This window comes from Terrapene carolina, unplaced genomic scaffold (assembly GCF_002925995.2).
Source record: "Terrapene carolina triunguis isolate 2854851 unplaced genomic scaffold, T_m_triunguis-2.0 Scaffold69, whole genome shotgun sequence".
Lineage (NCBI taxonomy): Eukaryota > Metazoa > Chordata > Testudines > Emydidae > Terrapene > Terrapene triunguis.
In genome coordinates, this window is record NW_020664420.1 from 61,943,942 (window position 1) to 62,009,830 (window position 65,889).

At 42.0% G+C, this 65,889-nt stretch overlaps 1 protein-coding gene across 1 annotated transcript; it reads right to left on the bottom strand.

Annotated features, from left to right (window-relative positions):
* Positions 1 to 25,200: 25,200 nt before the first annotated feature.
* On the bottom strand, positions 25,201 to 60,599 carry NREP (neuronal regeneration related protein). Its single transcript, XM_029910888.1, has 4 exons — positions 60,539 to 60,599; positions 37,044 to 37,324; positions 34,204 to 34,281; positions 25,201 to 26,892 (listed from the first exon to the last, which is right to left on the bottom strand). The coding sequence occupies exons 2-4, from the start codon at positions 37,134 to 37,136 to the stop codon at positions 26,767 to 26,769; spliced, it is 297 nt and encodes a 98-aa protein (XP_029766748.1). The 5' UTR covers positions 37,137 to 37,324; positions 60,539 to 60,599; the 3' UTR covers positions 25,201 to 26,766.
* Positions 60,600 to 65,889: the final 5,290 nt, after the last annotated feature.

Sequence of the window (65,889 nt, forward strand, 5' to 3'; positions counted from 1 at the left end):
ATGTGACCAGACCGCATGTCTCTGGACTCCATCTTGGGATGTCAGTATTTTTCCACAAACCGGTCTGGGAACCAAGGTTTGAAACTAAGTGACATCATCTGGTGTTCTTCACTCTCCACACAAGAAGACTCCTGGAAACACCTGAGGAACAAATACTGAAATGGGGGGAATCCCAGGCTCAAGGGATTTCTAGCCTGTGCCAGATCTACAAAAGGGAAGCTGCAACAGTGGAACATATTAAGAAAAATGGTCAAAAGTAGACCGTATTGGGGTATGTCTAACACAGCAGCTGGGAGGTGTAATTCCCAGCTCAGGTAGATGTACATGTGCTAGCTCTCTTTGAGCTAGTGCTTAAAAATAGCAGTATAGCAACCGTGGTTCAAGCTTACCACCTGAGAGGAGTCCCATCACCCAAAATACCCTGGCAACACTGCTAGGTTTGGCACCAGCTTGAGCAGAGCTACATGCATATGTTAACCTGAGCTGGGAATTACACCTCCTAGCTGCTGTGTAGACATACCTTTAGTTTTCAGGATTATCCTTTGCTCCAGAAGTGCTTGAGCTAGTGCCTCTTCACTCGTCTGCTTCTCTCCAGAGTAGGTCTGAGCTAAGTCCCTTCTGTAGGGAGTCTCTCATAGTTTTTACTTTGGCTGTTGTTGAAGGATAATCACTATTTTAAATTAGGCAAAGTTTATCTAACAGTCAGTAGGAAACTAAAAAAAAAAAAAAAAAAGCATGTAAACATTGCCTGACTAAAATGGGATAAAGCTAGTTGTCTAGAGGCATTGCAAAAACCAACATTTAAAAAAAAAATCTTTGTTGCATGTGCTGTAGGTTCCATTCCATGCTTGTGTTAAAAATCTTCTCTCTAACCCAGTGGATGTGGCAAAGCTGTTAAGTTGGTGGCCCATCCTAGCAAGGTATTTCTGTCCCCCTCTTTCTCCTCGGAGTATGTCTATGCTGCAATTAGATGCCTGTGCTAGCTGATTCAAGCTTGCAGGGCTCAGGTTAAGTGGATATTTAACTGCAGTGTAGAGGCTTGGGCTGCAGTTCAGGCTCTGGGACTCTCCTGCCTTGCAAGGTCCCAGAGCCCTGGCTGCAGTCCAAATCCCTGCACCACAACTAAACAGCCCCTTAACCCAAGCCCTGCAAGCCTGAGTCAGCTGGCCTGGGCCAGCAGTCCCAGGTGTCTAACTGCAGTGTAGACATACCCATAGATATCGTGTCTTTCTGGTTCTCCACAGGTTCTGAATTTAGTTTACATCAGTTTCCACACACAGTATGAAGCAACTTGGTAAGGCAACTCCCATCTTTTCATGTGTTGTATATTTATACCTGCTTACTATATTTTCCACTCCATGCATCTGATGAAGTGGGTTATAGCCCACAAAAGCTTATGTCCAAATAAATTTGTTAGTCTCTAAGGTGCCACAAGGACTCCTCGTTGTTTTTACTGATACAAACTAACACGGCTACACCTCTGAAACCATTCCTATATAATGTAACAGCAGATTACAGCCTCCTTTATGTAAATGGCTAGTCTCTTCGAATCCAACTATGCTCTTTGCTTCAGTGATACCTTGTTGTGCTGAACTCCACAGGTTAATTATGCTTTGGGTTAAATGTATTTCCATCTCCACTTTAAATTGACTGCTTTCTTCACTTTATTGAATGCCCTCTTGCCTCTGCATTCAAAGAGAGGGTAAATAGGAGCACCTGACTGATCTTCTCCATACCATTCATTGTTTTGTATACCTCTCACTTCCTCCCCTTGTTGTTCTATTTTCTTGTCCACATGGGGCAATTGACATGAAATAGAATGCTATTCTAAACACTTTCATTGCCTTTCCCTGGACCATTTCTATTTCTGCCATCATCCCTTTGAGATGGGGTGACAAACTGAACATAGTATTCAAGATGAGAGCAAATATCCATTTTTATAATGGAATTATTATTCTGTTCCTTTCTCCATACATTTTAACACCTTGTTTTCTCTTTGATCCCTGTTGTGCCCTGAACTAAAATTAACTTTGGGGAGCATAGTGTAACCTATGACATTTCCTGTCTGGTTATAGTTAATTTTAGAAGCCATCCATGTGTATGAGTAATTCAAATTTTTTTCCCATGAGCATTATCTTGCACTGGTCTACATGGTATTTAATTTGTTTTATTTGCTTGCTGTTCAGCATGATTAACTTCCTTTGTTTAAATTAAATAACCCAATACATATCTGTAATGACTCTGATCTGAGGATATGTGGGCACACCCAGTGTGAGCTGTTTGTAAATTATAGAATAATAAAAACAATATTGCAGTTCAGACTTAATTATGGGATGCTGAGAGCAGCAATGTCTATCTATGACAAATTATGCAGGAGTAAATGTTGAAAAATCAAGCTGCAACCCAAATTTCAGACCTGTTTCTGAAAGCAATGTACAGCATAACTCTGAGATTTCCCATAAATGCCATAAAAGTGAACTATCAGAGTACTAAATTTCTTGTAATGCTTAGTATTAGAAGGTAAAGGTCTTGCCCTTGCACAGAAATTGAGTTAGAAGCTAAATTTAGACTGGACAAGAGCTAATGAGGTCATTCTCACAGGAAAGAAAATTTGTACCCTATGTTCGTACCAGTTTGAATTCCTGTAACTAAAACTTCAATCAAACAAATGTCACTCATTGCAAAACTCAAGTTTGTGTAGTGTTGTATGCATTGAGCAGTGGTGTGAATCAACAACCCTAAGAGCTAGAAAATTAAGGGGACTTTTAAGAGAGGGACAGTGGGGTGGGGGAGGTGTGGCAGAGCTAAATGCTTAAGACTGAGCACTCAGACTGAGGAGATGCGGGTGCAATTCCCAGCTCTACCACAGACTGTCTTTGTGACGTTGGACAAGTCACGTACTCTCTGCCTCAGTTCCCCACTGTTGGGCTAAGCCTCTTTGAAGTGGGTGGGTGTAGCTGCTGCCTCTCATTTTACAGTTGTAAGAAGCCATTAAGTTCTATTAACTTACAAGGCAGTTGAAACAATAGCAGCCTGCACCCCAATACAGGCACATCCCCACCCAAAACAAAGGCATATGCAAGGCACATGTAGGGAGAGGCCTTTTGGTGGTTATTTTGTGAAGGTTTGTGTACATCTCAGGGCATAGCTACACTAGAGAGTTTTACAGTGGCACAGCTGCACCCATGCAGGTACGCCACTGTAAGCTCTCTAATGTAGCTGCTCTAAACTGACAGGAGAGAGCTCTCAGGACAGCTTACCTACTCCAGCCACCACAAGCAGCAATAGCTATGTTGGCAAGAGAAGCTGTCGACATAGCACTGTTCACACCGGCACTTATGTCAATGTGACTGTTGCTCAGGGGTGATTTATTCTCTCTCGCACACCTACAGCACACAGCAACATAAGCTGTAGCGGTTTAGTGAAGATGCTACCATGCCAATGGGAGAGCTTCTCTGGTCAGTGTACTTAATCCACCTACCCGAGAAGCAGTAGCTATGTTGACAGGAGAAGCTCTCCCATTGACATAGTGCTGTCTACGCAGGGGATTAGTTATACAAACCTATGTCACTGGGGGTGTAGACTTTTCACACCCTGAGTGATGCAGTTATACCAATATAGGTCTGTAGTGTTGACCTGGCCTGACAGAGAAGGGAATAAAGACACACCAGACTTGGGCTGAATAAGTACTGGGATCACTACCTAAAAAGTTATCTAGGCTTTTCTCAGGACTGAGTGCCAGCTAAAAGGGTCTTGGAGCTGTGAGCAAAGAAACTATCTCCTTTGATTCCTGCTGTGTCAGAGAAACATTTTTTTGTAAACAAAGGGGATGTAATGGAGGAACTACTTGATTTGTCTTCTCCTAATGGAAACAACCCACAAGGCCCCAACCTGTGGCTAACTGTTTGGTTCAAAGGGGGTAATGATACTACTTTCCTCACAAGGATGTTGAGGATAAATCCATGTATACTTGAGAGCCATTTCTTCACTACATGGGGGGCAAGAGAGGAGCATATATGAAACTAGACTACTTAAAACAATGGTGGGTTAATAATTTGAGGTGACCTACGAAGTGAAGTAACACTTTTTTTTGCTTAGACTTAGATAATACTCCTCGCCTAAAACTCCGGATATTCAATGTTAGTAGGGGGTACACAATACATTAAACTATACTTGACCCAAGCTTATCAGCAGTAACTGCTGGCTAATTGACTTAAACAGCACTTTGTTAGTAATGTATTAAGAGTCTAGTGTAACCATTTCCCCTCTGTAGCAGATTTTCAGCACACTGAAGAAATTAACCCTGTTAAAGACCTCCGGCAAAAATCGCCATAGCTCCAGTGAACTTCAATGAAACTATGCTGATTTACACCAGCTGAGGAGCTGGCCCCAAAAGGGACAGATTATCTGACGACTCCTTCATGTTGAATAGTATCTTTCACACCCTGAGTAGTCCTATTGTCTCAGTGGGACTACTCGTTATGCATTGTGATTATCACCTATCAGAAAGTGGCCCTAAATTACAAAGCTATCATTGATATTTGTGGTGTTAGGAACTGTACCTGTAAGGGGTATGACTTCTGAGACAAGGGTACGTCTAAACCCAGCCGCTAGTTCGGCGGCAAGCAATCGAACTTCTGGGTTCGACTTATCGCGTCCAGACAAGACGCAATAAGTCGAACCCGGAAGTGCTCGCCGTCGACTGCGGTACTCCTGCTCGGCGAGAGGAGTACCGCGGAGTCGACGGGGGAGCCTGGACCGAGGTAAGTTCGAACTAAGGTACTTCGAACTTCAGCTACGTTATTCACGTAGCTGAAGTTGCGTACCTTAGTTCGAATTGGGGGGTTAGTGTAGACCAAGCCTTAGGAAGGGATGCTGCAGAAGCCCATGGTCATGGAATAAAGCACCTTGGGCCTAGAATGATTACTGGACACCACATGATACCAGGAGGAAACAGAAATTAACCTGAGTGAAGAATGGAGCAGCTAAAAGCTCCACCAGAACTATAGTGCAATGCTGATTTTGGTGAGCACTGGGGGCCAGTCAGAAGGCAGCTTTATTTCTGACAAACAGGTTCTGATACACTAGATGTGTTTTTTCAGTTAACTCACCTACAGGTGCCTAACAAAGTATATTACAGAAATCTGAGCAGTACTGCACTCCAGGTAAAATGAAATAGAGAGATGTTTTTAATCTGCGGGAACATAATCTCATTATAGAGTCTGTGACTGATCAAAAGATGAAGAGCCATTATTGCAATTCTGAGGGCCAACCAAGTCCCTGATAAGAGCCAATTGTTGGAATTTGGAACAAAAAGCTTAGGCAACTGGGAGACCCAGAATTAATCATCGACATGGCAATTAGAATTTCCAGAAGTCACTCAATCCACACTGAAGCTCATTCTGGAAAGTCCCTAAGCTTAGGGAGGGTAGGAAGTCACTGTAGACAAATGAAGAATGCAAAATAATACAAGAAGAGACCTGAGCCAGAAAGTCATGGCACAGCACATGCCAGAACAATCCCTGACACATGGCAGGGGGAAAAGATGCAAGAAATGCAATGGACTACATCACTTTGCTGTTGCTTGCACGCCTTTACAGTGTGTGCACAGCACAAAGGATGACAACAAGCATCACTGGCTGATATTTTCATAGGTGTAATGGAGACTATTGTGCAGCAGATGAAGGACTGTCAACCTGAAAGATCCCATTGTGTTTAATCTTGTCTCAGTTTGGGGGTACCAACTTGAGATATTTGGGCATGATGAAAATTAAAAAAGAGTCAGACCTCAGGTGTCATATTGGCCATCCCAAGTGAGGGTGCACAAGACGAGGGGGTAGTGTTGACCCTAATCCCAACTGGCGTTCAAGTTGTTGGGGGGTAAACTTGGAGCACTTTGGAGGAGGCTACTCTAAACACTTGACTGTAGAAGATTGGGTAATACAGCCCAGAGGAGCTTTTCTCTTTTGCCAGTACTCTATAAAGTGGACATTGTCAGTTATAGTACAGCATTACAGCTTTCTAAAAAGCTCCTGAGTCAAATGTAAAAATAGGTCAATATGCTCAAACCTCAATGAGTCACAAAGACTATACTTTCCCCTCCTCCACCCCCCCCCCAAGGTATTTTTCTGAATACAGTGATATATAGACATCTAACCTATTAGGCAGGAGAGAGAGTGTGGTGAACTCCCCCGCCTCCCCCTTCTATCAGGTTCTTTGTGGTAGTGTATACTTATTACAAGGCAAATAGTACTGTATGTTGGCACAACATGCTACTGGCTAACATTTTAATGGCGGTATTTCCATTTACAGAAATGGTATTTGAATTTTTTATAGGTGTAAGCATATTTGCTTATTACTATAGCTAATAAATGTAAGAAGATCTCATACTGACCACAGAAACACAGTTTAAAGCAAAAAATTACTGAAGGGTGTTTGTCGCTGCAAGTTGTTTTCCTTGGCTCCCTTTTAAGGACATTCTATTAACAAAGAAAAATCTGTAATCAAATTAGTATGGAAGGGATTTATATCAGTAAGTGCATCATTGGGAATGATAATCACTACATCTAAATTGCATGGCAAGAGGAATCAGAAGAGAAGATATCTGTCCCAAAATATGCTATTTAAGTATACTATACAAAACACACCCTATGGACTCTAATGTACATTACAGCTTTCAAGTGCAAACCATATGGGAAACGTGCCGCAAAGTAAGAACTGACTTGAACCTTTCCCATCTCTCCAACTATGCTTTTACCATTTTCATGCTGTTCTACGTAGTATAGTTTCAGCAGGACCGGAATCAGAAGTGTCAAAATACCACAAGCATCAGGTGTACTGAGCTAGCCTCAAAAGGCCAGATTGCTTTATCAAACCACAGACCAGCACTGTTTCTGGCAAACAATTGTCTTGTGCACCAGTGGATGGAGTTGTGTTGGTCATGCATTAGATCCTTAAGCTAACATGAAAACTCACTTGGGAATGTCAAAAGCTTGTGAAGCAATCATGCCAGCACAGTTAGCTGAAACCTGTGGCTTCCTCGGTCTGCCACAAGGAAATCGGGGGGAGGGATAGCTCAGTGGTTTGAGCATTGGCCTATTACCCCCAGGGTTGTGAGTTCAATCCTTGAGGGGGCCATTTAGGGATCTGGGGCAAAAATCTGTCTGGGGATTGGTCCTGCTTTGAGCAGGGGGTTGGACTAGATGACCTCCTGAGGTCCCTTCCAACCCTGATATTCTATGTTCACCTCTAGTTTCTGGTCACTTGAACTCTTACTGCCTTTGAATCATAGAAGTGTAGGACTGGAAGGGACTTCAAGCAGTCATCTAGTCCAGTCCCCTGTACTCAAGGCAGGACTAAGTAATAAAACTGAACTGCAGCAGTTGAGAAAACATCCACCATAAATGAGATGTTCACTTATGGCTTAAAAGGCAACTAAATACTGCTTTGCCAGGGAGCTTACAGTGTACTTAGCTGGAAAGCATTTAGCTTGATTGCTGCATTGTTTTCTCATAAGAGAAAATGACTAATACTAATCTCTGGCTTACAGAATGGCATCTTGCACATGGCCATTTATGCTTTAGATTCTTGACACTGGCAAATCGGACTGGACTTCTGGCATGTCTGTCTTGTTAACATGCCAAGCTGGACAACTTGCTACATTAGTGTTGCCTTTTGGAAAATACTTAAACACTTTCCAAGAAATAGTTTGAAAGTCAGCCAGTTTATTCTGGGTTTTACAGTATTTGTTTGTTGCACAAGAATAAGTTCAGGTCATGTCCTATTAACCATCAAGGTCCTGCCAAAGATTACTGATGTAATAGACGCATTCTTCTGAGGCACAGAGAAGAAATCTTAACGTAGATAATGAGTGATAATACATCCAGGTCTCTACACACACTGCAGTGCACTAGTTTACATATGTGAAAATTTCCTCTTAATTGTGTTTAACTGCCCAAAAATCTATGCAAAGATTTGAATGCTAAAAATGTTTGAGCTTTAGATAGCAAGGGTTCTAGTTTCATCACTATTTTCATGTCTGCTAGCAATGAGTTATAGCCAAGTGGACAGAGCAGATGGGTGAGAATCAAGAAGGAACTGGGTTCTGTTGCTACTCTTGACATAGGCCCTAGTCTTTCCAAGGCATAAACAGTAACTTCATGCATGTGAGTAGCCCTATTGACACTAACGGAACTAGGAGGCAGCGTGGGCTAGTGGATAGAGTACTCTAGTCAGGAGTCTTGAATCCTTCTCTTGACTATCACTATGTCGCAAATAATGTCGCTTCTCTGTTTCTCCCCCCCCCCCCCCCCCTTCTTGACCTCCTTTGTCTTGTCTTGTTAGATTTGCTCTTTGGTGCAGGAACTGTATCCGTATAGCACCTAGCACAGTGGGATTCCAACCTCAGTTTGGGGGGGGTCTCTACATGCTGCACTAGTACACTTTTAGTATTTACATTAAAGACACAGGGGGCTAATGTAGAGAAGATCCCATGTGGCCTAGAGGGGAAAATCCTGCTGGGATGTAGAAGAGAATCCAGTGGAGCAAGTGAGAAGTCACGGCAGGGAGGAGAGACCATCACAGTGACACTTCCTTAGCAGTTGTTATTCAGTCACTGCCTTGCCCTTGTCCCTTCTAGGCATAGGATTTGGGTGGTCCCCCAAAACCCCCCACAGATCCCCAATATAAACATGGATCATGGATATCTGCTGGAAGCCCTGTGCATCTTTACTACCTGCAGGCTTTTCTTATTTCCTTGTCAGCACAGCTTCATTATACAGATGGCACTCTCTCCTTCTGTGAAAGGTTATCTATCTGAGTTATCTGACCCCACGAGTCTATCATCTATCACTACAGAATAATATTACCAATTTAAAGAAGGGGGGGAAATTCCTCAACTTCTAGAGTAACAAGCATGAGCAATAGGCATGGATTTATAAAGAATATATTTTGCCAGACAAATATGATATGCTTGTTTTTGACAGAATTACACGATTAGTGGACGAAGGAGAAACCATCTCTACACCAGCTGTAGAGCTAGATGTGATATCCTTGGATTTTGGTAAAGTGTCTCTCAAAAATAATACCCTAGAAACGAATTCAAAGTGTCTTTGATATAAACATTGTCATTTGGACTGAAAACTTACTGAAGGACAAAGGATGATAAATGGCAAAATATTGAATTGTGGCCTTCGATGGTCTGGTAAAAAGCCAGTTTGTGGCTGAGTTATAAGGGTTTCAAAAATTTCCTTTTGTGCTTGCATGCTAACTTGTCTCATCAGCTTACTTTAGTTCTACTTTGTATAGTATTGCTGTAAAAACAGCACTATGCGGTTTTGTGTTTCTCACTAATTCCAGATCAAACTTGCATAGCTTATAAGTAAAGAGATGAGTTTACTTTTCTAGCAAAGCCAGCCTAGGTTTTCAAAGTCGCCCATTATCACCTATAATAAACGTCCTGCAGACCACAAATGTTTTCAACCATGCTATCTTCTAGTTCACGCCTCTACACCACAACTGAGAGATAATGAGGCTGAACAGGTGTGACTGAGGGTATGACTTGGAGGCAGTTGGGTTGTAGGGAGAAGAACATGGGCCAGAATGAGACTTCCACATGAGTGTAACATAGGAATAATCTCAAATATCCATAAGCATCTGTTCTATTTTGTCTTTCTCCACTGTTTCATCTCTTGCTTATATTTCAGTTATCGCAGATGTTGTCCTGAAATCAGTGTTTCTCTTTCACAATGAACTCCTTTTACTCTCTCAGATTTAGTTATGAAGCAAGAAACAGCGCAGTCACTCAGTGATTCTTTGTAATAGAACTTTGATTTATTTGGTTAGATGAATGTACATGTAGTTTGAGACCTGTGACACCAACCTAGTTTCATTTAAATGAACACAGCAAGCAAAGGAGCCTGCAGCCAAAGAGTGCTATTTAGCAACTCTTCAAAACATAAGGCAAATCTGATGATACTTTTCTACCTTTTTCATTATTTTGCCAAACCACTTTTTCTTTCTTGTGCCATTACAAATAGCAAGACATGGAGCCAGGGCCGGCTCCAGCATTTCTGCCTCCCCAAGGCAAAAAAAAAAAAAAAAAAAGCCGCAATCGGCAGCGGCAGGTCCTTCGCTCCTAGAGGGAGTGAGGGACCTGCCGCCCCCGAATTGCCGCAGGTGCCGCCCCTCTCCCTTGGCCGCCCCAAGCACCTGCTTGTTAAGCTGGTGCCTGGAGCCGGCCCTGCATGGAGCTCACAGTTACCACTCAAAAATTGTGAAAAATCCAACCTGGATTATAGCATTTGTAATTGGCTAACTCATTTATATTAAAAGCATTCAAATAAGTTTGCTAAAGCTTCTCAATTGTTCACCTTGGCCTAAGTCAATGTATAATGTTAGGTCATGGCTGAGCTTATATATTTGAGCTAACAAACATTAAGGTCAGAGTTTTTTTTTCTGTAGCATAGATGGGCCCTGTGCATATGATTATCTTCCATAGGACTTCTGTTTAAAAAAAATAAATAAATAAGGAAGTCGATATTACAGTCATCTTTCCTAAAAGGTAAAAAGTACCTGTGCTAAAACTGTGTACACCCTCCTGAGCTCTGTTCTACCCAACAAAGCCTACTGAAGCAAGCCAAATGTACAGATGTTACTATACATGGCAACATTTTTGAAAGAGGTACTCAAATTGAAGCCCCCACATTATGGGAGGTGGCTCATTCTGGAAAGTTCCTGATTGTTCCAGTGTGTACTCCCTTCTGATGCTTTTACCTTTTTGTGATACTGTCTCAACTACAGGAACCTTTATAAAGAATAATTCAGACAGGAATTTGGAAACCCTCTGGGCAGTAACTAGGAGCTGCTTCTTCGCCAGATCGTCTACCTTCTAATTACTAACTTAATTTGTCCAGTCAGCTCTAATCTGAAACTTTTCCCTTTGAGTTGACCTGAAATGGCAACTTGTTTCTTCTTGGCAAAACAAAAAACTGGAAAACCTTCAATCTGGGACTTAGTGGATTTGCCTCCAGCATTTCCATAATACTTTCCATTACTACTCGTGTTTCCAAATAAACCTAAGTATTGAAAATGTATTGACTTTACCACCACAAACCTATACTGTCTATATTAGAGGCAATGTGGACGAGTGGGTAGAGCAGGGGACTGGGAGTCAGGAGTAGTTTGCCATTAACACTAGGCAAGTCAAAGACTAATACTTCCAGAGCATACACTGATTGAGAGCCTCTTTTTGGTTCTCAACTTTGACATGCCAAATACCTGCAGCTCCCATTAACTTCCAGCTGGAGTTGTGAGCACTTAGTACATTTGAAGATCAGATCCGTCGTATCTTTTGTCAAAATTAACTGAAACCCTGACCTTAAACTCCTGTGCCTCATTGCTCCTGATCTACACTGGGGATGCGAATGCTTACCCATTTCTGAATAGTTCTTTGAGACATTGGAGTTCTTTAACAGTTCTGCATTGCTATAATCTCTCAAAGAGACAGGATTGTCCAGTAGTTAGGGCAATAGTCTAGGACTCAGGAGCCGTGACCTCAAGTCCTTGCTCTGCCCAAGACTTCCTATGTGACCTTGGGCAAGTCACTTAATGAGGTGCTTAGGCACTTCTGAAAATTCACTAGGTACCTGTAAAGGTATTAGGGGCTATTTATATGTCTGACAAGTGGCCTCGCCACACCTCAAGCAGGCTATAGCTTGGTGCCCAGAAGGAATGCCAAAGACCAAAGCTAAGTTACATCTACCTAAGGTCTCAGGGGATGCCAAGCATCGGTAAGACAATATGCATGTAGATCTGTTTTAAATTCACTTGCCTAGGCCTGTATACCTTTTAGCAAAATAAATTCAACTTTTTTTTGAAGCAGCAGCTTCTGGGTTACTGCATAGTGTTATTGTCCACAGGTTCCAGGAAGGAAACTCTTGAAGATTCCAAACTGTTAGACCCACTACTTAACAGAGTTTGCAACTGGGTTAACTGCCTCTTTGGGAGGGAGGGTGTGTTAAAGTGGCAGGGTTGTGGGATTCCATCCCAAGGAGAAATGGAGACTTCTTCCTTTTTATTATGACTATATTAGTTAATTCTTGTGACTCGTCAGAGGGTGCTATGCTGTTTGACTATCACTGCAGTATGTTTATGCTACATCCTCAGCCATGTAATGAAAAGTTTGTCTCGTTTGGGGTCAGAGAATACATTAGAAGGTGCAGCCACAAGTGCCGAGTTCCTGCATTCCAAGGGGGTGCTCAACCCCCACTTTGCCTCTGGCCCTGCCCCCACTCCACCCCTTGCCCCAAGCCCTGCCCCCACCCTGCCTTGTTCCTCCCATCCCCCGCAGCGCTTCCTGTGGAACCAGAGTTTGGGGGTGGGGGCACATGTCTCCAGTGTACATAATCTTTCCAGCACACCTAGGGATACAGTTCCTTTACAGCCTCAAACTCAAATATGTCCGCTGATCCAGACTTGGCTCTCTTGGGGCCTTGGGAGATGGATGGATGTGGGTAACTGAACAGGGAGTTTGATAATGGAGCCCATAATTGACCACAGTCATAACCATAGTAATATCCAAGCATGTGCTTCATAACTGATCAGTGGGCTTTCTTCTCGCTTGTACATGCAGGGCCCACTCCTGTCTCTGGACAGTAGCTGGGAGCCCTGATGGCTTCCCAGCCACATATGAGGCAGGCACCCTGAAGGTGGCAGGGGGGGAAGCTTATACCTAAGTAGGAGTCTCATGTCTTAAGAAGTTTGAGTTTCAATGTGCTCTTTTTATCAAAGCCAAATGCTAGATAGTGGGATGGCTGGGGCTGGGCAACAAACATCAATGAAATAATAGGCAGCAGAACTACTACTATGCACACGTGACCAGTCTAAGTAACCCTGTCACATTATTGCTAACCTTGTTCTCCCTCCTTTGCTATTGTTAGACTTATTGCATTTTGCTTTTACTTGCATTGTTAGGTCTCTGGGGCAGACACTGTTTATCCATGCGTCTGTACCTCACATTGCACAATATGGCCCTGACCTCTAGGATGCTAGAGTAATTAACTTTGAAAAATGCACTTAGGATTTCTTATTTTCGAATATACGATTTGCCTAACTTAAGGCCCCTTCCTTGATGTCAATGGCAAAACATGTTTCCTCCTGTCACAGTCCCTGGGTAGGCTGCTCCTGCTGAGACCTTACCAGTCCCCAAAGTGCATACCTTTCAAGTGACAAGCTTAATCTCCATTTCTCCTTGAAGAAGGGGGTGTTAAAGTGGCAGTGGAGGCACTGGAAGGGGGAGGCGCTGAGCAGTGGAGCCGCTGGTGGGCAGAAGGCACTGGGGGTGGAGGGGGAGGAACTGATCGGTGGGGCTGCCGGTGGGTGCTGAGAACCCACTGTTTTTTCCTCATGGGACTCCAGCCCCAGAGCACCCACCCAGTCAGCGCCTACTATGGGTACAGGATTAGGCATATAGACTTATTTAGACTAGCCAGGGGGAGAGGGGATACTCCCACAAACAGAATGCTTCTCCACCTTTCAACACACACTTCCTCAGCTAGTCCTGGCCATCAAATATTTGTCTTGTCTACACACAAATTAAATGGATTTTAGTTGAACTGGTACAAAAATCACTATTGTTAAAGCAAGGCGAATTCCTGTGTGGACACTTCTGGGATTGTACCAGTTTAAATAAATGGACTTTAAAATGCATCCTGAATTAGCATTAGCACTAATATGTACAGTAATTAAATTGATTAAAGTTTAGTGAGCACTGGGGGGGGGGGGTGAACGCATGCCAGCTCCTACCAAAATAAGGGGAGTTAAACTCTTGTGCACAGACTAGGCCCCAGCTTTATTCATATTTGTTCCTGTTCCTTCAGCTTTTATTAATGGGTGCTATACAGGTGGGGTGAAAATAGCTCTGCAGCACGAAGCTTGGAGAGGAAATTCACCCTTCATCCCTCAGGTATTTGCGCCTCCGCCCCCATTTAGGCTTGACTATCAGCTGCTGCCCCTCTGAAATTCCCTCAGTGGGATTTAGGACCCTTGTATCCATATACTCCTAGATCACCTGGATTCCCCTTCTGGTTTTCCTGCCCTATATGCCAGTCTGAGGGCTAAGCCCTCCATGCTATGCAGAGGTACAATGCCTCATTTAGGCCCCCTGCCTCCATGGCTCTCTCAACAGCCCTTCCATGGTGCTTCAGTGATGCAAAGGGTCTCATGTGGATAAATCATCCTTGCCTTGCACTCAGGGTCTTATTTCTGCAACTAGCAATACAAAGTCCTGAGTGTGTTGAAAGACTAGCTGCTCTCTGGCCTACTGCTTCTCGGTTTTGCTTTCTTTCCAGTTTCACATATCATTCTTTCCATAGTGAAGAAATGGTTTGCTGCTTGTGCCCAAAACTGATATACTCTGATGTACTTGAAAAATCAGTGTACGAGTCTAGGCCTGTCAAATCCAAAATGAATAGGGTGATAGCAATTAACAGCAAATATCTACATGATAATGTCCTTCATGGCAAGGGGTCACTCACTACTCAGAGCCATTGTAGTACCAATTGCTCTCTCATAGAACCAAGGCCAAGCAAAGGGAGAAAATTAGAAAAACTGGTGTTGCCTGAGATTCATAGCTATAACTTCTGTAATGTCCGTGAGAACAGAGAACCCACTTGGGATAGGCACATTGAACAGGCTTTTAACATTGCAGCCTTGCTGCTAGGAATGTATATCCTCAGGTTGGCTACGGCTTGAGAGGTATGGGCACATACAATAAGAAGCCACATCGTCAAAACAAACTTGAACTCTAGTGCTTAAGTGTTGCAATTCTGCATGGCTGTAATGAACAGGAATAGGTTACTAGCCCTTTAAATAGTGTGATTCTTCTTGTGGCCCTCACTCTTCTGTGTTTCAGATACCAACAGGACCCTGCCAGAGCAGCTATGCATAGCTAGGCCTTTCATGTTGTATATTGTTAAGGGATTAAACACAGTTATTTGGACCCTATTGTGCCACGGGATGCCTTCATATTACCTGTCTCTTGTACAAAGCAAAAGACACAAGATTGGCCCATATGTGAGGGCCCCACGAGGTGAAGGAGACAGCCCTGTATGCTCTTCCCATGCCATCAGAGCCGGATTAAGGCAGGGGCTGCAGCCCAGGGCCCTGGCTCAAGGAGAGCTCCTCAAAAATAAATCATAGGCAATGATCTCCGGGGTGTGCAGGCTGCCTGGCCTGGCCCCACGCCGCTCTCAGAAGCAGATGGTGGTTGGCAGGTTTCTGTGGCCCCTGGTGCGGGGGGGAGAGGAGGCAGCTCTGCGTGTTGCCCCCGTCCCCAGCACCGTCTCTGTGCACTGCGGGGGCGGCGCTTGCGGGCGCGGGCAGTGCATGGAGACACACTGTCCCCCTCCCCCCAGGGCGTGCAGAGATGTGCCAGCAGCCAACCGCTTCCCGGAGCAGCGTGGGGCTGTGGCAGGCAGGCAGGCTGCCTGAGCCCTGCTGTGCCGCTGGCCGGGAGCCACCTGTGGTAAGTGTCTCCTGGCCGGAGCCTGCACCTCAAACCCCCTCCTGGACCCTGCACCCCCTGCTCCACCCCAACCACCTGCCCCAGGTCAGAATCCCCCTCCTGTACCCAAACTCCCTCCCAGACTCTGCACTGCCTCCTCCACCCCAACCCCCTGCCCCAGATCAGAATCCCCCTCCTGCACCCCAATCTCCCTCCCAGCCCCCGCATCCCATCCTGCACACCAATCCCCTGCCCCAGCCCCTTCCTGCACCAAACTCCCTCCCAGGAAAAATACTTGTATACAAGGGCCCCACAAAAATCTAATAAAGCCGGGCCCACAGGAATGTTAATCTGGTCCTGCATGCCATGCTAAACTTCCATGCCCCACACAAGGGCCAGGCAGAATCTGGCCATACATACTCAAGTAATATGTGGCAGTGAAATTCTTGACTAGCATATATGTCAGACAGACCCCCAGAAAAGTTTCCCTGAGTGCGAGTGCATTGTTCAGCGGCACTGTTTTTGAATTAACCGGTTTAATCACTGAGGATTATGTACTTATGAAACGACTGTCTGCTTCAGAGGAATTGACACAATCTATATTATGCAGCTACAACATTGTGTCAAACATAGCTGCAGCCATCATAGGTATAACTAAATTTGTACTACTGCAGAAGGAAGGAGATTTCACCATTTTGTTAATTCACTTACAACATGGAGAAGAATGTTCTGAAGAGTTCTCTGCCCACCTCAAATAGTCTTTGGCTACATCTCTGATTTGCTGCATTTCTTAGTATGTTCTGGGGCTTAAGGGTTGCTGGCACAGACAGGATTAAGCATATTATTCTATTAGGTAAGAAGAATACAAATCAAAAAGTGATGTATTCCGGAAAGCAATTTCACAGTTAATCTCACATTCAGTCCTCTTTCTTTAAAAACTGTTTTCTTCACGTTCCAGTCCTGGAGCATGAGGGGTTTTAAATGAAATTGACAATGCATATTCTGAAATGTATAGGCCAAGATTTTCAAAAATGGGTCCATATTTAGCACCTAATAATAAGTGACCTGATTTTCAGACATGCAGACAACCAACTCATTGTGCATAATCTATTGTCCAGTCAACATGCAAAATTGTGTACTTTCCTTGGGGGTTGCACTTGTGTATCACATTCACATTAATGTGTGTTATGCATGTGCATTGTGGGGTGGGGTATACAAACTTCACAATGGGCCTGGGCAGGAAGAGGTTTAATTGAAGTTACATCAGAGAGAGGCAACTCTGGTCCTTCACTTGTACCTCGGCTATGAAGCCAGGGGAAGGGATGTCCTTTGATTTCTCCTGACCCTGGGACATCTGGTCCCTGAGGGTCCATTGTAGCAGCCAGGGATCCAAGTTTTCAGCTTGCCTCAGCCACACCTCCTTTCCCTGACCATGACAGCTGTGGCATTAAAGCCACCATTGCAGCTCTGTGGTCCCTAAGAATTCCCCTACACAGGGACAATCCTCCAGTTGCTGATTTTAAGCCAGGTTTAGATGTTTTGCATCTCAGGGCCCCCAGCAGCTCAGGACTAGGGCCTTACCATCCCCCTACACCTCCTCCATCTCTCCACTGTGGGTCTGCCTCTGAAGAGAGATCATTTGACCCACCTCATTCAACCTTTATACAATGAGTCCTGATAATAAAATAAATCCTTTAAGAGGGTTAAATTCTCATTTTAAATGTACAAGGCAGTTTTAGTGTTTACTTAGTCACAAACAGGCATCTTGGAGGACAGAGAGAAGCTTATTGTACCTGTTGGAATAAAAATAATACAGCACACCAAATGGTAGCTCCTGGGAGCTCAGCCTAGCACTTTTTTTAGAACTTGTTAATGCACAATCAGATTATAAAAGCTAAATTACAGCATTTCAAAAATTCAGCCAGGGCATCTCCTTCGTTAACTACACCTCTACCTCGATATAACGCTGTCCTCGGGAGCCAAAAAATCTTACCGCGTTATAGGTGAAACCGCGTTATATCGAACTTGCTTTGATCCACCGGAGTGTGCAGCCCCCCCCCCCGGAGCACTGCTTTACCGCGTTATATCCGAATTCGTGTTATATCGGGGTAGAGGGGTACCTCAAGGTTTGGATCAAGGATGTGAACCCAATTCTGATCTTGCACTGGTTTTGCCAGTCCACTGACTTCAACTGAGTAACTTCTGATTTACAATGGTGTTTGGTCAAACTCGCTGTTGTTCAAACACCACTGTCTTTGACAAAAGATTACAGGATCCAGGGACTCTTTCCAACACTAAATGGGAAATAGGATACAAACAGAAAATGGAGATCGAATAGACCAGGGTTTCTCAAACTTTATTGCACTGCACCCCCCTTCTGATAACAAAAATTACTACACGACCCCAGGCAGGGGGACTGAAGCCTGAGCCCCTCTGCCGCGGGCAGGGGGACTGAAGCGTGAGCCCTGCCCCCCTGGGGCGGGGGAGGGGGGGCGGCAAAGCCAAAACTTGAGGGCTTCAGCTTTGGGTGGTGAGGCTTGGATTTTTGGCTTCAGCCCCAGGCCTCAGCAAGTCTAACTCCAGCCCTGGTGACCCCATTAAAATAGGGTTGTGACCGACTTTGGGGTCCCGACCCACAGTTTGAGAACCACTGGAATAGACCCACCAAGTCATCTAGTCCATCTCTCCTGCCAATGTGAGATCAAACACTATTTCCTAATGCTTTATCCAGTCTAGTTTTAAATGAGTGACTTGATAACATCCTTATCACTACCCTTTGGAAGACTTTTCCACAGCCTTCGCAAATAGGATATGTTTTACATGTGTATGTGAACAAATAAACCTTCTTGATTTTTGTGTACATTTTCTGTAATTGGACTTTTAGGGCCATCCAGGTGCTGTAAATCATGAAAATACTCTGTACGTGCATCTGAGAATCTTATGCGCTGGTCTATAAGCATTTCTGTGCGCTGTTTGCAAGGTAATGGATGGCTAGGCAGCCTTTGAAGTAGCTTGAGCCTACCCTGTGCAGTGTCTTGTAAATGAGGACTATCACTATTTAACATTTTATATTGTTGTAGCACCTTAGGCCACAACCAAGGGTACTCTGTTGTGCTAGGCACTGTACAAACATATTTCAAATGATGGTCCATGCCCCAGATAACTTAGAATATTAAATTCAATCAAGAAAAAGGATGGGCAGCTAATGGAGATCACCGTATTGGTGTGTTATATGAGCCGCCTCTGTGTTCATTGGCAGAGTGAGTTGTATCAAAAGTAATTGGTAGGACTCATCCCTTCTGGGTCCCAATAAAGAGAATTCTACTGAATTACTATGATTACTGCATTTCAGTATGTGGATCACTATGTGTCTAGAGCTGGGGGGAAAACAGTTTTCCCATCCAGCAAGTATTTTAAATTCATCCCATTCAGCATTGGGATGAAAAGTGGAAAGCTCAAATTGTGGGGAACCAACATTTTTTGATCGGGTCAATCCAATGTTTTGTTTTCCATAATTTTCAAACCTTGTCTTGATTTCAATCTTGTTGCTATATAAATTTATAGTTAAAAAAATAAGAAATTTCAAAACAAAGTCAAACTTAAATAGAACCTGTTAGAAATTGGAAAATGTCAAATCTTGGTTTGAAAATTTCAAAACACTTTTTCAAAAGTGTTTTGAAATGGGAATTTTGTTGAAATCAACCCTTTTCTGCAAATAGTTTGTTTCAACAAATTAGCATTTTCCAGTGAAAAGTTTTGCTGAAAAATTCCCAACCAGGTCTGTATGTATGCATCTACAACTTTTCTTTCCCACTCTGCTGATCGAAGTGTAGTTTTAAATAGTAACAATTGTGCATAAGCACTTCCTGCTATGGGTTGGCAAGCATTCCAGAAACTGACAAACATTTCCTGTTGCCATAGTAACTTACTTACTGGTGTTTACTTACGATTGTAGTGGTCACTCTGTTTGACCACCTTAAGAAAAAAAGCCCTATTCTCACAGAAACCTTACTGTGCAATGTTGCAGACATGCACATGCAACTGTGGGACTAAAGAGTTTGTGTCAGACTTGAAAAGAAAACAAATGGAATATAAAATGCTGAAAGGATACAGGTGGCTTGAGGGAGGTAGATTTAGGTTTGTGCAGGAAATTTAGATGGCTCCTGAGATTCTCAATAGACTAGACTATACAATGGAGCTAGTGAGTCATAGGTAGAAACTTATCTTCAAGCAAACAGTAGTTAAGGGACAGTGAACAAGCCAAAGTGACTCAAAGGGAAATGAACCCTCTTGGGTAAAGTCTGCCTTGCCAGCCTGCTAACAAACTTAGCTCTAGCAACAGTTGCACAGGTGTCAGCACTAATTACACAGGTGTCGCTAATTACATAATTGATGGAAAGTAAATCCAGAATATAGCTAGTTCAGTGGCAATGCTGGAATCGTAGTCCTAAATCTTATTGAACTACAGGTCTGGTTGGGCAATAGTCTTGTAGAAATGTGAATGAGTCATAGGAACAGCAAGACCTGGAATCTAAACTGCTGAACTTCTAGAGCAGGGGTCTCAAACACGCGGCCCGTGGGGTTATTTTCTGCGGCCCGTGAGCTCCTCGCGGCCCCCTGCCCTTCCCCAGCGTTTACCTAGAGCGGCTCCGGCCCAAAGCGCACTGGGGGCATTCGCAGCCAATGGGAGCTGCTGGGGGCGGTGCCCAAAGCAACAGCCACACACACCCCTGCGCCCCTCCTTCCCCAGGTTCCGTCTGCTTCCCGGAGCGGCGCGGGGGCAGGGCAGGCAGGCAGGGAACCTCCACAAACCCCTCACTCTGTGCTCCCTCTCCCAATAAAGTCCCTTCACTCCTTTCAATCTCCCTCCCTTCTCTCAAAACCTCTCACATTCTCTTCCTTTTTGCAGTCTCTCCCTTTTGTCCATTTAGTCCCTCATTCCCCTAGAGCCCTCCAATAACTGTTTCACTCTCTTCTTCCTCCTCCATCTTGCCTCTCTCTCTCTTCAAACACACACTGTTTTCCTCACTACCTCTCTTATTCTTTTTCAGCCTCCTTTCCCCTGCTCCAAGTTTCCTGACTCTCTCTCTCTCTCTCTCTTCTCTCCCTTCCTCATTCCAAATTTCCATCCTCTCCTCCCTCTTCCCACAGTCCCGTCGTTCTGCCTCCATCTCCACAACTTGACATAGTACAGTGGCCACCCTTTCAAAGATCATTCCAGTTCTAGAGATAATTGCTGATTGTGGCAGTGTCCCTCATTTTAACTCTGGTGAATATTTCTGAAATCTTTAGTACATCTAAAATTAGAATGAACTTGTTTTGGATCCCAATCTATATAGCTGTTACTTTACTGTATAATTAGTTTTGTATTTTTAACAACATTATTGCCCATAAACTATGAGGCGTTTGAGCTGCAGAGTTTGTTGAAAATTTTCAGCTAAAAAATTTACAGTAGGAAAATTATTTTTGTAAAATCACAATATTCCATGGGAAAATGTTGATTTTCTTTTATGCAACTTTAAAGTTTTTCCAACTGGAAAAATGAAAAGTTTTATTTCAAATTGTCTTTTGGAAACCAGAACATTTTGGTTTTCCATTTCAGTTTTGTTCTTTCCCCCCTCTCCCCCCTTCCGTTTCATCTCTTCTTTTCCAGTTGGGAAACATTTTTTAAAGCTATTTCCCAAGATCACACACTTTATCACTTTCCCCAAAATGGAGCAAAAGATTAAATATCCCTGAAAATCTAATAACCAAAATGGAAAGCCAAAAACCTTTCTATTTAAAAAAACAAAACCAACAAATGAAACATTTTAAGTAGAAACAAAATTAAAATGTTTCAAAACATTTAGAAACGAAACTAAAGGAAATGTTAGTTTTTGAAGTGTCCTGCACAATCCCTGACATTTTTCAGTTTGAAAAATTTCAAAAATGGATTTTTCTCTCAACTTTTTTTGTTTTTAAGCAGGAAAAAAATGGGTTTTCCAACAAGTTCTGCTTCCTCGAGGTTTTTTCCCCATGAATATGATGAAACAGTGGAATTTTTTTCAATAGCCCAATTAGGGAAATAATGCAGAAGAGGATTAGTTACTTAATTTGATTTCACTAGAATTTGAATTAACCAATTTTACTTAAATTTGCTCTTTTGTTTGAAACTGATCTAGAAAGTAACATTTGCATTTACTTGTTACAGTAGGAGGGGTTTAATATTTCAGGCTTTTTTGCTGAATAAACTCAGCTAACCTAATTGAAGTCTGATATAAAAAGCAGTTTTGATTTACATTTTCTAATCTTATGTATTAAGATTGTATAATACATTTGTGTTAATTTTCTAACAATAGGGACTTGTTAACTGATTTTTCTACTGAATAATCTGATGAAAATAAAAAGCTATTTTAACCTAGCTCCTATTTCTTCTGTAGTAAAACTCTATGATCTGAAGAGTAATGGTTGTGTTCATTTACCATCTTATTAATTGAGTCAAACTATGATCATTTTGCTTTTTTGTGGTGAATAACTTAACTGGAATTTCATAACAAATGCAGTTTTGATTTAGTTCTGTGTTAAGTATTTAATGCAAAAATAGTAAGAAGTGGCACTTATGTAGTACTTCTCCCCTCCTATATATCAAATGCTTTAACAAAAATGGTAAGCATGAGAGCTCTATGGGAATGTTTGGACAACTCTTTTTTTGTCAGAACTGATTATTTATTTATTTATTTATTTTGCGGAAATGTATCCAATTCGATGAAATGTTTGGGACAGTTTCCACTCAAAACGAAAGAGCCCCCCGACAACAGCCAATAGCCCAGGGGCAAGGGCACTCACCTAAACCTGAGTCTCCCATCTCAGTGTTTCTCTAGCCCAATTAATATGTAATTATTTGTGCCAAGTGGAACAGCTCCAACAAGAGAGATTGAGAGACTGACCCTGTAACTTAGTGGTTAGGGCACTCACCTAGGAGGTGGGAGACCCAAATGGGGCAGAGCAAGGATGAGAATCTTGGTCTCCCATATCCCAGTGAGTGCCTAATACATGGATTATTGGCTATTCTAATATGAAAGATTTAGGTTTCATTCCAATATGGAACAAAACAAACGTTGAAATCTCAAAACTCTTCACAAAATGGAAACCTTGTTTTCCAGTCAGCCCTAGTGAGCATTATTTCCATTTTACAAATGAGAACACAGAGGCAGAAAGGTTAAGCAACTTGCCAGAGGCTGCATCATTGAGGTGCATCATTAGCAAGTCTCAGAATAGAAACCAAATTTCCTGATCTATCCACTTCACCATAATGCCATCCTGAAATTCTTATTAGCCTTTCTATTGAACAAACATATATTACTCACGTAGTTCTGAGAACCTAGTGATGAGCTTATGTTTGTTTTATTGTATATTATTGTGTCAACGAATGATGGCTTGCACTCTTCATGGTTTTTCAATCATTTGCTCATCTAAAGTCTTGAAATGATACTTTCCTTAAAATGTCAGTGCTAATTACATTTTTTTCAGCAATGACCAATAGGCCAATTAAGTGTGTGTGTGTGTGTGTGTGTGTGTGTGTGTGTAAAAACAAAAAAGCCCCTATCAAAAGTGAAGTGTATGAAAATTGCCAAGAGTTACTTCAAGTCTCTAGTACAGTAAGATAGAAAAAGCTATTACAGCCATGTGTGTGTGAGAGGACCTTTGATATAAATAACGGCTCTTTTGGGGAGTCTGTTCTACTGTCTTGCAGCCTATTGAAAAATATTATCCACAGATTCTTCATTCTTTTATTATAAAGATTATTGACATGATAGCCTTCAGTGCTGCTCTTACTGTCATGTGATTCCTGCAGGTGCTGCCCCCCCCCCCAACACACTAAATCAATCATCATCCTTTTGACATTGATGAGGAGTCACCAAACACCTAATATAGTCACTTTCTAAAACAGAGTAGACCAACTTCATCCCAAACCCATCACAGTCCATTGACTTCAATCAAGCTAGCTCTTGGGTGAATGTGGGTCAATAACTGTGTAGGTGTGTTGTGTGTGTGGGGGGGGGGGGAAGGGTTGTTTGTTTTATAAAACAGTCAAAGACACTGAGCCAAATTAATCTCTGGCATCATTCCACCAAGAGGGAATAACAAAATTATACTGAATGGAATGATACCAGGGATGAACTTGGCTCAGTGACTAGAAATTACCAAGGGACAGCTCCTTAGCTTGTAGCTCCATTTTTTTTAATTCATCTGTTCCTGGGTTCAGTGATAAAAGCATCTGAAACTAATACACTTTTTTAGTGTGTATAACTTAATTTCTTCCTCCCCACCCCCAAACTGCTGCTGTGGAAGAACTTTTTTTATCAAGAATTGGATCTAGTGACTTTCTAAAGGCTGTTTTTTATAAACCCAAGGAAAAAACAGCATTTGTATTAGGAATCCCAGTCATGGGTCAGGACCCCACTGTGCTGAAGAAAGACAGTCCCTGTTCCAAAAAAGCTTGTGATCTAAATAGACAAGACAAACACGGAGTGGGGAAGGGGGGGTCTAACACACAGGCAGATTGAGCAATGTGATGGCAGCAAATGGCATGTTAGTTCCATGCTTTTGGGGAGAGGGAGTCACGTTTAGTTAGGCAGGCATAAGATGAAGGGAAAGGGGGAAGGGTGGAGAAGAGGTGAAGAGACTTGAGGGATGGGGAAGGTTGGAGCAAATAGCCAATTAGCACAGGGCAGAGAAAGTCTAGTCAAAACTTAGAATGTTTTGGGTTTAATTCAGCAACATCTCTGTTCAGTAACTGTAATGACTTCTATTGATGTGAAATGAACATATTGTGCTTGCTGTACACATGAGCCCATGCTTATAGTTTCCAGTTTTTGTTAAAAATAACAATCGGAATCCCATCTCATCCAATCTGTCATGAATAAAGGAGAAGTACAGTGTCGCAATTATGCAAAGCATGGCAGACGCATCCTTTCTATAACATGTTATAGTACAGGGGTCGGCAACCTTTCAGAAGTGGTGTGCCGAGTCTTCATTTATTCACTCTAATTTAAGGTTTCGCGTGCCAATCATACATTTTAACGTTTTTAGAAGGTCTCTTTCTATAAGTCTATAATATATAACTAAACTATTGTTGTATGTAAAGTAAATAAGGTTTTTAAAATGTTTAAGAAGCTTCATTTAAAATTAAATTAAAATGCAGAGCCTCCCAGACCGGTGGCCAGGACCCGGGCAGTGTGAGTGCCACCGAAAATCAGCTCGCGTGCCGCCATAGGTTGCCTACTCCTGCTATAGTAGAATATAAATGAGGTTGAATGTTTCATTTCCAATAATAGTGAATATTTGACCTATAAGAGAATAGTATATTCTCCTTCAGGTTAACCTAATGGTTTGTTCAGGACTGTGAATGATAGACATATTAATGTTTTTTTAAATCAACATGAATTTTGTGTTGCTCTGTCTACACATTTGCCCGTGCAATGTACTAAGCTAAATAAGTGGCATAGCTGAGAAGCTTATATTGGGCATGCCCAACATCTGTTACACTATGTAATAATAGTCACTGTTTAGCAGACAATGGTTCTAATGGAATTGTCACACCTCTAGAAATGTCTGAAATAAGCAGCCTTATTGCCACAAAAGTCACTTAGAAGACTGGTACAAAAAACAAGAATGTAGTTCTCCCCTTATGGTAAAGAAACACAGAGACAATATGGTTACCCTTACAGCTTGCATATTTATTGAGCAAATCCTACTAAAATAGCTAAAATACATTGGGTACTTGCAGTGCATTATTATAGATCACACTGTTACAAAAGCCTGCATTTTCAACAGTACACAATTGCAACTATACATAAATGCCACAACTGCTGAGTACTGTTTCTTGCTCTATATACAGCACAGTTGATGCATCTAATCTATTGGAAAAGAAAACTTACAAGAAAGGGAATAGGGGGGACGGACGACCCTAAGCAGTGTAGTGCATGCATTGGTATTTAACAGTCAAAAGGTAAAACAGTTCAGAAAAAGGCCTGCCCTGTAAAAGGAAGAGCTAAAAGACAGAGTTATATAAAAAAATTAAGGTGGGCTTTCAGACTGTGTCTAACACAACAACATTCCATGAGTAGATGGTACTGGGGTTTTTTTCTTTTGTTTTTTCTAAATTCCCTGGGAGCAAAAACAAAAATGTAAAATCTACACTTTGATGATACCTAAATATACTCTTTTCCTTTTATATGAGTGTCTCCTTTTGAAGTTTTAAGGAAAAAAAATCACTGTTTCATCCCTACCACATCACCTATTTTATGAGGATTTTAAAAACTTGCCCCCCACCCTTTTTTTTTCAAAAAAGCCTTCCCTACCCCACCCCCAAAAGTATAAGAGACTTCCAAAGACTACTGAAAAATTATTGCTCATCTTTTTCTAAGTTATGTGGACAGGATACAGAAAGGAGACTTACTTAAATTACAGTTTTGTGATTGCTCCCACTACAGTTGCATGTCTGTGAGTGTACCCTGATCCGGAATCAGTCCCTCACCTTTACTCTGAGTAGTTACTCACCCTACAACACTGAATAAGAAAGCCACACTGAAGACACAAGGAAACAAGTCAGTCCCATCTAAAGAACAACAGTCAGGAAAACAAAGTACCAACACCTTCTCAGAACATGGAAATAAAAAATAACTCCATCAGAGCTACCTTGCCAAGGAGCATGTTTAAAGTCCAAAATAGCACCATTCATCAGTGTCTCAAATCCCGTGGCAGCATCTCAATCACTTACCACAAGGAAACCATGAGTTTCATACTACTTCTATACATCAAAAGAGTACATGGATAAAATATAGAGATATACAGACAATTGATGAAAATAAACTACTAGGCTTGTTACATCTAAATGGGGGGAAAAAAAGAGGGACTCTCAGCCTCTGCAAGAAGCAGTTAGGAATGGTGGAAATGGAGAGGCAGCAGTTTACCGGTTGCATGTCAGCGATGGAGTTTGAGTAGTGGAAGACGCTGTGGCAGAACCAGGCCTGAAGGCCCACCTGTAATGTTGGTAAACATGGATTCACAGTGTGAAATTCTGAGAGTTTTTACTTGAGTCAGAATGTTAAAAACTGTTTATATGATACACATTTATCCACTGTAATTCTCTAAAGCAAGGCTCAGAGTCCCATAGTTTCTTCTTATACTTGATGATTTACACAGAAACAATTCCCGATATATGACACCATGACCTCATCAACACCCATATACCATATGTAATACAAATGGAGGAATTATGATTAAAAAGGGTAGAGGTAATTGATTTCAATGAAATGATATCCATAGCCATTTGCTGGAGTCAGGAATGCAGCTTCAGTCTCATTGTTCTTCTTGCGATTAACTTCCTTTGGGATAGTAAGATTTCCCTGCACGGGGGAAAGAAAAATTGTTAGCTGTGCTTCTACAAAAGCTGTTAAATGCATTTCTCTCCCCCCGCCCCCATCGCCCCCTCACATCCTTGGACTTGTATAGCCTTGTAAATGTGGTTTATATATTAAACACAGTCTACTCAAATATAAATATCAGCTCCATAGAAGGAAAAGGATTGTTTAAACAACTCCAGAAGCCTTGAAGCTTCGAGTTGGAATTTTTATGTCTTTGTTTTATTTTTAGCTGGGCCAGTGTGTCCTGCAGACTCATAAGACTAAGTTAACAAAAAACACCTCTAAAGGCCAGGTGGTGGAATTCAGTCCTTGGCCCCCACAGGTTGGAGCCAGTGCAGAATCAACCCGTCCCAGGAGGAGCTGGGGGAGGGGTTGTGCTTTAGGAGCCATAATCCTTCCTTCGACTCCTCACAATGCTCAGGAAGTGCATACACTACGCTACGTTATCCTTCAAAATGGTGCAATCTGCTCCCTGACCCCAACACAGCCAGCTAATTCTGTGGGCTGGTTGCACGAAGGGTCTCTCTCCTCCTTGTCCATCTCTGGGGGGAGTATTTGGCTCTAGAGGCCTAGTAAGGAGAAGTCTCTTTGCTTTCCCAACTGCAGAGACTGCAAACCAGCCTTGTGCAGGTGGGTATAAAGAGATGGGAAGATGGGTCTGCAAATGCACCTATGCAAAAGCTGAGGGCAATTTAGGCCTAAATCTGCATGTGCACATCTTGCACATGCTGTTGGCACACAAAGAGACACTTGCATTATTAAATATGGTTCCAGATGGCTAAATACCTGATTTTTTTTCTCTCACACACACACACCCAAATGCAGGTTCTGTGTGTGTGCAAACAATGATGCATTTGAAATTTGTGGGCATACATTTACAGACTGGATTGAGGCGACTGTGAAAATCTAACTCATAATGTTTACACCAAATACATCTCAGGTAGATTGCTTCCTGATACCACTGTGCAGATACTTGTTGAAACCCATAAACTTGGAACACAGAAGATTAACATTAATGAGTTTGTCCACCAATTTTTTTTAACCCCAGGCTCCATTTTTATGCTACATGTAGTTTGGTGCACAGAAAACCTGTCTGAATTATAAAAGATCACAAAGTTAGTGTAATGTACCTTTTAAAATAGGGGTTTTTTTAGACAGCTGGTACTTACTAATGAATGCTTTTCCTGTAATACTTTACTGAAAAAAACATTTACCCTTCTCCAACAGGCCCAGAGAATGGCAATATACCATACCGACACTGAGTCTGTGCTAACAACATGGTGCAGTATTAGTGAACTATCTAGGCTGATTTTCATTAACCACATCCCAAATATTTAAACATCCCAATAATTAGGCCCCAAATCACTAAAGCATTTAAGCATGTGCTTAAAGTTAAGCATGTAATTAAGCATTTTGCTGAATAGTGATGGACTGCCAAATGGGGCCTTAAAATGGAAATCTGTAAAATTAGTAACATGACATTTGTGGGAAGAATGTTAATGGTTGTTAGAAATGACTTTAAAAATCTGTGTTTTGCTTTGCCTTTTTTTTTTTTATTAAGAGTACTAAAATGAAAACATGATTGAGCCATATCAGTTAGGAGAAGCACACTGATCAGTTTAAAAGAAAAAGATTATATTATTTTCTTAAAAGTTTACTTAAGAAATCTGAGTCCCATTCTAATATATTGACTTCTTTGAGTTCAGTCTTTTTGACAATAAAATTGCAAACTCCTGAATTAAGACATAACTCCAGCAACTGAATATACACACAAGTCTGATTATCAAAAAATGACAATAAGAGGATTTTTTTCTGGCTTCAAAGCCAATAAAGCCATAATTTATATCAGGTTTTTCATATTACATGTATCTAGCTGTGCTGAAGTTATCTATTCTGTGATTTTCCTATCATCTCTGTCCAGACTGACCTAGCTACAGGCTAAGTTCTGCTTTCAGGTACATGCATCTCCCATTGGCCTCTGTGCACAAACATCCAGGAGCAGTATTTAGTCCTATAATCGCAGTCCTTGAAGTCCTTACTCAGGTAAATACTGTCCTCTGTTCTATAGGGAGAACAAGGGGCCTTGCCTGTAGGAAATGCCATTATTGAGAAATCCTTGCTCAGCAACAGCACCATCTGTGTGCCATGGTGCTTATCTCCTTGGAGGTATGGGGGGACAGCTGATCAGGCCACTAACAGTCTGGTTGGTAGCTCAGCAGGGCTAAGCCAGACTCCCTCCCTGCCCTGACTCCACGTGGCTCCTGGAAGTGGCCGGCTGTCCTGCTCCTAAGTGCAGGGGTGTCCACAGGGGCTCTGTGCACTGCCCCCGCCCTGAGCACCGGCTCCGCAGCTCCCATTGGCCAGAAGCAACAGCCAATGGGAGCTGCAGGGGTGGCACCTGCAGACAGAGCAGCACGAGGAGCCCCCTGGCCCCTCTGCCTAGGAGCCGGACATGCGGGCCACTTCCAGGAGCCGCCTGAGGTAAGCGCTGCCCAGCCAGAGCCCGCACCCCCTCTTGCTCCCCAACCACCTGTCCCAGGTCAGAACCTCCTCCCGGAGCCCATACCCCTTATCCCCTCCCACACCCAAACTCTCTTCAGCATCCCAGACCTGAGCCCCCTCCCGCATCCTAATTCCCTCCTGGAGCCCACACCCCACACCACCTCCTGCACCCCAACACCGCTGCCCCAGCCTGGTGAAAGTGAGTGAGGGTAGGGGAGAGCAAGCGATGGAAGGAGGGGGGATGGAGTGAGTGGGGGCGGGAAAGGGGGCAGGGCAAGGGTGTTCAGTTTGGTGCAATTAGAAAGTTGGCAACCCTAGAGGGTGGTGAAGTGGATATAACTAGGTGTAAGGAGGGGCTATGTATTGATCAGAGGCTTCTGTTAGGGCATGTGCTGGGAACAGCAATGCAGCCTGGGGGACAGGAGATACTCCTGTCTCCCCTTCCCCAAGACCTCATGGAACAATCTCTGACCCAAGACTGGCTACCTGGGCTTGGCAGAGAAAGGAGAATTTTACCCTGTCCTTCCTGGAGCAGAAATGGGAGTTTTGCCTAGGAATATCAGGGTTGGAAGGGACCTCAGGAGGTCATCTAGTCCAACCCCCTGCTCAAAGCAGGAACAATCCCCAACTAAATCATCCCAGCCAGGGCTTCATCAAGCCTGACCATAAAAACATCTAAGGGTGGAGATTCCACCACCTCCCTAGGTAACCCATTCCACTGCTTCACCACCCTCCTAGTGAAAAAGTTTTTCCTAATATCCAACCTAAACCTCCCCCACTGCTACTTGAGACCAATACTCCTTGTTCTGTCATCTGGTACCACTGAGAACAGTCTAGATCCATCCTCTTTGGAACCCCCTTTCAGGTAGTTGAAAGCAGCTATAACCTCCCCCCCCTTTCTTGTCTTCTGCAGACTAAACAATCCCAGTTCTCTCAGCCTCTCCTCATAAGTCACGTGCTCCAGCCCCCTAATCATTTTTGTTGCCCTCTGCTGGACTCTTTCCAATTTTTCCACATCCTCCTTGTAGTGTGGGGCCCAAAACTGGACACAGTACTCCAGATGAGGCCTCACAAATGCCGAGTAGAGGGGAATGATCACATCCCTCGATCTGCTGGCAATGCCCCTACTTATACAGCCCAAAATGCCGTTAGCTTTCTTGGCAAGAAGGGCACACTGTTGACTCATATCCAGCTTCTCATCCTTTTCTGCAGAAGTGCTGCCTAGCCACTCAGTCCCTAGTCTGTAGCAGTGCATGGGATTCTTCCGTCCTAAGTGCAGGACTCTGCACTTGTCCTTGTTGAACCTCATCAGATTTCTTTTGGCCCAATCCTCTAACTTGTCTAGGTCCCTCTGTATCCTATCCCTACCCTCCAGCGTATCTACCACTCCTCCCACTTTAGTGTCATCTGCAAACTTGCTGAGGGTGCAGTCCACGCCATCCTCCAGATCATTAATGAAGATATTACACAAAACTGGCCCCAGGACCGACCCTTGGGGCACTCTGCTTGATACCGGCTGCCAACTAGACATGGAGCCATTGATAACTACCCGTTGAGCCCGATGATCTAGCCAGCTTTCTATCCACCTTATAGTCCATTCATCCAGCCCATACTTCTTTAATTTGCTGGCAAGAATACCGTGGGAGACCGTATCAAAAGCTTTGCTAAAGTCAAGGAATAACATGTCCACTGCTTTCCCCTCATCCACAGAACCAGTTATCTCATCATAGGAAAGAACTTCAGAATTAAGTGTGGCTTGTTGAGCTCCAGTGACTAAACACACACTCTCTTCCATTTAACAGAAAACCCAACTGCACTAATATTTTTGCTTTTTTTGTTGACTAATTTGTTACTTATGTATCATTACAAGATATGGGGGAAAAACTAGAAACTTACACATGCAAACACACACAGAGACCAAAGATCTGGGCATGTTTCCAGAAGCTTTGTGTTGGGCAGTTCCTTTTCAGCTGTGAAAACAATCTCAGTCCTGAAAATCTGCCATATAATCATAAAATAGAAAATCCCATGTGACCCTTCTGGGTCTGGAAATACATCCTCTCTATTTAATATAGCCCTGTATACTTGCTACTTCCATGAGAAAGAAAGGGTCTTTTTATCTGCAATTATGAATTCAAAAATCTGTTCACTTTATTATTATTCTTTCATTATTTCAGGCTGTTTGGGATTAGTAAAGAGTTCATAAAGCTATTAAATTGAAGATGATGACCGACTAACTTTATAAACCTGATTCAAGAATTAGATTCCAAACACACTTTGTTTCTGTTTAATCTCATACTGTGCAAGAAGACAGGCTGTACATATCAATATTCACTTTAGTTTTGAGACTTCATTATCAAAACAAACTTGGAGATAGTTCTAAATATTGATTTCCCCCCAAGTAGACAAAAATATCTTTTGAAGCTCTAGATAAAGCTAGTGCAAATGCACCCCAGTAGAAAAGCAGGGACACAATAGAGTTAAGATGGAAAATAAATAAAATGTAATCGTTCTGGCTATCTCCAAACCCGTAAGCAATTTTGGTAACATTTTTAAGGCTATGTTTCCAGATTGCAGGCGCTGAATAAGAACTCCAGTTATTCACAAGTCCAGAGGCAATGAAAGGATTGTTTCAACCTTGTGCTGCAGGACCAACCTGTATAAATGTGAATAGAGGTTTGGGACAATAACGTTCACAACAAAGATTGCCAACTAAGACAGTATGAGTACAACAGTTGTGTGATCTGCAACGGCTTTCTATTAGAGTTTAGAAACTACTAAATTCATTTCATTGAGAAACAAGGTGGGTGAGGTAATATCTTTTTAATTGGACAAACTTCTGTTAGTGAGAGAGACAAGTCTTCAAGCTTAAACAGATGATATTTCACCCACCTTGTCTCTCTAATGTCCTGGCACTGACCTGGCTACAGCAACACTGCATAAATTCATTTCATGTAAATGTGGCCAAGCTATGAAAAAGTAGATCTTCACGTACCAACTCCATCTTAACCTAGCACTGCTACTGGCCTGCTTGATGAACTTTTGACAGTATTTTGAGTGCCAATAATGGTAACGTCTGTCCCTGAACTAGCTCACTGCCACATATCTTAACTTAAAAAGATGCAAGCTCACACATAAGGACAGTCTGCAAATCTTATAAGTGGAAGGGAAGTCTAATGAATCGTATACTTTCCTTTAAAAAGTACGGAAATTGTGCTATTATCCAGATGGGACAGCAGAGTTTTGTTCACAGGGAATTCTCAGTCTAGATTGTAACAAACATAATCTAAACAGTTTTCCATTTTGCTTACTTGCCAACTTTACTGCCAGATTTTGAGTCATTAGCAAACAAGGATATGGGAATGAAACAAATATGTTCTCTGGTTTTGAATAACTGTTTCATTTTGCTACTCAAATTTCTTATCCAATTATGGGTTTACCACACCAGTAACAGAGTAAAATCACTTAAATCCTGCCAGATATACCACACTTTCTGCATTTGTGTTAACATACTTACTGATTCTCAAACACAACTTTAGTCAAACTATGCAACTTTCATTTAAGGCAGGTAAAACATGAGTGCAAAACCCTGACAGATGCAGAAAGAAATTTTCTCCTCTTTTATTATAGCTTATATCCACTTCAGATAGTTGAATCTTTCTTTTAATAATTTGCTATTCCAACTTTACCAACACCAAGCATTAAAAATACCTCATGAGACTAGCTTAAAAAACATGAGACTTTAATAAATTTTGGGTTCTTTTTACTTGCCTTCTGGTTTTCAAGCTATTCTCTGCAACGATGAGGGGTAAAACTTCTTTATTTTTAAATGAAAGCTGAAATTCTCATGTAATTACCTGACTCAGAGTTGGGGCTTTACAAAAAACACTGAATATCGTGACTCACGATAAAACTATAAGAGTTGGCAACAGTTTAAGCCACGTTGCACAACCTTTTTTGAATCGTCCCCCACCTTAGCGTTATTTTTTTCCATGGAGCCCCACCCCCTCCAATAGTGAGAGAGCCAAATTGGAGTGATGTTGTGACCCCATGTGCCAGGTTGCAACACCACTCACTCAAATTTGGCCTGGCTGCCCTTCTGTCATGATGGAGGGGCAGCTGGGCCAAATCTGAGTGAGTGGCGTTGCAACCTGGCATTTGGACCCTCCTCCCCTGCAATTTTATTATAACTACTGAATTATTAGAATGCTTTTTGCATGCTATCACTATGCCCCATCTCACCCTGATTGAGAACCTTTGGTTTAAATCATCTTAAATTAAACCTAATGAATAAGGCTAAGATTTTGTCATGATTATTTTTAGTTAAAGTCATGCACAGGTCATGGGCAATAAACAAAAATTCACGGAAGCCATGATCTGTCTGTGACTTTTGCTGCTGTGGCTCCATGGTTTCCCCTGCCACATGGTGGCCGGGAGCTGCAGGGTTCTCTCCGTCTCACCCTCCCTCCCCCCCGCCCCCACTAGAAACCTGCAGGGTGACCCTGAGGAGGCTGTGACCTGTTGCTGGAAACCTGCTGGCTGAGATGGCTGTTGCCTGTTGTTGGAACCCTGCTGGGGCCCCATTGGCTGCCAGCTCCAGTCCCGCACACCCAGGGGCTGAAGCAGAAAATGTCAGGGAGGTCTCTGGAAGTCACAGCTTCCGTGACATAAACATAGCCTTACTAATGCAAGCTCTATACAAATATGGGATTGTGAAAGTTCAAGCTTAGTAAATTGTATATCTTTATATGAGAGAAAATGAGTAAAGGATAATTATGGAAATAGCCTTACCTTAGGAAATCCTCCATCCCCTTGGCTAGTTGGGAAGAGTTCCTGGCTGACCCAAATTGTTAACCTTGGCTGATACACCTGTCAGAACATAAATGTATACATTTATGTTGTATTAAGGAGAGAAGTTTACCATGCCATCGCATGACATTCATGTGACACGTTTCATTAGTACAACACTGAAACTGAACTTCTGGAAGTCTTGCCTCGGAGACAGAAGAGCCAGATTCTGTTCTGTTACACCACTGTAAATCCAAGGAACTCCACTGAAGTGAGTGTAAATTTGGAGTAAAGGAGAATCTGCCCCTAGAGTACCTTAAATATATTGTATGTATCGCTTTGCGTAGAAGATGATGTTCCATTAATCACTCCAACTGTGTTCTTTTGGGGGGGGGAGGAGCAGCGAAAGAATGGAGACACCAAAAGATATGATACCCATAACAGTAATATGGCTTTATTGGCATTTGGCTAAAGCAACTGTGTACATGAATTTCCTGCAAATGAAAGCCTATAGCATCATTCATCACATGCTATGTGGTGCACCTCTCTTCCCCCTAGCCATGTGGGCTTGGGGAAGAAAAATTCCGGGGAGCAGGCAGCCCTGGGATCTAGAGAAAGTCTTAAGCTAGCAGGTGCAAAGAGCAAGATGCAATCTCAGCAGCTATTGCTCATAACATCAGACTGCTTTTTAGTTTTTATTCTGGTCCCCTATCCTGTACTGATTGGCCATTTGATACACCCCTTTAGCCCCTTCTCAGTTGGTCCACAGACACTACTGTGATATAAGTAAGAACAATTAGGGTCATATCCTGATCGAAGGTACTTCTCATGATTTATAGAGACTTCTCCAGCCAAGCTCTCACATTATGGAAAATTCTATAGAATTTAACAAGAATGAAATTGTTAGGGTTCTATAGTAAGTTATTGAATAAGATACAGGTTTTTAAAGAATTGAGATCTCTTTGATAATGTTTTTAGGACCTTCCACAGAAGGAAAATAATTCTGGGTGCAATTCTGTAAGCTGCTGGGTAAAAACTACAGAAGGTTATCAGTTTCTCTTAAATTGTATCAGATTCTTTGTGTGACCCCAAAGGGGTGTGTGTGTGTGTGCGCGCCAGCCATATACATACACCAACCCTATTTCCCTCTGCCTTCACATCATGTTATGTCCTTTCACAATGTCTCTGGTGGAGATCCAACAGAGTGGTGGCTCTAGGACGTCCTTAAGGAGAAGGAATTGGAATGACTAACACCCATACTGTGCTCCTACTCTTTTCCAAACATGTGCATCAACATCTAGACTTTGGCCCTGCAACAGCCAAAAATTACTCCAGAAAGACTATTTAAAGAAGATTATTACATTTCTTGGTGACTGAGGATGCGTAGTGGAAACGCACCTTCAGTAAATTCTTTGAAAATGCACTGCTGATTGTGACTTGCTGCTTTTGGGGCTAACCGACCAAGGACTTGGTATACTTCAGTGTCCGCAAGGGAAATTTTAGAGACTAAAGGAAGTCTGATTTAACAAGAGAGCATACCATAAATTAAGGGATGGAGAACAAGCCTGCTTTATCTTACTTTCTTCTGTTTAGTTACTTTTCCTGTTACATCCTCCTACTGCTCCTTTAACATATAAATCACTCATTCTGCACACAGACTGAATGTGAAATAGTTTCAAAGATCACTACTTTATCACCTACACTCATTTATACCTGTTTGATTAAAAAAAACACTCAAACTGTAATTTACATCACCATGTAAGTCATGGGTAAATTTGGCCCTATTCATTCATTCAACATCATATGCATATTAAAACCAGAGTTACATTTCTATTATTTTGTGAGGTCACATATTTAAGATTATTACTTAATAATTATAATGGAAATAGATATACCTTAATGAAATTATCAAAGAATTTTTTAAAGAAACTTTCCTATAGAAAATTCTGAACTTTTTTGCAAAGTGGAAGGGGGAGAAGTAAAGGTGTTTAGGCACAAATCCTAAAGCAGTTCCTGCTCTGATAAAATTCTCTGATTTCAGAGCAGTACAATGTTTACTGATTAAAGCATCAGACCAAGCAGTGACATTTAGTTCTAGTTTAAGCTTTGATTCACTGTATGCCAAATTACTTGATATCTCTATGCATCTGTAAAATGAGGATAATTAATGTCCATCACACTGGTATTGTAATCAGTTAATGTTCATGTTGGTGCTTCTGAGATCCTCAAATGGAAGGCACCATGTAAGCATCAAGTGCTAGTATTATTATTTGGTTTGACAACTGTGTTGTTCTTGGAGACCTGACAAAACTGTATTGATTTCAAAATACACAATGCCCTGCACTATTATGGCATCTTCCACTGAAGAATCTTAAAATGCTTTATAAATGTTAAGGTGAAATTCATCCCCATGCAGACCCCCCTATGGAACTGGAGGCTTTTGCTGGCCTTCTGCACAGGAGTGAGTTTCACCCATCAATGAATCAATCTCACGGCATCCATGTGATGCAGAGGTATATGGTATTTTACTATTTGTGACTGCTGCCTCATGAGCTCGTTCTTTACATGGATTTTGTGTGTCAACCCAAGACCAAATGTATGCAGTGGAGAGTACAAAAGGAGACAATCAGGGATGAGTAAATCATTAAGCAGTCAAAATTGAAGCAAGAACTCTTAATCCCCAGTACTGTCACAGTGCAAAAGGAAAGGAAGAGCCCTAAGATTTGTTGTTACTGTTGTCATTTTGAAAGCAGTTATTCAAGTGGAAGAAAGGTGGGGATCTTCTTTTAGATTTTTTTTGTATGACTTGACAGTTGTGTATAATATAACCCCCTGAAACATACCTTTGTTACAGAAACATCAGTAAAGGCTTCACCACAATCTGGCTGGAATAACAGTACTGTCATAATGCTCTTGGTAAAAAATGCTGTATACATCTCACAGCCTCATTCTGTCTACTGCATGATAACCATGGTCAGTCCTACATCTCTGTTCTGAGTGCATCCTTCTTTGTAGTTGGCAGCCCTTGCTCTACATACTCTCCATGGGTCTCCATTCCATTATAAGTTATCTCAATTTTCCATGTTTAAATTTTCCATGTTTTAAAAGGGACAATTTCACAGAGCTGAAAAAAACAATTATGAGCCAGATCACATAGGAGAAAATTTTTTAAAAGAAAAACGTGAATGATAATTGGGAATTGTTTAAGAACACTTTATTAGATGACCACCTCTCCCCCACCCCCAAAAAAAGGTCATATTGGTTAAAAAGTGAACCTAGTTAGAGGGGAAGTGAGGGCAGCTATAAAATAAAAAATAACAAATGGAAAAAAGGGGAAGTTGATAGTAATGAATATGAATCAGAAGCTAGAAACTATAATACACTGATAAGGGAAACAAAGGGACAAAAGGATAAATCTATGGTCAGCAGACTTAAAGACGATAAGAAGGAGTTTAAGTATATTAGGAACCAAAAGAATCCTAACAATGGTAATGGTCCATTACTAGATGGAAATGGGAAGAAATTATCAATAATAATCCAGAAAAGGCAGAAGTGTTCCATGAATATCTGTTCTATATTTGAGGAAAAAAGATGATGTCATCACATGATAAAACTCTTTACATTTCACTAGTATCTAGGGAGGATATTAAACAGCAGCTATTAAAGTTAGACATGTCTAAATCAGCTGGTCCAATTTGAATTCAAGAGTTTAATGCTGGACCATTAATGCTGACGTTCAGTAAATCTTGGAACACTGGAAAAGTTCCAGAAAACTGGAAGAAAGCTAACATTGTACCGATATTTAAAAAGGGTAATTGGTATGACCATTATAGGTCTGTCAGTCTGACACTGATCCTGGGCAAGACAATAGACCAGCTGATATGGGACTCGCAGTAAAAATGTAAAGGAGATAATATAATTAATGCAAATCAAAATGGGTTTATGGAAAATCGTTTGATAGGATCTAACTTGATATATTTTTGATGAGATTACAAGTTTGGTTGATAAAGGTAATAAGTGTTGATGTAATATTCTTATACTAAGGCATCTGACTTGGTACCACATGACATCTTCATTTTTTTTAAAAAAAAACCTAGAATGATATAAAATCTACTTGGAACATATTAAATGGATAAAAAAGCTAACTGATAGGTCTCAAAATGTAACTGTAAAAGGGAATCATCATTAAATGGGTGTGTTTCTAGTAGGTCTCTCAGGGATTGGTTCTTGGCTTCTATGCTATTTAACACTTTTATCAATGACCTGGAAGAAATCATAAAATCATCAAGTTTCCAGATAAATTGGGGGAGTGGCCTATAATGATTAGGACAGGTAACTGATAACAGAGCAATCTGGACTCCTTGGTAAGCTGGGCACAAGCAAATAATGTTTTTAATATGACTAAATGTATACATCTAGTAACTAAGAATGCTGGCTATACTTGCAGTATGGGTGACTCTATCCTGGAAAGCAGTGACTCTGAAAACAGTTTTGGGGTAATGGTGGATAATCAGCTGACCATGATATCCCAGTATACATTGTGGCCAACAGGGCTAACACAATCCTGGGATGCATAAACGAAGGAATCTTGAGTAGGAGCAAAGAGATTATTTTACCACTGCATTTGGCACTGCTGTGACCGCTGCTTGAATACTGTGTCCAGTTCTGGTCTCCACAATTCAAAAAGAATATTGATAGGAGAAGGTTCAGAGAACAGCCAAAAGAATGAGTAAAAGATCAGAAAACATGCCTTATGGGATAGACTCAAGGAATTCAAATTATTTAACTTAACACAGAGAAGGTTAAGGATTGACTTGAATACAGTCAATAAGTACCTACAAGGGAACAAATATTTGATCTAGCAGAGAAAGGTACAACACGATCCAATGACTAGAAGTTGAAGCTAGACAAATACAGACTGGAAATAAGGTATAATTTTTTTTAACAGAGAAGGTAATTAAGGCCCCCTATTACATGGGTGCATCAAGTCTGTTCTGATGTTGAATGTTTGGCCTGTCAAGCCCTTGCAGCCACACAGGAATGGACCAAATGGCGAACAATTGCTACGGCCAACTGTTCGGCTAAGCGTTGAAGAAGGCAGGTAATCAATCACTGGAACAATTTACCAAGGGTCATGGTGGATTTTCCATTGCTGGCAATTTTTAAAATATAGAATGTTTTTCAAAAGATATATGCTCTAGGAATTATTTTGGGGGAAGTTCTACAGTGTGTGTTGTACAGGAGCTCATATTAGATGGTCACAGTGGTCCCTTCTTGCCTGGAATCTATGAATCTGTATTCTTCTCTTCCAGTTTTATTAGCCAGTTGCCACTTTAGATTCTTCAGTTTCCAAAAATGCCTTTCCACTTGATTTGTTTTCCTACTTTTGTTTCTTGTATTGTGTGTTCAAAACATCAAGCATTCCAGTCTTTAGTGTCCAACTCCTAGTTTTTAATCCTCTCTTCTAGATGAGTTCCCATATTTGTTCCATATGTCACAGCTGGCAATGCTCAGACTGATCGCTCTTCAATATACTTGTCAGTCTCCCCAGCAGTTTTTTGACTCTTCACTTTATTTTTCTGGTTGGCTGAGGCACACTTATTAGTTGTTGATTTCTTCCATTTCAGTGTTCTGTGCTTATGCACTGAAATGTTTCCCCCTCAGTGCAACACACGAGGAAAAATCACATAAAATTGCTCATTTATAATAATCAGTACACTGCAGGTTCCTTCTGTCTTCATTCAAAAATCTTGAACAAGCTATGGATAGCCTCAACTATGCATCTGAAGATGGAAAGCCAAGGGGAGATAAGCCCAATTCAGAGTTTGCCCCAATACATTCAGCAATGAACAATAGTGTCTACCAATTCACAAAGAAAAACACAACTTTTCTTTAAAAGTAAAATTTTGTAATTTGCTAATGCTGAAATGATGTCACATAACAGCTTCCCCTGAAACAGTGCTTCTCATCTTTATTTCGAGATTTAGCCTTAAAAATCATAGCCATCAAATATATGCCAAAGAATGGTAATGGTTTGTTCTAACCAGACAGGGCAGTTTGGACTTCTAAACAACCTTATGATGAAACAGAATAAAATCCTGGGCAAAACTCATCCTAAGAGAGAGATTCTCGTGCTATGTTCTGCAGAGCACTTGTCGATTGTCTTCAGAGAGCCACCAGTAACTGATCACTGGTTCATCCTCATCTCCACCTGCTCCTGCAAATATCCAAGCTCTTCACCACAGAGGAGTCAGCGTAGATGTCCCTATTAGTGACAGCCTCTAGAGATTGAGGAGGAAAAGATGGGAACTGCTAGAGTCAGTGCCACAAACAGGAGTAGAGCTGCCAGTCAACAGCAGGGACAACTGTCCAGCTATGGAGCTAGGCAGTATACCCAGGAGAGCTGAGGAAGATGATGACCAGGTGGCTGGGCAGCATGTTCAGGAAAAAAAAGCAGCCAAGCAAAAAGGGAAGCAAGTGCAGGAGGAGAAGGGGACCAGGCAGCAAAGTAGTACATATTGGGAAGTAGGGGGAGAGGAACAGAACCAGTGGGAGGAGATGAAATGAAGAACAAGGACAGTGGCATTAACTTTTCTCCAAAAAAGCACAAAATGCATCAGATTAAAGACAGAAAAATAAATTGAACACTTTCTTAATATTATCTTTGCCATGTAAGCCACTGCTGCTGTTCTCTTAGGTATATGATTGATTACAAATGGTAGGGGAGATGATTCATGCAATCCAGAATGGGAAGAGAAGTGGAACAGGAGACTCCTATTCTCTGAAGATGTGGCCCACACTATGTAAATGTTTGAAAATGCCTATCCTACAATTAGGAGTGTTCTAATATATCTTATCGCAGTATGTATTTCTCTCTACATTAAGCCCCAATTCACCTCCTCAGTGCCACTAGGGATCTCTTTGGTCTGGAGGGAAGAATACTTCTCAGTCCCCAATCCGTAACTGCTATTCCATCATAAGGGCTGGAATAGCTTCTGTGTTCCTCCGTCTGCAGTGGACTGCCTGGTGGATCCACGTAGTGGCAGAGCCACCAACTCTGCCCTAGCCCCTACACTCATACCTGTGATAGTACATCCAGTCTCCCCCACAACAGTGGTTTTCAAACTAGGGTCACCGCTTGTTCAGGGAAAGCCCCTGGAAGGCCGGGCTGGTTTGTTTACCTGCCGCGTCCGCAGGTTCGGCTGATCGTGGCTCCCACTGGCCACGGTTCGTCACTCCAGGCCAATGGGGGCTGCGGGAAGGGCGGCCAGCACATCCCCTGGCCCACGCCACTTCCTGCAGCCCCCATTGGCCTGGAGCGGCGAACCGCGGCCAGTGGGAGCCGCGATCGGCTGAACCTGCGGACACGGCAGATAAACAAACCGGCCCGGCCTGCCAGGGGCTTTCCCTGAACAAACGGCGGCCCTAGTTTGAGAACCACTGCCCTACACAACAGGGCTCCATGGTTCATCAGAAATGCACACACCTTTCACGGGCTCCCCAGATCTCACCACTGTAGATGTTTGCTAAATGGCATTATGTAAGCTCCAGCACATTCTGAAATTCAAAGTGTTTCTTTTATCCTCAAATGAATAAGATCCTCTTCTGCAGAAAACCAGTGCTCTGTAATGCAGAATTGCACAAGTGCGTCCTTGCAAGCAACTTACTCTTCTGTGATCTCCTCTTTCATGGGGAGACATTCACAAATGGACACCCAAACAGGATGCCTAAATCCTATATTTGGACACAGTTTGGCATTTACTTTACACAAACTAAGTGCCAATGCGATTTTCCAAATGTGCTATTTGGTGTTCTTCTATGATGTGTACTTTAGAAAATTAAGCCTATTGCCAAATACAAAATACAATGTGCTAGGGAAAAAAATTCTTCAGAAAGGCATTTTAATCATTCTATAATTCTGATAATTTCAACAATGTTGAAATGACTATCTTACATATTTTTAATTTGTCATTAAAATGCATGGCCCAACAGTCTGGTCTGCCTCTATACAGATAAAATTCAGAGTTATCCATAGGTATAGTGACGTGTAGAAAATGTACTTTCATAAAGCTCATGTGACTTTGATGGCATCTTTTGCTAATGTCTGTGGAGCAGAGTGCCTGAGGGCTCTGTTACATGAGTTGCTAATACAGTGGTTCTCAAACTTTTGTATTGGTGACCCCTTTTGACCCCCCCCCATACATGAAAAACACTTTTTAAAATATATTTAACACTATTATAAATGCAGGAGGCAAAGCGGGGTGTGGGATGGATGGAGGCTGACAGCTCATGACCCCCCATGTAATAACCTCACGACCCCCTGAGGGGTCCTGACCTCCAGTTTGAGAACCCCTGTGCTAATGGATATCTATGTAATTTGACTTTACATAATCTGATGCTTTGTTGGTCAATAAGATTCTATGCAACAAATTTAATACATGTGTGGCCCTTTTATGACTGCAAAAAGAGTTGATACCCACGCCTATATATGTTCCTTGCATAAAACTGGGTGACTTCATTACAGTAGCAAGTGTCTAGCTTGCATAACTAAGATGTGGGTGAAACAGATAGGCTTCACATTCTCTCCACCGACTGGGCAACAACAAAAAGAGTATGTGCTTTTTGAATATACCCTTTGTCATGCTCCAAAAAGGGCTACTGGAACGTACTGCAGTCCATGTATTACTGGTCACAGAAGGAATTGCAAATGTCACTCTGCTGTCACTGATGTGGCAGTGGAAAAGATTATTTAGTGTCTACTAGACATTGGGGCATCGATGAGGACTAACTAACAAAGGCTCAATTCTGATGAGACTGGGATAATGTTGGTAAATTGGGGGAGGAGCCAGAAGAACTGGCAAGTATTCTATAACATCCCTGAATGAACTAGTGCATCTGCCAGAATGTCACTATGGTTTGTATGGTGTAGTTGGCACCAAACCTACTATTGTACGTGAAGGTGGTAGCTATAGAACAGAAGGCATTTTTCCATCTGCATTTGTTGAGGAAAGTGAAGCCATTTCATTTGGATGCTAACCTTACTACACTTATTCTTTTTGTTACCATCAGACTGATGTAAAGCACTCCCATATGAGACTCCATTTTGAGAGCACTCCAACTGAAGGTGATGCAGTACTACAGGAAGTGCACTGGCTACTGGGTGGAATTCAAAGTACTGATTATACCTGTAAAGATCTATAGCGTTCAGGACTCTGTTTCTTGCGAGAGTGCCTCTCTCCTCGTGCCACAGTTGAGATCGGCTGAGATACTCAAACTAGAGTTTTTCCTGTAATCAGGAGAGAGCTGCTGGTAAGGAGTTTCCTCACAAGACCCCAGAACTTGTGAACTCCTCTCCCACTTGGTTTGACATATTCTCAATTTGTTAACCCCCTAGTCATATTGCCAGGTCATCTCTTCACCCATGCATCTGGGGAGGAGGTAGGTTGAGGATAGTTTTTACACACTATTAGGATTACTGGATGGTGAGGGGGCGAGGGGAGTTTTCCTTTGATAGAACTTAGAGTCCATTATTTGTTGAAGAGAATACTATAAGACTGATATGGCACCCCGTGAAGAAGAGGCACACCCTTTTAAGAAACTGAAAGAACAGAGCCAATGGCATAGTAAATGAGTCTTTCAGGGATCACTGCCATAGAGTCACAGAGTTTAAGGCCAGAAGGGACCACCAGATCACCTAGTCTAATGCCCTGTTCACAGGCCACCAGCACCCCCCAGCCATCCACACACTAAATCCGACAACCAAACTATTACAACTTGCAGGAAACTAAATTATTATGTGCCACAGGCAGAGAATAGGAGGGACTGAGGTCCAACAATTCCCAAAGCCCCTGCAGTGGCAGGGAATTTAGTGAAAACCAGATAATCCTGGCAAGTGACCCACATTCCATGATGCAGAGAGGCAAAGAAACCCAAGGTCACTGCCACTCTGATCAGGGAAAAATTCCTTCCCCACACCTGATATGGCAATTCCTATGTTATTCTCAATGCTGGGGTCATGAATCGGTGTCGTGGGGGTCATGACCACCCTTTCTTTCCCATATTATTAAATGGGAAAGTAGTCATGACTGCAGTCCAATTAAATGGGAAAGGAGATCCCTGTATGGAAAAGATTGAGATCCACAACTCAAGATCAATTAAAACTACAATGTCATCTAAAACCTACACACCTATGTTGCAGCATCTGTATAAGGCAGAAATTGCATAAGTGTTCAGAGATGCTGATTAATAGGGTACTATAAAAACACAGAGAACTTGTAGTCAGCATACAGCCTGAGATTAGTATTTCAGGAACAGATATACAAAGATATAAAAGTAAAAAAAAAAAAAAAAAAATGTTCCAGCACAGAGTAAGAAAAAAGACTTACAACAGTCCAGCTGTTAACATGAAGCAAATACTGTAGGCTTCCCACAGCAACTCTGATTCATATTATAATATTTTCATTTCTTGGCACATTTCTGTGGTTATTGCATATGTGAAGGCTTGACTTAAGCAGCAAGAAAATCAGAGTTGAGCCCTAAGCCACATGAGTGGATCACTCCTAAACATTTTCTTAGGCATCTTAGTTCCTCATAATCCTAAATTTTATTGTTTTCCAGCACAATCATGTGAGACACCACACATCATACCTAAAGTCTTAGTAAATTAGTAAAAAAGGAAGCCATCAAGCCAAGAACTTTAGAGTAAAATCAGTGTACCAAGTTGATATTGCATCTTGCCTGGAGTTGGTCTCAATTTGTAATGGGGAGCTTATTATTAACTTAAGACACAGAAACTAAGTTTAAACGTAAAACTTCAACTTAAAAAAAAATTTCTCAAATTCTTTGCAATAAATTTTTTTTAAAAAGGCAATAATATTGGAACAAAGCCAGGGCCGAGCACAGTTGAGCATCACCGCACAGACAGGGGTACAATGTTGTTTACTTCTACCCCTTTTCACAGCAGAAGGGTTTAGGTAATAGTGCAAAGAACCTTTTTCCTCATTCACCTCAAGAAATATGTAAATTGAGAATCCTCATACCATTACAACAAGGAATAGGTTACTATTGGGGGAATTCTGCACCACTGCAATGCAGAATTTTGCAGAAATTAACATGAGTGCATAATTTCCTTTTCCCCCATAGAAATGGGCTGTAGTGCTGCTAGTTGCCACTAGTGGCTGCTGTACCTGGCAGAGCCCAGCTTGCACATAGAATACAGTGCTGAGGGGAGGGGGAGGGAACTAGAGGGTTCCTGGCAGCTGCAGTTCCCAGCATGCCCCAAGGGAAGGAGAGGGCAGCGCACAGGAAACTCCATGCAAGCCTGGGACCCAGCATCAGGGTGTCTCTCCCTCTGGATCCCTGGGCTCTGGCGGGGAGGGCGTACAGCTATCCAGGCAAGGGAGGGCCTGTGGCTGGGCTCCCAGGGGAGGGGGGAAAGAGGGTTCAGGTGTATTGGCTGTGGGGCCCGTGGCTGGGCTGTGGGGGGAAGGGTTGTGGGTGCCTAACCCCCCCCCCCCTCCAGTTGGGCTCTGGGGAAGTAGGGGGCACAGAAACAGGAACTGGGTTGTCATAGGGGGGTTCTTTAACTCTCTACTCCTGGGGGAATTTTTGTGTGTGTCCTGGGGTGGGGGGGCATGGCTGGGCTCTGGAGGGGAGGGGGTTGTGGGTGTCAACAGGTATTTTGAAATAAATTACCAAAATAATTGAAACTAGCATGATTATGTAGTGTTATTTTGACAAATAAAATTTGCAGAATTTTAAAATATTGTGCGCAGAATTTTTAATTTTTTGGCGCAGAATGCCCTCAGGAGTAATAGGTTTAACCAATGTGTCAGAGCCCTAAAACTGTCACCCATTCCTTCACTCTAACGTATCTTTCCCCTTATATAACGCCCTCATATTTATAAGCAACAACTATTGAGGACACTATGTTCTGTCTTTCTTCTATAACATTTGCAAAACATTTGTAATAGAGCAGGAACAGAGCTACATAATCAGCCACAAAGAGGTGGTAAAGTGAAACAGTTGTTCCCCACTCCCAGTTCCTATGGCCTGAGAGCAGCATCTTTCAAATGCTGCCCAGATCTAGCCTTCAGAGAAGCAGCAGTCTAGATGTCTCTCACACACATATTGTACCATTTATCGGACAACTTCAGTATGCACATTCTCGTTAACCTGCTTATCTGGCTTCTTCCAGGACTCTTAACAAAAAAGAAAGCATAAAAAGTTATTACTTTCTTTCTATTTTTCCCTAAACCATGGCTGAAAAAAATCCTAATCTCCAGCAGGCACACAAGAGTTCACATACTACTGAGCAGTTGGAATTCTTGGGTCCAAGCTGCTGTGCCAGATTTTTTTTTCCTCCTGTGATAAAGATCAACAACTGCTCTGAATACAAAAGACTCCAGCTTTTGATGAGTTGCAGGTCATTTCAGAGTATTCCACCCGAGATGTGGGATAAAGGAGTGCTGAAAGAATCTACCACTGCTCCAGAAATCCTGATTCCATAGAGAAGCACAACGATCCGAACAATTAACTCTTCCTTGAAGTACTGAAATCCTACCCCTTACCTTGAAAGATGTGCTATGCAGGATAAGCTTTTTTTATTAGACAGATAAGTAACACAACAGTAGGCATACAGGATCATATGCTTCCCTCCACTGTGAGGAACAGAGGAAAGAAGAGCAGAACAGGCCTTCCACGCTTAAAAAGGAGATGAAAAGAACAGCATTCTACAGAGGATAAACCTACTCCACAGTCTACCTCTGCGGCATACTTTCCCACTCTACAGGAACCTGTGAATATGCCACCATTGCAACTCTGTAAATTTAGTGCTCCAAGGGCTCTGTGGCACAGGTTTATTCCAAGATGGACTGGTAACAATGGTTCTTTACGGCTTGGTCCTCTGGGGATCTAGCATGTAACCAACCAGTGAAGGGCACAGAAGATAATACTGCATCTTGCATCGCTAACTTCCACACCTGTATCCTCTTGAAGATTCTTTGTGCGGTTTGGGAGTTTTTGTTCAATGTGTGCAGTAATGAGAGAAGAGTCAATGGCATCACAGCTCTAAAAGGGAAATTGTGAATTTTTTTTCTCAGCACCACTGAAATTGTTTGGCAGCTTCTCTTCCACGGTTTGGTTGTTTTCTAATGCACATTCTTTCAGGATAACAGTATTACAGGCATAGTTGCCTGCTTGGTAGGAACAGTGAGCATCAAGGATTTCCTAAGGAGATTCTCCCTACTATGCAGTGTCTGAGGTTTCTCAGTTTTCATTCAATTATGACAACTTTTCCCAATTCTAATTACATTGAGATATACTTGCCATTCATTTTTTAAGCTGAAATCTCCACTGACTTCAGTGGAAAGTTCTGCTTAAAATCAGTGGCCCACTATCAACATCCAGCTATATCTTCTAAAACAGACTTCACTATTTTGTAGCACTGCTATCTGAACATTAGATTAATTAGTTTTTTTTAACTCATTCAAGAAAAAATCAGAAGGCATGTTTGTGTTCCCCTGAAAGCAATATGGAGTTTTGCCACTGATTTCAATGGAAGAAGAGCTGAGACAATGCTCAGCCCTTTTAAAAATCCCACCTGTAGAATTCTGTATTTACTACAGCAGTGGTCCCCTTATAATTAATGCCCACTAAATTACTAATGTAGTATAAGAGAGGTTTATCCTACAATGCAACTGTTGTTTAGGGGGTTATGGCTTTCTAGTGTTTAGCTGCATGCGAGTCTGTTGTCAGTTCTTCTTCTAAATCTCCTGGAAAGGGAAACTCCAGTGTAACCTAAGATATTCTAATCACTACATCTTATTTCACAGAAGAGTAAATCACTGAAGGTTGTGATTAAAATTTCTTAAACATGTTAAGAAAGAATAACTGACAAGCAAGGAGGAATCCACCATTTTGATAGGCTGATGCAGAAATGGACTCAGGGAAGCAGCCCCCATAGAGAACTACGAGAAATCAGAACTTTCTCAAGTTTTTGAAATTCTCCCCAGTTGAGGAGGTCCTACCAGCAGAAGCTATGTACTGACCATACTCAGTTCAGCCTGCCCACGTGCCCTCCTTGAACCGTGCTGCTCTGGCCCCATACAGGGCCCCGGGCAGAAATGTTGGGGGCACTTTGGCCTAGATCCCCAAAGGCATTTAGGTGCCTAATTCACACTGATTTCAATCCTCATTGAATATGGAAGCTTTAAGATGGAAGGAGACACTGTCAAACAAGATTGATTTATAAGGGAGGGTTTATATTTGAAACCTAATAAAAACAAGTACAATGTTTTTATTAGGTTTCAAATTAGGGTCTGGGGGGAGGAGGAGCAGATGACATCCTGTCCTCTGAAACTGACAAATTGAAAAAGTGGTAAGCAAAAGAAATTAATAAATTAACTTGCTATTCATTTTTTTGAGCACAGAGAGGAATGTGAGGAAGATGGTAAATGAAAGGAAAAGCCTGTTTGTCTCATTTAGGCTTTTTCATCTTGTTACAGTTGGGAGTTTGAGTCTTCAGATGGGGAGGAATAAAGAACAGCTGTAGTATGATGCCAGATGAAATGCAGAGCCAGAGAAGCATAATGATGTGCAATGGAAACCAAAGAGAAATTCATAAAATGCACAGAGACTTTATCAATGCACTCATCCTCCCTGGCCCTCCTTTACTCCAGAAATCACCAGCCCTACACTGTGCTTTGATTACTACTATACAGTAGATAAAGAACAGCCAAAAAGCACATTGTTTGGCATGATTTCAGTGAGGAAAACTACAACTGTATAGTAGCTTGTCCATCACACCTATCAATCACACATGCATATGCTTGCTGTATGATGTAAATGACTATTTCACTAATACTTTAGAAAAGTTTAACTGGGAAGAATGGAAGTCTCCCCCGCCTCCTTTTCTTTAGCAGGACAACATGAAGTTTAAAAGTAAGATACACCTCTACCCCGATATAACGCGACCCGATAAAACACAAATTTGGATATAACGCGGTAAAGCAGCACTCTGGGGGGGCGGGGCTGCGCGCTCCGGAGGATCAAAGCAAGTTCGATATAACGTGGTTTCACCTATAACGCGGTAAGATTTTTTGGCTCCCGAGGACAGCGTTCTATTGGGGTAGAGGTGTACTTCTTTGTGCAACTAACATTCATGTCATTTACTGAGCACAAAACAGCAGTCATTAGAAAGACCTGTCACATTATCAATACCACGTCACTGTGAATGGGTGTAGTGTTTTAAGATGTTTTGTTGATACTCCACAGCAGGAGGCTTGTACTGATGATGCAGAGTAGTGCAAAGGAGATCAGGGTCACAATCTGTATATTTAAAAAAATTAGAAACTTAAAGGTAAATTCTACTTTTTATTTATTTGGGTTCCTTTCATATCTGCTAAAACAACTGTTCCACTATATTTTTAAATGCTTAATTGAATTTGCATTACAACCAGAATGTTAAATTGTCTTCTACTGCCATAATACTGAAGGAGAGTGATTGTGCAAACACATGTTCTCCTACAGGGATAAATCCTCCAAATGCCATTGGACTGCAGTGGAATTTTCTGGCACAGTGAATATTATAGACCCCACTGTGCCAAATTATTGCAGATTGACAATAATCTGGCACAGTGAAGTCTATAATACTTAGTCCTGACGATAATACTTAGTCCTGACTTGAGTGAAGGATTAAGACTAGACTACACTAGACCTCTTGAGGTCCTTTCCTCTCAAAGTCCTATGATTCTATGAAGCAAATATAACAGTTCTGATTACTAAAAGTAGTGTCTAATTTTGAAGATACAACCACTTGTGGGTTCAAATACAGAGATTAACTACGAAGTTTGCGAGTACAACCAGTAGTTAGATGGCTAAATGCTAATATTTGCACCTGCAATAAATGGCAACTGTAAAATTGGATGCAGAGCTGAGGCCCCTTACAAAATTGGCCCAAAATGTCCTCCTCATAGCTAGTCTCTGTGTAGCTTAGTCGGCAGTATTCTTGCTTTAGGGCCACTTGAATTAGCCTGATACCCAGTACTGACAACTTACTGCAATGATAATGTTGGTTGGGTATTCAGAAGGAGGAATCCTCCAAGATACACCCTGAAATTTATATCCCTTTCCTTATATAAAATACATGGGAAGCTTACCACAATATGGTATTTGTCAGCTAGGGCAAGGTACACTGCCTCTGCAGAATGCGACTTTAACGTATGTCTACGCAGCAAAGAAAAACCCGCAGCCGGCCCATGCTAGCCAACACTGGCTCTCAGTTTGGCACCTGGGCTCTGGGACCCTCCCACCTTGCAGGGTCCTAGAGCCTGGGCTCCAGCCCGAGCCCACAAGTCCACACAGCAACAAAACACCCCCACAGCCTGAGCCCCACAAGACTGAGTCAGCTGGCATGGGCCAGCTGTGGGTTTTTCTTTGCTGTGTAGACTTACCCTCAGAGCTCAGGATTGAAAGTTGGATCCCACATGGGGCACTCTCCTTCTGTCACCTCTATCTCTGGCAGATGTTAAAGATCCAAAGGCACTTCTATAAAAGGGCAAAAAATAACTCCAACTGTCCTGACCAGGATTCCCTATCTCAATGAAACAGGTTGTAATATCTAAGGCTTTGTCCAACATTGTTATAAGTACTCAAAGTTTGTCTTGCCACATTTGCCTGCAATATCACTGCACTACCAATACCATTATTACAGTGTATATCACTTTCAGTTACCCCACATAAAAAAGTATGGTAAACTAAACTGTCATGTATGCTGTAAATAACGTAATATATCATTTGAGCTCTAGTCAACTGGAAAGCAAAATATATCAATGAAAATAGTTTGTCTGGCAAGCACTGTTTTTTGTGATGATGGTGTTGTAGCTTTATTTAATTCCTTAGCTGACAATTTAAGTGTAAAAGAACCTGCCAATGTTATTGCACTTCCAAATTTTTGTAGGATTTCCTTCTGGTAACCAAGCATTACACCCACCCACTACTTCTATACTGGAGAATTTATCACCAGATAATTCATGTCAACATAAAGAAAAGCTTAACAATCTTTGAGCAGCTGTCTGATGGCATAAAATGGGCAATACATGCTTTTGAACATTACAATATTAAGAATTCAATAATTCTTTTTAGAGGAGTAATGTATATATTAAGTAAAGGTTTCTAATCATTTTAATATGAATACCCAAACATCATTATGCTATTTGTTTTCAAAAATGTCCATAATGTGTGCTATGTGACTATATAGGAAAGAGTTTAGTTTTAACAAAATTACTCTAAATGCATCTATTTTCCTGTAAGATAAAAAATAAATATGTGGTTATATATTGTGAGATTTTTAAAAGTGTAGTGTTTAGAAACGGAAAAAACAGTAGCCATCAAAGGAACTTCTATACAGGAACTCTTTCAGTAATACTACAGTGAATTTGCCAATCTAGCAGTCTAATCTGCACTTTGTGCCAGACTCAAATTATTTAATATCATTCCATTTTAAACATTTGAGGAGAACATTTTGCACCTTTCCAACTTTTCTCCCCACCTGGTAAGGCTTAATGAGGTATCAGAGTGATGAATAAATCTTTGTTCAATACAACCTACATTTTAAATTGTCCTTTTATTTCAATTTTTTGTCCAATCAATGTTGTCTATGTCTGTGAATTATTTTTATGCAGTCTTTCTGGGGATGATAATTAGTTCTCTACCTCACACAAAAAATAATTCAATCTTTGTCAGAACTCAGTGTAGGACAGTGGAACTGCAATGGAAACAATTTTCCATTGACTGAGTTTTTTCTGAACTCTACTTTCTGATGGTGAAGTATCACGACTGTGTCAATGAATTTATTATTTCTAATTTTTCATATTTTAGCTTTTTTGAACACAGTTCACTAAAGAGCAGTCTGGGACAAAGAGGAAAAACTATTTAAACTTCAACTTCAGAGTGTCCACGCTGTACAGCTTGGACACTCATCACCTGAACTGTTCCATCCCTTATTTTGTTTTTCTGCAATTGTGAGCAGCTCATTTGAAAAAGTTCTAAGCAGAGTACATTTTTGTTTATTTCATCTTATTTGTTTGAGATTGGAAAAAAATCTCAATTTGTCAGTAATCAAGTACACTAAATTAAACCATAAAGTATCCTATGTATAATATATAAGCACATTTAAAAAAACAAACATCCCACCCACCCTCATGATGATAAAATCTTACAACTGATCTTTCTTTCTATCTCTGTGGGCCAAATTCTACACTTGGTTAAACCTATGCAACACCATTGACTTCAGAATGTGATTCTACTTAGGGACTAGTGCTCCAGTCTACCCTACCATGCAAGAGACCTCAGTTCTTGCCCCAGGCTCAGTATTCAACAAGTTGTGAGCACTATTGGGGCTTTTCTGATGTTTAGGGCCCTGCTTTATTATGCATGAAACCCAGGTTATATTTGGCCTGTGTGTGACTACTAATAACCTGGGTTCCGTGCCCAATCATAGTCCCTCATCCTCTTTATATTCATCAGGATATGTCTGAAATATGTATAGATGCCTCTTTGCCAGACCAAGTATGGTCAGTGATCTTCACAGAATACAGTAAGGCTGTCAATAGTTGTCCCAACTAAACTTAGATAAGTACCGTGTAATATTTGCAATCATAAACTGTACCAACTATATGCAGGGTCTCATGAGTAACCTGTTTTCAATAGATTAAACCAGGATGAGGTTTTTTAATATAAAATTTAAGGTATTGCATACATTTCTTCACCCAACTTGAATAGTGATATTATCAATTTCCTTTTGAGCTTCTAGTCAGAAATGGGATGCTTTCCCCCCAACCCACTGGAATTCGAATGCAGGTTTGCTGCTTCCCTTTCTTAGTGATGAGAACTGCCTTCTTCCCATGGATGGCATGGTATTTATCAGAGGTCGTTTTTATAGATCCGGAAAACTAGTTAGTCCCAGTTTCAGGCATTTTCCATTTTAAAAACAGTTTAACTAATGTGTACTACACTACACTAAGGCTACGTCCTCACTACGGGGGTGGGGGGTCGATTTAAGATACGCAAATTCAGCTACGCGAATAGCGTAGCTGAATTTGACGTATCACAGCCGACTTACCCCGCTGTAAGGACGGTGGCAAAATCGACCTCCGCGGCTTCCCGTCGACAGCGCTTACTCCCACCTCCGCTGGTGGAGTAAGAGCGTCGATTCGGGGATCGATAGTCGCGTCCCATCGATCCCCGAGAGGTCGATTTCTACCCGCCGATTCAGGCGGGTAGTGTAGACCTAGCCTTAGTCTTAGGCCTGGTCTACACTAACACCCCAATTCGATCTAAGGTACGCAACTTCAGCTACGTGAATAACGTAGCTGAAGTCGACATACCTTAGTTCGAACTTACCGCGGTTCAGACGCGGTCCACACGTGGCAGGCAGGCTCCCCGTCGACTCCGCGGTACTCCACTCGCCAAGCTGGAGTACTGCAGTCGACGGCGAGCACTTCCGGGATCGATTTATCGCGTCCAGACCAGACGCGATAAATCGAACCCGGAAGTTCGATTTCCAGCCGTCGAACTAACGGGTAAGTATAGACCAGCCCTTAGTTACAATCAAAATTGTGGTTACATAAGGCAGTAGATTCAGAGATTAATTTAGGGTTTTACAAATAAAGTAAAACTGCAGTGGGCATAATACTAATATATGTAATTATAATATTGAACATTGGAATGTCTGTATACTTTTTGGTCAGGTATTTTTTCAAGGAAGTTATACACGTCACGACTCATTTCAGTTTTCAGTATTATATAAACAAAATTCAAACATTCAATTATATGAAAACAACGATAATGCAGAGTTGCAGGTTTGAAACATTGAGCAATCAGAAGCATACAGAGTTACAGACTACCAGTCCAGGTCCATTTGGCCATGCAGCATTCTGGAGCAGAATACCAACTTTGCTAGTATTTTATTCTGAGCCTATTCCTCAGTTTTGAATGGATATATCCAAAGTTTGAAAAAAATTGTTCTATGCTCGCTGGACACTGATGCAATTGCACTAATCAGTTCTATGAAATCAGATGGAATATCAGCATTCTTCGGGTTCTTCCGCTATGTTTTACAGGGGAAATTTTCTTCCTTGATAGTGGATGAAAACATAGATTTTGGATACGGAGCTTCTTTTACTTTAAATGTAAGTAAATATGCTAGTCGGGATTTTTGCTGAGCAACCTTTGCCTTGTAATTTCTTCTTGTTCAGCTGACAATTTCTTTCCTGCATATTTTGGATGAAGGAGGTTGGCCAATATGCGGAGTAATCACCTCATGAAATCTCTTTTGTACTTTTGCTTTGTGTGGTGCAAGATTTTCATTATCAGTAGATCCAAATATATTTTTTATGCAACATCAACTGTTTGTGTCCCTTTGGAGTGTGTCAAGTGCTACAGCAACTGGCTTCAACTTACTGATCATGTTCTTTGCTTCCATTAAATCCCTTGATGATTAATTATACTGATCATTCTATCTTCAAGTTCTGCCTTATGATCACTTGCAACCCTGAGATAATGAGGCCAGTTTTTAAACGCATGTTTCCAGGCATGTTATATGACTATTCCATCATGTGTCACCAGGGATTTGGGGTTTTACGGATTTTGACTCTTTTTAACCTGGCTGATGGGGATTACAAAAATACTTTTGTAAATCTACAACGTTTCATCAGCATCCTTTGGAATAAGGTCCTGTTCAAGTAGTTAGCCAATGTGATACATATCCATATGTAACTAAAGTGCCGTCACCTTCTTCCAAATCACTTCCCATACTTTGCATCTTTTTTTCATTGTCTGCCAGGTAGGTTTTAACAACACAACTCTACAGTTCATTTGCTAATGCCTTAGCCTTTTTTCTTGCCAGTGTAGCACAGTACTTTCCAATCATCTTACTGCTTACAGTATCACATACTGATACATAAACTACAGTTTTCCCTATCTGCACAGTTAGCAATTGCTGGGAAATTGTGCACATTACACTAGCCATCTTGTATTAATGTAATTGCTTTTCCGTGTAATCTGTTGCATGCTTTCACGCACAAGCCATGTATAACTGCATCTAGCATTTCAGCTGCTACCTGCTTTCGATTGGGTGCTTTGTAGCCTGGCCTGAGGCTGCTGATCATTGCTTGAAAAGTTGGATGCTTAGTAATCAAAATGGGAATATTACAGCCGTAAAAAAATTCTATCTTTTGTTTAAATTTTAGATTTGTTTTTGTTACACATACATCCATTTGTGGTGGGAAAATGTGATACATCTTCCTCATTGTCTTTGGACAACCTTGATCTGGATTTCTTTTGATGTACTTAGCAATATGGTAATACCAGTACCTTCATCCTCCCTGTCTGATTCTGAATACTTTCCTACGTTTAACCAAAGTCAGTGGTTCTGGTGTCACTTTGTTCTTTCTACTGCATTCTGCAAAAAATGTTTCCTCATACGGTCTGCCTTCCCATTCACTTTTTCTTTGCAGTTTCTGCATCTAAGACTCTTTGCCATCTCCATGATCTTTCTCAAAATACCCAGGAATTGGGCCAAGTGGCCTTCCACCTTTGCTCATATTGAAATATTCTGACCTGAGTCATTGTACTCATTGAGTTCAGTTGCATACCAGTGTGCCAGATCAAGAGACTGAGTACTAGACAGGACAGTTAGTTTGGCAGTTTACCTCAAACAGAAACTGAAACTTCCAAATCTGGGAATTCCCCTTTTTTTACTTAAAAAACATATAATTTGCATTGTTAAAGGGGGAATTCCCTGATTCAGAAGCTTCAATTTTAGTTTGAGATCGCCAAGGCAATAGTATACAGCTTTAGGGTGATGCTTTTTTGGTTTAATTTAATTAAAATTAAACAGACCATATTATTGCAAAACTATTATCAAGTTGCAAAATGTTCCTGTAATTTTTATTAGTATATTCTAATAATTTATGTTTCCCAATATCCCTGTTTAAGCTAGTATTTACCAGCACTTTGTCCTAAACTAGTTTTTTCCCCCAGGAAATTGCCAATCCTGCTTCCTCCATTGTTTTTCTCTCCAATATGTCACCATCACATTGTCCTTCTTCCAAGTGAAGAGCATAAGATGCTGAGCCTGTGAGACCCATGGATCAGCTAGGAGCAGATGCTTCATCAGCAGTGAATCTAACACCTTTGCACTGGGGTGCATCCCTGCCACAATACACCTAAATTATTTTTTAATACCAGGACAATTTTTTTCTCCATACATGGAGGCAAAGCCTGAAGTCAACGAAGAAGTTGGTAATAAGGTCCCTATGAAGATACAAATGTTGCTGTAAGAGGTGTCAACTGATCTAAACCTACTAAGAACACATTCTTGGAAATGCTCAGCTTCAACTGATCCCACATTCTCGGTCAATGCACCAATACTGCACGGTTCTGAATCCCTGTGCCGTCGCAGCAGTATTGATTTTAAAAAGAATGCTGGCATACAGTGATATGCCATGGTGAAAATAATGGCCTGTCCTGAAATTTAACATTTTAATATTAATTTTTCCCTCAGGTAGATCAGATTTGAATTCTAAAGGATCTATTTGATCATTTGACACACAAATCGTAACTCCCATTGAGGTCACTGGGAATTACTCCTATAAACCCATCCCTTAGCACAATATTTTGCAAGTTCTCTTTACACTGAACTTCTGTTTAAAGATGATCTGCAAAGGGGGGTGGAAGGGAGGGAGGAGGGCAGGCTTTGTGCCATTTCTTGCTTCTTTGCATAGTCTCACCACCACCACCTGTTAACTTTTACCTTCAAAACACCAAGTCTTGTCTTTTCTGGTTTTGCTGCAGGTCTTCTTGGAGGACCCAGACATATGGACTGGGAGCCTTCCTAACCCTTAATTGAATGGTCAGAGTGTTGAATCTTTGTCAAAGATATTTTCTTCCAACTGTTAGGCATACAAGTTAAATAGATTTTAACAAAAGCAAATGACAAAAAAAAAAAAAGGGGGGGGTTTAAAAAACATTTTGAATAAAAATCCCTTCCCTTTTCAGTTAGCAGTGAAACCGCATTACCTATGTTGTCCAGGAAAAAAGTAAACCATGGCCTGAAATTCTAATGTTTAAAGGGGGGGAGAAGAAAACCCCAACATTTCTGCCCTTTATACATCATAAAGAAGTAAAAAGGGGTCCTTTTTTACTTCACAATGAATGAAATGAATAAATGAATTAAAGTAACACAAGCTAAGGACTGATCCCTTAAACTTAAAGTTACTTTCAGACTATGCCATGTGTATGAAATGTTTCCAAAAATCCACAGAAGAAAACTATGTACATTTTTCTGTCTTTTCAACCCTGTTTTAATTTATTATTGGTGTTAATATTACAGAGTGCAGGGAAGGATTCCTTAACCCGGTACTAGCACATCATAAGTGTAAATTCAGAAAAAGCCACCTGTATTAAGCAGAGTAAATACTGAAAATTGAGTCTCTAAGGTGTTTTAAATTATACATTCTGTAAAACACATTTAATAGGAAAAAGTACATACAGAAACTCCTAGAGAAGTGAAGACTTCAATAAAGTTATGCAAAGGATGAATTTGTGCTACTTAACATGCCTACAATAGCCACGATTTTAATTTACTGTAAATTTAACCAAATAAATAATACATCTTCACTTTGGTCAGAGAGTAAAAGGTTAAAAGAAATGGGCCTAAAAGTGTTCCCACTGAAGTCTAACACCAAAATTTTCATTGACTTCAGTAAAAGCAGGACTGAGCCCTTGATTCTGCAGCATACCAAAGGTAGGTAAAAGTACTTAATAATTGCATGGAAGCAGTACTCAGTCCAATGCAGATAAATTATTATTTTTAACATTTTAAATGAAGGAATAGTCCTGCATATTTGAACTGCAAAAAAAAAATATTTGGAATAAATGACTATACTATTACTATGTCAATGGCAACTATGTCCGTGTTAGTAATGAAAGAAGTATGTCAGTGGTCTGATTTCATTACAGTCAGTGGTACTGTGCCAAAAAGGGAGGTTGGGGGGATTAGGAAGGCAAATTCTGCCAAGACTTACACCTCAAGCAACCTTGCACAGGGTGCAAGCCAATGTGGAATCTGGTGTGTCTCATGCTGAAATATTGATGGAAGAATCACAAAAAAGTTGTGGAATTTTGGCTTATCCCAAAAAACTTTCTAAGACCAACCAACTGAAATTTCAATTAGGCTGCACTACAGAGTTAACAATGGAAAAACTTAGATGGGTAATAATGTTTGATTATTTTTCTGCATTTGGATAACTCTAATTTATATGTTAGGTTTGGCATGCATACTGGTCTGATTTATAGAACTATTTGCTGGCAAAATCAATGGCCACTTTGGCCTAAATGGGGGAGAGCGGATTGTTACACATATGTCAAATTCATATCACATATAAAAGTTTGCCTGCTATCTCAAGATTTGTATTAAACTTTACAAAACATTGGCAGTTTGTCCTCCTTGGTGTTGGCAGACTGGGAAAAATAATGGTCTACATCCCATCAGAAACTCCAAAATTGGTGCAAATTGAAAGACTGTTAACATGATTTCTATTCATAGTTTATTTCCCCTTTCAATTCCCTCCCCCAAGATATTGTATGAAAATGAGTTAAATCTTTCCATAAAAGTAGACTCCAGAAAGAATAGGAATTTGCATGATTTGTTTGAAGATACAAATGATAAAGTTTCAGTAGACAAATATGAAAAGTGGCCTTCATAATAGATTTCATATCAAGACCGTTTCCAACAAAAGAATCAGACAAATAATATAATTTATCCTAATTAATTTAGCGTTATCTTTATGCAAATATTGTACTCAGATGCCTCACATTTCAGGCCAAATTCTGGGCTAATATACACCCTATGTAATTCCACTTCAGAAATGAGATGGCACCTGTGTAAATTAGCACAGAATTTTGTCCTTTTTGTCTATTAATGAGCTCTTCTAAGAAGCCTGATGATAGGGTTTATGTATAGCCTTGGAAACATTTTATCAGTAAATTGATTTTACTATACACACAAACTGACAAAAAATATTTCCATCAATAATAACTGAAATTCACAGACCAGCAAAGTAAGAAAAATGCTGCTTGAGAACTTCTTAGAGTTTGACTTAAGGCAGTTTATTTTGTATGTTTTGACATGGGATGATGACAACTTGTGTTTTAACTATTACAAAGCATTAGCTTTTTGAATCTCAATGTCTACTATCATTAAATAATTGTTTGACTCCCCTCCCCAAGATTTTACCCAACTGTGAACATTTACATTGATGATAAAAATATTAATATTATCCATCAATTATAAAAAATAAATAAAAAATGAATTCTGCCAAGCCTGTTTATGTAGTAGCCAAGGTGTATCAATTTTATCAGTGCATGGATTCCCAACTTTTTCAAGTAATGGGCACATTTTCAATAAAAAGTATTACTGGGACAAGAAATATCAAATTTTACTCAGTTTGCCTTATCAGAGCCTATAATAGTAATAAAAAACTAAAGACACCTTTCCTCTGTGTATTTGTCCTACTGTCTGAGGGTCATCACCTCCTAAATTGGAAGCCCCTGTGTCAGAAGATGCTATATTTATATTTAGAGGTTACCATGTTTGACCTCTAAGATTATTTCTGTATTTGTGATAAATATTTTATAGTATAAGAAATAGATTAAAAATAAAAATGCAATGAAAAATACTAAGAGGGAAATTTAAATGATTTAATTGTTGTAGTGTTGCTCAACAATTACACTCAACATACAGTAAACCTCAATTCAGCTGGGCTGAGACCTACCTTTCCTTTTTTGGGGAGCAATTAGCTCCCCAAAAGAGGTTTTCCTGTTGAAAATTTACCTCATAAAAAGCAAATTTGTTTTGTATGTTAGGTATTTGCTATACAGACTAACACTGTTTTATTTGCTATGTGCAATGATCAATTCTTTTTTGTTGTTGTTTTTTGTGATGGACTTGGTGGCATGTTGCTTTGTTTGCGTGTTCCCATCTATGCAACTTATGTTTCTTTACATGACAGTACACATTTTCTCTTGTTCTGATTAAATAAACCTCGCTGCATGAAGACTGATTTCAGGTTTCTGTTGAAAATGTCTAAAAATGAAAAATCCAACTCACAAAGGCTTTTAGAGTGCATTAATCATTGTATGGCAAATCCCCAGAATCCCAAAGGATGTCTTTAAAGGTCATATTTCTGAATGTGGTGAGGGTTGGGGAAGGAGGTTAATTCTGATATTTGATAGCATGGGAAACTACTGATTCTTTGCTAAAACAACTAATTCTTACCATTTTTAGACTCTTAAGTCTTGGGACTGCAGTTTCTCTCCGGTACCACAAAGAGAATAATCTACAAACGATTTAAAAAAAAAATCGTATCACCATAACTGTCACAAAATTCAAAAGGTTTTGGCTCATTTGCTATAATACTGGCTAAATATATGCTTCAGTGGCTAAGATCAAAAGGCATGCAAATTAGTCTAAAAACATGTGTATTTATATAGCATGCGTCTGTGTGCTTCAGTGGTCTATAGGCTTAAATATAGGACAAAGGAATCCCTGTTACCTGGATTTGCAAAGCCCTGTGCTATTCTTAGCACTCTGCACATCTTTGAAGTGCACCATACTTAATGGTTAACCCACTAGACAAGAGGACAAAAATAGATCATTCTGTACTGAATGTAAAGGTTGTTCATTGTTCCCAGACTTACTACCATCTATAATCATTTGCAATCAAGACAGCAAAAATAAGTCACACTTTCATAAAATGTTATGATCCAGTGTGGATATTTTTGGAAATAGCATTGCATTACGTAACCCCCTTCTCTCTCTCTCTCAAATACACACACATACACCCCTACCCACTCCCCAAATTCTTCAATAGGAAAATAATGAATATCTAACGTTATACCATTTCATCTCAATTCTACATTTAATTAGTGTACTACAATGTAATCCCTACTTTATTTACTATGTACACAGCACAGTCCCCTCTATCTCATAGTTGGTGGCAACATTAGTATGTATGGAATACAATTTTATACTAAGTATATTAAATGTATACAGAGCATATGCATATATACAATTTAATTAGTTACAACTCATTTACATGCATACATACACACACACACACACACAAACACTATATATAAGATTGTAAATTCACATGTAGATACGTGTATATAAACCTTTGCTGAAAAGTCGATCACTAAATCTGCATAAAAACACTTAAAGTGTGGCTGGTTTTTTGTAATTGCTGCACATGCAAAAATGCCTAAGGTTGCTGCAAGAAGAATGACTGCTTTCTAAAAATATACCCCGGCAGCTAGAGAGGAATCCACTGTCAGGGCGGCGAAAGGGGAGATTCATTTTACAAGGGGGAGAAAATCCCACCCGAGAGTCGTGCATGCATGCTAGCAAAGCAAAGCGCTGTCGATTTAAAAATGCATTTTTGTGGTTATAATTGCAAAAATGGGAGGGAACCACAGCTTCAGAAAACCCCTGCATATTTTCCCCATTAGTGCATAAAAATCCCAAACTCAAAAATCCAGACTTAAAGCAGAAAGGGTTAAGCAAATATGTATACTGCACGTTTCTCTTTTTTTTAAGAAAGCCTATTTTGAAATGTGCAGCCGGGGGTGAAGGGGGGGGGGCAAGTGAATTTGCTGCAGCAGAGTCCAGCCAAGGGCAAAAAGAAATGAAAAGAAACAAAGAAAAGAGAGGGAGGGGATGCAGATCTCTCCGAGCTGTGGATTGGAATTGCATATACTTACAGACAAAAGCCCCTGCTCCCTTTCTGTCCTTTCTACATGATCTGAAACACAAATGTGGATTAAAAAGAGGGCAGCATGCTCCAGAAGGGAATTTATAGTTGGGGGGGGGGAGTGGGTAGGGTTGGGGGTGTGGGGAAAGAATGACTGCACCTCTTCCAAAGTGCAGCAGCCTTGGAGGAAAAAAGAAAAGGGGTGGGGGCGGCTGGGAGAAAGTCTCTCTCCCTCTCTCCCCGGCTGGGGTTTGGTTGCCTGTGCTGGTTCTATTGAACAATGAGCTAATTCTGATGGTGGCTGGCTGGCTGCCAGCTCTCCCCCTCCTCCCCTCGTTACACACACACACACCCCCCCCCCCCTTTGCTGCTGCAGAGCCAGACTGCTTAGTCTGCAATAATCCTCAACTCAAAGTCCCCCCGCTGTCTAGCAGCCAGAGACCCAGCCGACCAATCACTGCGCACGGACTGCGGAGAGCACTGGCAACCCAGCGGCAGCCGCCTCGCTGGAGGATGGGGGGAGGGCCTTGACTCGGTTCGGCTCGGCTCGCCCCTCTTTCCTCCGGCGGTGCTGCTGGCCCGGTTGCCTGGGCCCGAGCGCCGAGCCGGGGAGGAGCGAGCAGCCATTGGCGCGCGCGGCCGTCGGTCAACTCTTCCCCCCCCCCCTTTTCCCCGGAGAGCGGCTGCTGCTTTCCAGACAAATAATCCGGAGCCGGGCTGGTGGGGTGCCAGGCGGGGAGGCTGGCCAAGGAGCTGCACAGCCGCGGCGCCCTGCCAGCCCCAGCGCGCGGGAGGCGGGAGGGAGCGAGCAGCCCCGCGCTGTAATAATAAACCTGCAGCGGTAGCAAAGGGCATCTGAGGAGAAGGGGAGGGACCTGCCGCCGCCGCCGCGTTGCTTCCCCTGTGCCTGGCTGAGAGGGGAGAGAAAATGGTGCGCGGGGAGGAGCGGAGGAGACATAGGCCAGGGACCAAAGCAGCGGCCCAGGGCGCCCCAGGCATCGCTCACAGCCCGGGGGAAACACCAGGAGAGAGAGCAACCTCCCTCCCCGGCGACCCTGCGTCACCCAGGCACAGATGCACACCGCAGTGCCGCCCAGGGACAAAGAACCAGACAGGGCAGTGGGAGAGCAGGAGTGGGGCGAGCACAGCTCCCTCTCCTGTCCCCGAGCAGTGATCTGGCACCGCGGCCCCTGCTCAGAGGGGCAAGATGGGCACGCCCCCTCCCATTTCAACCTGTTTAACCAAACACTAGGACACAAAGACACTCAGGCATATCAAAAACACACTCACACAGGTAACACAGTACAGTGACACACACTGCTGCAACACAGAGGAAGGACAGTCAATGGAACCAGGGAATACAGAAACTGTGACACACAAATACAGAGCAGGGGCACAGACGCACCATTGAGACAGCATTGTGGCACAAAGAAACATAGCACAGTGATGCATCACGCAGTTCTGTGTTTGTGCAGCACCCAACAATGGGGTCCTGGCCCACGTTTAGGGCTCCAAGCCACTACTTCAATATAAATAATAATATTTTTACAAAGTGACAGAAATACATAGCACTATGATATACAGTGACACAAAGACAGCAGCATGCCATACAACACTGGGACACAAAAGACAACACAAAGACACACTCGCGCCAGAAGGACACAAGGATAACAGGAAAACACAGACACAGCATATTGATATAAAGAGAAAGATAGCTCAGCACCACACAGTGACAGAGAGATACAGTGAAGCACAGAAACACTATAAAAGTATAAAGAAACAAACACTACAGGTCTGATTCTCTATTGCGGTACAGCGGGTGTAGTCATTTACGCTAGTATGCAAAGTAGAGGTAAAGAAGTGAGGTTTTTACTCACGAAAGCTCATGCCCAAATAAATCTGTTAGTCTTTAAGGTGCCACCAGACTCCTTGTTGTTTTTGTAGATACAGACTAACACGGCTACCCCCGATACGTAAAGATTAGTAAATCAGAAAGTAGCATTTGTCACTCACTTTGGTGTAAATGACTACACATGGTACAGGACAGCAGCTATTGGACACTCTGGCTAGAACTTAGGCCTTGCCTATTCACAAAAGTTGCTCCAGTTTAAAATCACTTTTCAAATCCAACTTACTCTAAATCAAATTTTAAAATGTTATTAAAGCTAATGTTAAAATGATATAATATACAGGTTAAGGAAAGAGTGCCCATACAGGGGTTTGCATTGGTTTAATAGGACAAGCAAAGCGATGTTTTACACACAGCTTTATGGCATTTCTCCGGTTGTCTGTTTCTAATCAATTCCAAAAATTCAGGGACTGTTCTGGGCATCAGTGGGTCAAACCCTACTGATTTTGGTGAAAACTGGAAGGGAAAAAATGGGAGCCCTTTAGAGCTGGTTAGCAGAGCCAGCAGGTTCAGTCTCTATAGATCAAAGAACCAGTTGGTAACAGCCATTAACACCTTCCCCCATAGCACCCCCCTGCCCATCTTGGCTCTGCTCTTCCTCCCAAAATATACTTTAAAAATGCTGGCGCCCTGAATGGCTTATCTCCTAAACAGAAAGAAAAGAAACAAGATTTTTGTGGGGGTGGGATTGAGGGAGGGGGTATGAGGCCTCACATGGATCCCCTGGCATGGGAGGGAGAATGGAGACTCTTGTCATGGGAGGAAGGGGAGCACCCAGAGCGCCTGGTATGGGGGAAGTAGGGAATGGGGAGGGACTGAATCACTGGGAGGGAATAATGGGGGGCCATGGTATGTGGAGAAGGGCACATTGAGCCTCTGGCAAGTGAGGGGAGAAGGGAGAGCAATGTTAAGAGTGGAGGCGAACATGGGGACACATACAGCCTCTGCTATGAGGTGGAGGGAAATGGGGGGGCACCCAGAGCCCCTGCCATAGTGTTTAACATTTGAATGGAGGACACAGAGCCCTGGGCATGAGCGGGCAGTTGCATGGAGTCCCTGAGATAGAGGGGGATAGGAAGGTAACACACAGGGATCTTGTGGGGAGAGGGGAAATGTATGACGCACAAGGCCGGCTCTGGCTTTTTTGCCGCCCCAGGCAAAAAAGTCTCCGGCCGCCCCCGCCCCCTGCGGGGGGGGGAGGGCGGCCGGAGCCCTGGGGGGAGGGCGGCGAGCCCCGGCGTGGGCTCCGCTCTCCCCCCAGCGGCCAGAGCGCAGGGGGCAGGGCGGCGAGAGGGTGGCGAGTCCTGGCCGGGACTCGCTGCTCTCCCCCCGGTGGCCTGGGGGAGGGCGCCGGGGGGGAGGGTGGCCAGAGCGCCGGAGGGAGGGCGGCGAGCCCGGCCGTGGCCCCGCTCTCCCCGGCGGCCGGAGCGCCGCGCCGCCCCCCTCCAGGTGCCGCCCCAAGCACAAGCTTGGTGGGCTGGTGCCTGGAGCCGGCCCTGATGACGCAGAGTCCCTAGAGCAGGGGTGGGCAAACTACGGCCCACGGACCACATCCGGCCCACCAGCCGTTTTAATTCAGGGCTTGCCCCGCTCCAGCGCTCCAGCTGGGGAGCAGGGTGGGGGGCCACTCTGCGCAGCTCCTGGAAGCACCGGCATGTCCCCCCTCTAGCTCTTACGCATAGGGGCAGCCAGGGGGCTCCGCTCTGCATGCTGCCCCTTCCACAAGCATTGCCCCAGCAGCTCCCATTGGCCAGGAACTGTGGCCAATCGGAGCTGCAGGGGCGGCACCTGTGGACAGGGCAGCGCGTAGCAGAGCTGCCTTGCCACACCGCCGCATAAGAGCCGGAGAGGGGACATGCCGCTGCTTCCGGGAGCTGCTTGAGGTAAGCGCTGCCTGGAGCTTGCATCTCTGAGCCACCCCCTGCCCCCCAACCCCCTGCCCCAGCTCTGATCCCCCTCTTGCCCTCC

Excerpts from the sequence above, each read along its gene's own strand:
- NREP (XM_029910888.1), bottom strand. The coding sequence starts at position 37,136 with ATGTATACAGCATTTTTTACCAAGAGCATTATGACAGTACTGTTATTC. Across the intron at positions 34,282-37,043 it reads CTGATGTTTCTGTAACAAAG|GTGTATCAGCCAAGGTTAAC; the intron begins GTATGTTTCAGG and ends ATGTTCTGACAG. Across the intron at positions 26,893-34,203 it reads GGGATGGAGGATTTCCTAAG|GGAAATCTTACTATCCCAAA; the intron begins GTAAGGCTATTT and ends TCCCCCGTGCAG.